Genomic DNA, 69,563 nt, shown 5'->3' with positions numbered 1-69,563 from the left:
TCATTTGAACAATGGACTCATTCGAGAGTGATGGATGGGTTGGCTCTGAAGCAACAACAAAAGAACACCAACTTGAGAGTGTGAGATGCTGCAAAAGATATGGACTTGAAGTGTCCGACGACCAAATCGCACTCCTTGCTGTGGCGTTACCAAACTTGGTGGGGCTTGGCTCAAAGTGGAAGGGAGCTTCATTGTGCACTGGGTTTGACAGAACTGAGGAGATTTGTTAAAAAATTAAATAATGCGTAGAGCTACAGAGAAAAGCATTATAATCGGAAACTGAACAGATTTGGATAGAACAAATAGGCTAAAACGGTAGGAAACATCTGATATTTTGGCTCGTCAGGCTCAAGAAGGGGAGGTTGAGTTATATACATTTTAGAATAGGACATTTGGACTAAAGTGAATTCAGTCAAGAGGAAGCTAGGTTCCTCAATGTACCTACTCACTAAAATAGTAAGTTTGTTGCCCCACAGTGGAGTTTGGGTGGTCAGAAAGTTGGATACGTTAAATTTTTGACTTTCACACAATCATGCATAGGAGTCGCACAAGGCGACAGTTAACAATAGGGGTCTGACTGCAATAGGGGTCACTTACAACTGCACCGACATGGAAAAGTAGAAGCAAGGGAGTTGAGTAAGGGATTATATGCTAAACAGTCCGCTACGCAGTTACCAATAGGAGGTTCTATCAAAAGAAGCTACATGAGAGATGTATAGAATCCCTTTGTCTGTGTTCTGTGTTCGTGCGTAATCTCTGTAAAGTTGTGTCAGGCTGTAGTCGTTTGTCTGAGCCTTGGGTGCGCGCTCGGGGTGTGTGCGTTTATGTGCACAACCTATGTGGGTGCGAATGTGTTAGGAAGAAGACGGCATGGATAAGGGAATCTCCTTTAAGACAGGAGGCAATAAATGGGAAAGCCCCTGTCATGATCGGTGTTTGGTTAGGAGGAATCAGTAGGGAGTGCTCAAACTCTTCCCGCAAACACTCCTATCTGCCTCGTTAAAAAGGGCATTACAATTGACTACAAGAGTTGCAAAGGGCAGATGAAGAACAGTCCATGGCAGTTTATATGATCAGGACCCTCAAACTGAAAGATATGTCCAATGCAAATTTACTGCCGCCTGATCTTTCCTCCTCACAGGTCGACAACCCCATCAATCCAGGAGACTGGGTCTACATCAAGGTCATTAAAAGAAAGAACTGGGTCAGCCCACGGTGGGAGGGACCATTCCAAGTCTTGCTGACTACCCCCACCTTAGTGAAGATCGCTGAACAACCCAGCTGGATTCACCTCAGCCACTGCAAGCTACAGGGAGTGCTGGGCCCCTCATTTCGGGGTGGTGGCGAAGTCTGCGAACAACGATCCCAACTCCGCTAGGCGGGGGTATGTCTCGGTGTTCCTGTCATCTTAGTAGCAACGGGGCTCCAGATGCCAGGTGGATCCTCTGCTGCGTTGTGGTTGGAGCATGCTATGGTCTATGGACTCATCTGAACAGACCAAGTGATAATGTTGACCGTGGAAAACGATGGTCACACGATGAGAACTTTGAGGACCGGTCATGAGACCCCAGAAACCCATACGAAACCAGCACGTGGTACCGGTACGTCAAGTTCACTGTGAGAGCCCACACACAGGAGGGGTGTTATGTGTGTTCAAAACTCCCCCCTTCCTCCACGCAAGTTCACTTGGAGGCCAGGGCAATGAATGTCACTGAAGCGAAATGTATGGCATCCATGGGAGGAGTTGGATATCAACACCGTGCTGTCACCGTCAGCGACGCTACCCCTACCGCCCTGGACTCGCAGAAATGAATCTGTGATTGAACTCTTTTGGATTGATCCCAATGTAACTGTTGGAGGACGACAGATGCCACAAGTGGCCTAAACAAAAAGGCTACCTGGAATGGACTACACGTGTTTCATCCAAGAAAACAAGACCCACGAATGCATTAACGACAACTGCTCTCCAGGAGGAAACTGGATGGGAGCTTTGGACATCACCGCTGTGTGCCAGGATGGGAGAGCCAGTTCAAGGCGTAAGGGCTCTCCTGCCAACATGGCTGCACCATTGGACGGGACCTAATTCATTCAGAACGGATCGTGGCTTTGTTTTTTTGTTTTTTATTGATAGCATTCTGGTCGCCTAAGGCAGAGGGACCGTGTGAGACTTTTCCTGCGATTTAACATCGGCCAGCAGGTTTTTAGATCACACACTAAGTTTGAACTGGAGTATTGAGGAAAAACCTCATCTTCACTGGAAGTTGTCGCTATCATTGTTTGTTGTTTTTGTCATGTTTCACCATACGCGATCCCCGACCCGTCCGCTGTCATCTCTGTTTTTTGTCGATCTTTTTTATTAGTGTTTTTATTATTTTTACTGCTCTTCTTTATATTTTCTTGCTTATGTTTGTGGATTGGGTTGACATAATCATATGATAAAACAGGAGGGATATGTCAGGGTTTTCCAAACTATCTTGATCGTATGATTATGTTGGAATGTATGTAACCAGTAATAAATAACCTAGCTAGATTAGTTTTATGCTTACGTTGGTGTGTAACCAGTAATAAATTACCTAGCTTGTCCCATCCTACACAATGTCGTAAAACATCCCCTGCTATGCTTTGACTAGAGGTCAAGGGTTTTCTCTTCCCTATCCAGTCCACTGTCACCCCCACCCTGTTTCTCTTAATAAAAATGCTCATGCAGGAGGCGAGAGTCAGACCTCCATTCGATCATCGCTGTACGCACGGCGACGAATGGACTCTCCACCTGCAGGTGTCAAAGGGCAAACTACTGTCTCCCGTGTGGTTCTTGCAAAATAAGTTAGAGTGAGCACCACTCTAACAATCCCCATCAGCCAAGAATTGTCATTACCCTCTGTCTCACTCAGTGCCACAATGGTGATAGCATGAAGAAGTTATTTTGCATGTTGCAAACATTGTGACTTAAGAAGCTGTGCTATTGACCTGACAAAGAAATCCTTAACACGAGGTCTTTTGTTTTTCAGGCAGTCCCATCGGCAGATCATCTTAATACAGTGTGCTACATCTACCCTGACAAAACATGGGGGTAGATGTCCAGGTTGATTCCCACGTGAAATGTTAAAGCACTCATTGATGTAGCTCTTCAGATCAGGATGAGAGGTAAAAGCTTTGACTAGAGCTCCAAGAATCTCCAGAGAAAAGTCATTCACTGCTTCTTTAGGAACAGATGCACCTGCATGGATCCATTCCTTCAGCCACTGTGTGATAGCATTAACATCATGCTTCTCTGACAGCATCTGCACGACTGGGATACTGGAGCTGGTATGCCCTGTCATAACACCCTGATACCGGGTCGAGCGCTGAAGGACTGCGCTGGTGAGCTGACGGGTGTCTTCACGGACATCTTTAACACTTCCCTGCAGCAGGCCATCGTCCCGTCGTGTTTCAAAGCTGCCACCATCGTACCTGTGCCGAAGAAACCTGCTCCGTCCTGCTTCACTGACTACCGCCCCGTGGCACTTACGCCCATCATCATGAAGTGCTTTGAGCGGCTTGTCATGGAGCACATCCGATCAGTTCTCCCCCCCACCATTGACCCCTTCCAGTTTGCGTACCGAGCCAAACGGTCCTCTGAGGATGCCATCTGCTCTGCCCTCCACTCGGCCCTCACCCACCTGGAGGGGAGGGACTCGTATGTGAGGTTGCTGTTTGTGGACTTCAGTTCTGCCTTCAACACCCAAATTTTCATCCCTTTATTATACAGTATACGAAGAGGATGTTATTGAAAATTGACAGTGCGGGAAATGCAGCAGCAACATCTATGATGGTCCAGTTTCTAGTTTGGTCTGTGACATATGCTGCCAAAGTCATCTTGCTGGATTCCGTCAATTGCTGCAGCAACTGCCGGGAGAATCGCCGCCCCCCTAACTGGGTAGCGGGACAAATACATCCCACAATGGCAAAAAAAGTAAGATAAACTCATCTTCGAAAAATGTCTTTCTATAAGCAAGAAATGCTTATAACTTGAAAACAACAAGCAACAAGTGCCGACTTACTTGTTAGCTCTGGACCCCAAAACAAAAGTGCTGCTTTCATTCAGTCTGGACGGCTCCCACTAAAGAACACAAACAAAAGACATTGTCTTGAGTTACAGTTTGACGCTAATCCCAAAACTGCAGTCAGTTTTGTTTTCCCTCCAGATAGGCCAAATTGCAATTCCACTGAGCTAGGGTAACCTCGCGACTTGGCTGCCTCTGGTCTCCTCTTCAGCTACGTGGCGACCCTTTTTGCCATTTGTCATGATTGAGAGAGTCGGCCGCCAAGAGGTGTGCCCAAGAGCTGCCGGAGGAGCAACGCATCACGTTTGGTTCCTCTTAGCTTGCTTTTGCACCTCCCAAAGCTCGTACCTATTCAACTGTTTTGGTTCCATACATACACATTTGATATTCTTGAAGAAAACGGAAATAGCTCAAAAGCCAAACAGAGACCGGCATTGCATTCCGCTGCCAAAGATTCATTCAAGACAGCTGCCGGACGACCTAAGCGCAAAAAACACTCCCCTCTGCGTCAGGGGCAAAAGTGTGTTGTGTTGTCACCTTTGGTCCTTCTTTCTTGATGGCTTCACACTTTGCCTTCACGGTGAAAAATAAACACACGCACACACACACACACGTTTTAATCGGCCCATTTGGAGGTCGCCCGCCGCCTGTGCCGTTATACTCACTGAGCGGAGATGTTCAATGATCGGTCAGACGCTACGGCGCCGCTTGTGCGGTTCTTCCTCTAAGGACGGCGACAATGTGCACACACAAAAAGCCAACATCAGTTTTGGCATGACTTACGCTGGCGGCCGAAAAACTCCACTGACCTGACCGGATGAGAACATGAACTCTCATCGGACTGATCCAGGACGGTGATGAGACTGCGTACAGACAGGAGGTGGAGCGGCTGGTCCACTGGTGCAGCCAAAACCACCTGGAGCTGAACCCGCTCAAGACCGTGGAGATGACAGTGGACTTCAGGCGAGACCCTTCACCACTTTTACCCCTCACTATCCGCAGTAATACTATTCTCTCCACAGACACCTTCAAGTTCCTTTGGAACCACAATCTCTCGGGACCTGAAATGGACCGGCCACATAGACTCTGTCCGGAAGAAGGCCCAGCAGAGGCTGTACTTCCTGAGACAGCTCAACAAGTTCAACCTGCCGCGAGAGCTGCTGAAGACCTTCTACACTGCCATCATCCAGTCTGTCGTCTGCACCTCCATCACTGTCTGGTTTGGATCGGCCTCCAAACAAGACAAGCACAGACTGCAACGGACAATCAGGACTGCAGAAAAGATCATTGGAATCAACCTCCCATCTATCCGAGACTTGTACCTGTCCAGGACCAGGAAACATGCAAGGAACATCTGTTTGAACTACTCCCCACCCGATGGCGTTATAGAGCTCTGTACGCCAAAACCAGTAGACACAGAGACAGCTTCTTCCCCTAGGCTGTTGCTCTGATGAACTCACACCACTCTTAGAGTCTCAGAGTCATTACTGTGCAATAACATCCTGCTCTCCACACCTTTTGTGAATTGTCTACAGTTTGTACTATGTGTCCTCTCTGCATCCATTGCAGCCTGGTCATCCTGGAAGAGGGACCCTCCCATCTGTGGTCTCTTCTCAAGGTTTCTCATTTCCCCAAGCTGGAGTTTTGAGTTTTTCCTTGCCCTCTTGGGAGTTTAAGATCAGGGGATGTTTGAGAATATTTGCCATTTTTCACATGTCCTGAGTGTTTTTAGTCCCCTAAATGTAGAACAGAGGGTGTGATTTACCAAAGTCAAATTCCTTGTTTGGCACGCTCAAACATGACGAATAAAAAACTCTTGAATCTTGAATCTTGAATGGCCGGGTTGCAAAAAACAAAACAAGAAGACAAACGCATCTGAAAGATTGCCCAAACTTGTGGGAGACACCCACAAGTCAACTTGGGAATGGATTCAGACAAGAAAATCAAAGTATGGTAGCGCCAGAGTCAAAAAGCATGGGGACATGAATGTGATTAGGACGCTGGGCTGTAGCAGCGCAAGAAGCAAAACAGGGCTCGGAAGGGACGGACGGTGAAGGACAGGGACGCACCTTTTTGGGGACCGGACTGCCCCTCTGGCTGCTGCTTTCTTCGCAACCTCGAGGACGCTGCCAACACATGCAAGCAAAAATCTGACTCGGAGACCACTCGCCCAAGGAAGGCAGTCGCTGCTGCTTCATCCGTCCTACCTTGACGCTGACCTCGCAACTCGGCTTCTTTGCCTCACTTTCGGCAAACATAACTTTGGCCTGTGGTGATAACCGTGGCCACGTGCACAGGAAAAAAGTAATTGTTGTCATTGCCGCACACAAGAAACTCAGTCACAAATGCAAAGAAACACCGACTGCGTCTCTTTCACACCAAAGCACAAACACAGTCAAACTGCAACATCGTCAGATACGCGCACGCATGCACAGGCTTACATGTTCCAGAACATTCCTGCATGCTTCCTTGATGAGCTGATCTGCGTGCACCTCGTCACCAATATTCTCCTTCACGTTATGCGCCGCCTTCTCAAAGAACTGCATTAACAACAACACAAGCCCGTCTCACATACGTGCGCACACGCGCACGCGCGCACGTGCAGCATACCGTGTGGTATTTTCGGAACACGGCCATGATGTCATCGTTAAAGCTGGGTTGAAGGACCGCCCTCAGGAGGTCCATGGACACCTGTGGGTCTGTATAACTATACACACCCATACACACCCACAAATTCATGATTCTGTCGGCGTTAACCATTAAAGAAAATGTCAAAAGAAATACCATAATTTTCGGACTAAAATTCGCTCCGGAATATAGGTCGCATGAGCCATAAAATGCACAATAACGTGAAAAAAAACATATATAAGTCGCTCCGGAGTACAAGTCGCATTTTGGGGGAAATTTATTCGACAAAATCCAACACCAAGAACAGACATGAACGAGCAACAACAGGCTAAACGATAGGTATGCTAACGCGACATAAACACAAACGAAGAGCTGAGAACGGGCCTGACGTAACATTCAGAGTTATTCAAATAACTGTTACATAAACAACACGTTTATAAAACCATCTGTGTCACTCCAATTCATTAAATCCATCGATCGCCCTTTATGGAAACGATGCCGCGTATGCGCTGCGCCGCTGACGTCTAAATATTCTAAATATTCCACAGACCCATATAACGATATATAAAGTATATATCAAATAACTATCATATAAACAACAATATTATCAAACCATCTGTGTCACTCCAAATCATTAAATCCATCGATCAAATTCTTTGTCCTTTGTCAACAACGCCGCGCGTGCGCCCTGACATCAGCCTCGTCGTTATTCCACAGATCTAGTAAATAGCTATATTATAGCGTTAACAAAGTACAAGGAAAGACGTGGGTTTGGTAAACGTCTCTTTATTTAACAAAACAAGAGTTCAACGAGCCAACAAGTACTGAACTGTAACGATAAAAACATATACAAGTTGCTATACGAAATAAAATATATCAAATAACTATAACATAAATAGTTCACCACCACACGGCCCCAAGCACCGGTGTCGACTTCCAGGTGTGTGGCGGCGTGGACTTCCATCCCCGGAGGTGGCACTTCCAGCCACGGAGGTGGAAGAGAGCTCCATAGAATAGGATCGGGCGTGCGTAAAAGCCATGTCCGAGCCCCATCCACCGTCCCCGGACAGCCACCCGGCCGAGCGCCGGCCCCCGACTTCGATCTACGGAGGTGAAAGAGAGCTCCGTAGAGTAGGACCGGGCGTGCGTAAAAGCTATGTCCGAGCCCCATCCACCGTCCCTGGACAGCCACCCGGCCGAGCGCCGGCCCCCGACTTCAATCCACGGAGGTGAAAGAGAGCTCCGTAGAGTAGGACCGGGCGTGCGTAAAAGCCATAATAGTTTTTCAAACCTTCTGTGTCACTTCAAATCATTAAAACCTTCAAACTCTTCGTCCTCCGTGTCACTTACAAACAAAGCCGCTAATGATGCCGGTAGTACGTGGGGCCCTTCGTCATCTTCGTCATCCCGTGATCGAATCTTTGTCCTTTATGTAAACAACCGCCGCGCCGCGGTTTCACTTTTTTTTTTATTATTAGAACATTAAATAATTGTTTCCAACATGTAAATTATACATTAATAGTATAAATAACATACAGAAAATTTTGTATAAATATTGGAAATTGTTAGGCTACGGATTTTAGTTATTGATCAGACTCCAAATTGCGATCAACACTTAACACATGAGTCGTTATGTCCTAATCCACACACTGGCGCACCTAACAATTTTGCGAGTTCGTTCTGTCAAAGAGAAGACCAGTTGATCAATCAGACCGAATTTACCAATTGTTTATTCCTGACAAAGCAAGCTAATACAGGCGCCTGGGTCCCGGGTCCCTCACACCAAAACTCGTGTGTTCTTGTGACCATCAAGAGACAACACATTCTTCCAGGTTGCCCAGTTATAAAGAAACACAATATGAATATTCAAACATGCAAAACATTGTGTGATGATTGGTCGATGGCCATCTCCTCCCCGTCTGGGTATTATTGGTGAGTGCAGCTGTCCGGCCTCAGCTGTCTGGCGGTTGGGTCCGACCACCAGGACGGGGTGTTATTCTCGTTCCTCACCGGCCTTGAGATGTTCTTGTAAGGTGTCCTCCCTGTCTGGGCCGATGATACATCCTTGAGGTGTTCTTGTCTGGTGTCCTCCCTGTCTGGGACATCCTGTTCCACAACACTTCGAAGAAAACAACATGCGACTACACGAGCACAGCCACTACTGGAAATTATATTGATATGATTATATAAGTCTAACGCAGCCTCAATAAAATATGTTTGCAAACTGCCGAAAGCACATTTCCCTTTAAAATATAAATATTATGCGTGTGTGCGTGTAACATGTTAACAAAAAGTACTGGGCAGGGTAACGAGTTAGCGGAAAGATGTTAATTCGTGATTGTGCTAACACTCGAAAACGGACCTCTAAAGGAATTTAAACGAACATTTGGAGCAATACTACATTGTCCTAAAGGTTAGACACATGTAATCGTTCATTTCTCTTGTTTGGAGACCCACTTACATCGTCAACGACTCCTGTACCACTGTAACCGACATATGTACGCGAACGTAAAACAGGAAGCGGTATCGCCTGAAAACGGCTTTCAAAGTAAATCACCCAACCTCAAATCAAAGCACGGCTGAATAACATAAATAACATGGAGAATTCTCAACACATACTGTAAATATGTTTTTAGAAAAACTTTTATTATATTTTTTTTATAACAAGGTACAAGTGTACATACTGTAAATATGATTTTAGAACTCTTTTATTATTATAACAATTTTTCTATAACAAGGTACAACACTGTAAATATGTTTTTAGAACTCTTATTATTATAAAAAAAAAATTATAAAAAGGTACAAGTGTAGTGTACGTACTGCAATTGTGTGGGCACTCCTTGCCTTCTGCTGGTGTAACCCAGGTTAACATAGCCTTGTAAAATAAGAGTTAATAAAAACAGTTATAAAGAAAGTACATTGTAAATATCTTCTAAACAGACCAACACAGATTAAAAGCATGTAAATTATTAAAACAATGCAAATTCATTATTTTATTAATGTTTTGTGTTTGTTAAAATGACAAAAGTGTGAACTCTCACTTTTATTTTGAAGGAGACATGATGACGTAATGAAAAGACCCATGTGACCAAAAATGCGAACTGTACTTTTTTTTTTCCCGCCGTTCTTTTTCGGATGACGACGAAGGTGCACTAAATACAGGAGTAAGTACGTTAAACTAAAGGGAAGCGAGAGAGTGAAACGGGATTATATAAAGTTTTTTTTGTATTTGATGGACTTATTTTTCTGTTTTCAAACTTTCTTTTCACCTTGGTGATGCACTAAGTGCGGAACGGGACTTGATTCACGAGAGTTGGTTCAGAATCATCTGAACTAATAACGAAGCTGATTTCTTGTGCGAGTCGCAAGATGGCGAGCCACCAAAGAGGCCTTTGAATTGTCTCTCACGCAGGAGCGGAGAGCACTCGCTGGACGTTGTTCATCGAACCTGGTAGGATCTATCCATTTTTTTCCTCTGCTACACCGAAGTGGATTTGGAAAGGATTGACTGACTATTCAGGAAAATCAGAAGCCAACCGAAGGGATATAGAGACATTTGGATATTGAAAGTCGTTCAGTCTTTTGCTGAATTGTTTTGAGTTTTGTACATTTTGTCACTTTTATTTTTGTGAACTATATATGTGATGATGCTGTAATGGTGTTATTGAAATATTGATTGGTTTGAACAAAATCAGTGGGAATTTAAAAGTGGCTTTAACTGAACTCAAATTAGATTTACTATTACTTTCGAATTACTTACCTGTAGTGAATGTTATTCAAACGACACAAAGTGAGGTAACTAAACAGATTGAACCTTAGAATTAATAAAACAACCCGGGTTGAAACTAAAATTCCTTAAACTGAAAAGTTTAACTGAAAGGGAAATTATTTTCTTCAACTAACGTTGATTTAAATGTAAATTGTATGTCTATTGTTTGTAAATTGTATGTCAACTATTTTCTCTACTAAAATAAGCCGGCAGTTCAATTCAAACCTTGGTCTGTGGTCATTTATTTTGCTTATTCTATCACCACTACAAATATAGCCGAACTTAGAACTGGTCCATTATCTAAATTACTGTAAGCCAGGGGTGGGCAAACGTTTTGACTCGCGGGCCGAACTGGGTTCTAAATTTGGACCGGAGGGCCGAACCAGGAGCAGAAGTAATATAAGCGACCTGTAAAAGTCATTGCATAAAAGATTTTGGCCTTTAGTAGGTAGTAAAGCATGGATATTCCAAACAAGTTTTTTGAAAACAAATGCATTTATTAACAGCATTAAAAAAAAAGAAAATAATTCACTAAAAAACTGCTATCAGTGATTCTCATAAAATACGACACTGTTATTATGAATAACAGTCTCCATCACTTCAGTGCCTGCAGGTCAGATTAATGAAAGATGTTTATCTTATGAGATCACATCAAACGGCAAACATTCTGACCAAATATATCATCTTGAAGAATCGGTGAAAGCATACATCCAAATAAAGTAATCAAAACGGCAACACGGTGAGGGGTATCTGAACATCAGAGCAGAGTTTTAACTCACAAACACCTGGTAACAGAGGTGAGGAAACGGGAAACACTTCCTTAAAGTAAGCCTTAAGAACTTTACAGGTTAAGATTAGTCGCAAACAGGTGGTGCATCAATGTCCTTGAGCATCCTGCATTGTTTGAAAATGAGAATGGTCGCTAGTTTCAATCCTTGCTATGTGTACAAATCATATTCAAAATGCATTTTTTTACAACAAACCTGAGAGCCTCCCCTTCATTTTCAGTGGGAACAGTGTTGTTGGTCTCCCTTTTTTGCTAGTGCGTCATAGTCTGGAGTAAAATTTGTTGTGGCAATTCTTAGGAGAGATCCGAGGTGTTGGTCCGTTTACCTCGATCTGTGACGGGTTGATGTTGATGTGGCTGAACGTCACGTCGCGTACGTCGAGCCAAATTGGGCACTCTTTTTTAAACACTCGGCACTGTGTCCACCTTGCTTTTCCTTGGGCGACTCATTTTAATAGAAGGATTCCAGGGGAAGGTTTGTGGGTGGCTTTAGCGTAAAACTGTATCTGAAAGCTCAGCGCGCGAATTACAAGAATGCTGTCGTCACAGCCCACGCTCTAAATTCGGGACTGATACAAATAGAGCGCGAGTGCGCCATGTCCGTACTACTGAGTACGTACACGCACTTGTGAGTGTGCACCGAGCTTTCTGACACGGCTTCCGGTAGTAAATGCGCAGGCGAGCGGTTCCCCATCTACTGGGGAAACGCAGTCATTGCATGCAAAATGACCAAAAAGAATGTTTAATAATACAATTTATTCAGGGTTGGCGGGCCGGATTAAACGGTCCCGTGGGCCGGATGTGGCCCGCGGGCCGTAGTTTGCCCACCCCTGCTGTAAGCACTGTCAAAAACAAAAAGGTGTTTGTTACACTGGCGCATGGGCAAGTTTTGTGCCATAATTCCTCAATTTAGAAGTTTTATTTTGGCTTTTAAATTTGGTTTTAATTTAATTCCGGGATGTAGTGAAACCGCGATAAACGAACCACGATGTAGCGAGGCATTACTGTAGACCCCAACTGAAAATGTCAAAATTGGACCCAAATGTCAATATTTTGTGTGGCCACCATTATTTTCCAGCACCGCCATAACCCTTTTAGGCATGGAGTTCACCAGAGCTTCACAGGTCGCCGCTGGAATCCTCTTCCACTCTTCCATGATGACATCACGGAGCTGGCGGATGTTGGAGACCTTGCGTTCCCCCACCTTCCGTTTGAGGATGCCCCACAGATGTTCGATAGGGTTTAGGTCTGGGGAAATGCTTGGCCAGTCCATCACCTTCACCCTCAGCTTCTTTAGGAAGGTAGTGGTCGTCTTGGAAGTGTGTTTGGGGTCGTTATCGTGTTGGAATACTGCTCCGCGGCCCACGCGATTTTTATTTGATCATTATCACATTACTTACTAGTATAGTTGATCACTTCACATGTTATTTTCACTTTAAACCGCATGAGGGCGCACTATGGCTGTGGAATAATTGGAGCCTCACTGACAATGAGTTCCATTCATTGACTTCCAGAGTCAGGAGATTTAATGATTTGAAATGGTATCATCTGAAAACGGCCTTCAAAATAAAGCACCCTACCTCAAATCAAAGCACGGCTGAATAACATAAATATCATGGAAAATTCTTAACACATATAGACAGCGGGCCGAACGCGATTTAAGTGAACTTGATTGATCTGCATCGAGGGAGTACACAATTCTTTGTGTGTGATATCTAGTTATCATATTAAGTCAAAAACAATTTGTTGGGAACTCATTTTCGGACCTGCGTGAAGCTGGCCCCCCACCCCACGCAAAATTTAAGCAAAATAGTCTGTTTCGTTTGTGCTTCGTTTGTGCTGGTTTGTGCAGCAAAACTTTTCGTTTGTGCTGCTATGGTTTTTTAGTTATGAACGATTCTTTTATAGGTCATCCAGAGTTCACCCAGCCCCCCATCTGCTCAAAATGGACCCAAAACGGTACCGTTCGTTTGTGCTTCGTTAGTGCTGGTTTGTGCAGCAAAAATTTTCGTTTGTGCTGCTTCCGTTTCGGAGATATTACACATTTATTTTATAGCGATGACGTCACCCAGCCCCCCACCTCGCTCCAAATGGACCCAAAATGGTACCGTTCGTTTGTGCTTCATTTGTGCAGGTTTGTGCAGCAAAAATTTTCGTTTGTGCTGCTTCCGTTTCGGAGATATTACACATTTATTTTATAGCGATGACGTCACCCAGCCCCCCACCTCGCTCCAAATGGACCCAAAATGGTACCGTTCGTTTGTGCTTCGTTTGTGCAGGTTTGTGCAGCAAAAATTTTCGTTTGTGCTGCTATGGTTTTTTAGTTATGAACGATTCTTTTATAGGTCATCCAGAGTTCACCCAGCCCCCCATCTGCTCGAAATGGACCCAAAACGGTACCGTTCGTTTGTGCTTCGTTAGTGCTGGTTTGTGCAGCAAAAATTTTCGTTTGTGCTGCTTCCGTTTCGGAGATATTACACATTTATTTTATAGCGATGACGTCACCTAGCCCCCCACTTCGCTCCAAATGGACCCAAAATGGTACCGTTCGTTTGTGCTTCGTTTGTGCAGGTTTGTGCAGCAAAAATTTTCGTTTGTGCTGCTTCCGTTTCGGAGATATTACACATTTATTTTATAGCGATGACGTCAGGTAGCCCCGCCCCCCTGTTTACTTCCAAATTGACCCAAAATAGTGCCGTTCGTTTGTGTTTCGTTTGTGCTGGTTTGTGCTGCAAAAATGGTACCGATTGTGCCGCAAAAAAATTTGTTGACGTTCAGTGAATCATTCAATTTGTCATTTATTTAATACTAATTTATTTTCTAGAGATGTCAAATCCTTGCTCCATGGATCGTTAATTAACCATTTGTTTGTGCCATTGCAATTTTTCATTATTAAAATCATGCATCTTCATTAACCCCCTGTCATGTATTTTATTCTTTTTCACTTGACATCATGATAACTCCTTAATTCTTACACATGTATTATCCAACTAATTACCATGCCAAGTGACCTCTGCAGGCCGGTAAGACATATCGCAACAGGGTGGCGAAAAACAAAGACGTGCAACTTTTTCAAGCGACAAATACACAACTATCTCCGAAGATTTAATAACAGTGAGTGACAGAAAGTGTCTTTTTCTGGGAAGTGACCATCGACCAATGTAAGTAAAAACTTTGTGAGGGCAGGATGGAACCACATGTATGGCGAGCATCACAGGCAAATAAATCGATGGACTTCGGAGACCCTGAGCCACGCCACCTGCCAAATTTGGCCACCCTGCGCAAGGCAAAGCAAGAGAAAAATGATTTGGCATTAGGTGACAAAAATCCAATTTTATCATTGCAGATGTTGAAATACAGTGCACCTCACAGTGACAGCATCAAAGACATTGGACTTGACAAGTTTTTCTGTCACTATTGGAGTCAAACACAAATGCATGTGTACAAGAGCTTAAAGAAATCCCACCCAATATTATGTGTTGATGCAACTGGCTCAATAGTTAAAAAACTGATGAGGCCGAATGGCATGTCTGGCCATATCTTCCTGTATCAGGGTGTTATGACAGGGCATACCAGCTCCAGTGTCCCAGTCGTGCAGATGCTGTCAGAGAAGCATGATGTTAATGCTATCACACAGTGGCTGAAGGAATGGATCCATGCAGGTGCATCTGTTCCTAAAGAAGCAGTGAGTGACTTTTCTCTAGCGATTCTTGGAGCTCTAGTCAAAGCTTTTACCCCTCATCCTGATCTGAAGAGCTACATCAATGAGTGCTTTAACATTTCACGTGGGAATCAACCTGGACATCTACCCCCATGTTTTGTCAGGGTAGATGTAGCACACTGCATTAAGATGATCTGCCGATGGGACTGCCTGAAAAACAAAAGACCTCGTGTTAAGGATTTCTTTGTTAGGTCAATAGCACAGCTTCTTAAGTCACAATGTTTGCAACATGCAAAAGAACTTCTTCGTGCTATCACCATTGTGGCACTGAGTGAGACAGAGGGTAATGACAATTCTGGAGCCCCTATCCCATCAGAAAAGTGCAAGAAATACTTGAGAGCGCAAATCGCAGAGGAATTTGTCCCCATTTCAGATGAGGAAGTTGAGGGACAAGAACCAGGTGATTCATTAAATCAGCACATCCAGACTAATGTCCGAGAGTGGGTGACAGAAATATGTGAGGAGAGCAGGTCACTTGCCATGGCTGATGGGGATAGAGACAACATCCACTTCCTCCCTGAGATTATTCCCCAAATAACAAGACTTGGAAGTTACTTGCCACTCTGGACAGCAATAATGGTCCCTCTCTTCAAAAGCGCCAGCATCACTGCAAGTTCCGCAGCTGTTGAAGCAGAGTTCAAAAACATAAAAAAAGGCCTTTTCAAGCATGAAAGCCTACCCATTCATTTTAGGTCATCCTTTTTCACAATCTTACATTTTAATGAAATGTTTTCTCATGCATATCGTTGGACACCTCTAGCTGATAAACCAATGACAATTCGCATACGGAGATTAAGGACCCCCCCAAAATGTAAACAAGATGGAACTGCATGCTGTCTGCATTGCATCGGAAGACAGTAAATACAATTCTAATATAACTTTCAAGACTATGATCCAACTTGTGTAGTTTTCATAAAATCTTACCAAGATAGTTGAACCCTAGCATATTTCCTCTTGTATTTCGCAAACTGTATTCAGCCATATTGACGTTACCGAGCTTGCTTGCAATTAACCGAGATGGCTAACATTAACGTGATATTAACATTAGTGCTTGTAACCTTACTAGGTGGCGTATTTATTTATTTAGGTATTTACAGTGGGAAAGATTGAAGATGGGGTGCTGCATGCATGTGTGCCCATTCATGTAAAGAGCCCACTAAAATAATTCCATTTTCAGAGAGTTGGGTCAAATGTCTTAATTGTACATTGCAGTGGGCTAATTTAGATGTCCCAGAGAGTACAATAGCACAATTTTCTGTTAAAACATTCAACTTAACAGTTAACAGCCTGATTCCAGATGTGCTAGCTAATGCAGGTTACCATAGAGAATGCTACGTGCAATTTGCAAACACACGGAACATAGAGGCTGCCCGCAAGAGGAAGGAAAAAATGCCAAAAGACCGCAAAAGGTTCGTACCAATTTAGATTAGATTCAAATTTATTGTCAATGTACAGCACAAGTACAGTACAGCGAAAAGAGCTTTGACATCCAACCAGAAGTGGAAAAAGCAGTAAAGTGCAGAGTAAAAAGTAATACTGAGCAGTAGGTACAGTGCAATCAGGTAAATATGAGGTGAGTTATACTATGCGGGATAATATACATGAGGGACGAGTACGGATATGACTAGCTAAGTATTTACAATAAGGTGCAGTCGAACAAATATTTGCAGGCGGTACTAGAATGCTAATTATAAATATAGGGTTATAAATATGCAACATAGTGTCAGTATAACCAGATATGAACAGATATGTACAAGCGGAGTAAGAGTGATGAATAAATATATAGGATAGGAATGCAGCAATTATATGCAGATATGGACAGTATATCCAGGTAATATAGGTGTTGTTGTGGTGGGGTTGTTGTGCTGCAGGGTTCAGAATGATAAGACTTCAGGGGGATGACAGGGGTGTTGTGCTGCGGAGTTCAGGGCGATGATGGCAGTGGGGAAAAAGGCTTTCCTCAATCTACACGTCTTGACCCGAAGAGTCCGGTATCGCTTCCTAGAAGGAAGAAGAGTAAACAGTCTGTAGTTGGGATGATAGGAGTCTTTGATGATGCACTTTACTTTAAACATATGATTACTGTATTTTATTTTACTGGACTGGCCGTGAAATTTGCTCTGGTTTTTCTCTTAAGGAGAAAGCTATGAATATGGGTGTGAGAGATGTGTATTAATCCTGTAACATGGACACAGCATCTTAATCCTGTAACATGGGCACAGCATGTATGAGTCAAGGTCAGATCTAGTCTGGAATAGACAGGAATCAACAGAATGTTGATTTTGTGATGTGTAACTACAGTGCAGGGGTGTCCAGCTCAATCTTTGATCTTGCAAAATTACGATAGACCCCTCAGGCTAGGTTAGATTAGATTAGACCTAGAAGATATCTGCAGGGATGAGAACGGCAAATGAAAAAAAACACTGAAAAGTAGCCGGGGTCTGGGGGCTGCATGCCCCACTGCCCCCCCCCCCACACTTGCCGCAGGGGGCCAGGGGCCGCAGGCCCCCCCCCCCCCATGGGGGCCCCAGTGGGCCGGAGGCCACAGGCCCCCATTGGGGCCTGCAGGGGCCATAGGCCCCTATTGGGGTCCACAGGGCCCACAGGCCCCCATTGGGGGCCGCAGGGGGCCAGGGGCAACGCCCCGGAGGTGGCTGTCAGGTCTAAACACCATCAGACATTAATTTACATAGGTCGGCAACCCATGGCTCCGGAGCCACATGTGGCTCTTTCATCCTTCTGTTGTGGCTCCCTGTGACTTTGGAAAATAATGAGTATTTTATAAAAATTAAATTTTATTTTAGTTTGTTCATTTTAAAATATAATTGTGAATTTGAAGATTATGGTAAACTTGTAACATTAAAATTAAACGTTTTTAATATTTTTACCGCCCAAAATATGCATCACATCCGCCGATGTGCGACATTCGAATTCCTGGCGTCCCTCACGTCTGGCAGCCGTCGTTTTTCCAGCACACTACCAGCGTGATAACTATATATTAAGTGAAGTAGTCCTTTTTTTTAATTCAGGAGGACAACTGGCTGCACACTCCAGTACACGCGATGGGACAGAAGCAGACTGCGCATTTTTTTGGTTTGCATTGTTCGTTCAGTGCTGGTGGATAATATTTGGATAAATTTGGCTTTTTATCTCATAAATAAGAGGACAGGTGACTGCAGGCTGTTTGCATTTTTTGTTCAGTGGGTTGGGTAAGTTTGGATTTTTATTTCTTAAATACGAGGACTCAAATAGACACCAGGTATTTTATTTGAAATTAAGCATCAACCAAGTGTAAAATGCTTTTTGTTACATGCAGAAATAAAATTCTGTGTTCTCTGCAGCAGTTCGTTGATTTAATATTCATAAATGCAATAGTTTTTTGTACATGCAAAATATATATACGTATAATGATGTCAAAATGGGTTGTGGCTCCGGGTGCTTTCTTTTCTTTGGGGGGCGGTCCCAAATGGCTCTTTGAGTAAAAAAGGTTGCCGACCCCTGGTTTAAACGAATATTTTGAGTGAACTAAAGATTCAGTTCACTTAGAACGTGTCAAACACAGAACGGCCCGCCACATCATTTTATGTGGCTCGCGAAGAAAAACTGTGCATTGAATTCGTGTCTCATAACTAGAATTGCAAATTGTTTTCACTTTTAATATTTTTTTAAATATCTGACGAGTTTTTACTCATCTGATTTGAAAACAAGTTATTTGTCAGTTTGTTTTGTAGCATATACTGTATACAATATGAGGTGCTCATACATTTATTTGGATTGACGGTCATAATGGCCCTCCGAAAGAAGCTATGACTACAATGTGGCCCGCGAAAGAAATGAGTTTGACACCCCTGACTTAGAAGAACTGGAATGCACATCACTATGTCCCACCCATCTGGCCCCCAGCGTCTCTGGAGGTCTAAGGGGCAATGGACGGGCCTTCTCCGGTCCGGACGCTCATCTTCTGCGTGATGATTGGATGATCTGTTGAAGGAATAGGGTCAAAAGACACAAAACCCGCCTAGCCACAACAACAGATACGCTCACATCTCTTTGGATAAAGTATATAAGCAGACAAGTATATTCATGGAGTCAACCAATAAAGCAGACATAACTAGACATTCTTTGATATAAGATAATAACAGAGGTTGCTACAACTTCACGATTCAATATGTATTTCTGTGCACTGCAAAATAAATGTCTTTTGATATGTTGCTTAAATAGCTTAATGACCCTTAAGGAACTGTGTAATGCATGCCTGATGTTTGTTCTCTAAATCATGGACACGGCCAGAGTCGTCTTGACCGTTCAGTACTTGATTATATCTTGTGTTTTGACTAAACGTCATATGTCGCCTAATGCAGGACGCCAGCTTTTCGATTACTACTGAACGCTCTGCACAGAGGGAAATGTTTTGCCTAACAAAGAAAAGATATGGTGGGAAGCATGATTAAACTAAGAATATAATGATGTGAGCAAAGACATGGAGTATCAAAAGAACTAACTTTGCATAGTCAGGGAACAGTAATAGATTAATGATGTGACAGCCAAAAGCTCACATAAATTCGTACAAAATGACAAAATTGAAAGAATGAGGTCCGACAGTATATGTGCAAGGATGGAGGAGAATGTTTACAGGAAGGTCACTTGGAGATAAAAACCAGCTGGTGCCAGAGGGAGACAGCCAAGGACTCGGCCAAAGATGATCACCAAGGCCGAAAGACGGGATGGAAGACAACAGCCCCCCCACACACACCGAATCGTCCAGAACCAGCACCCACTCCCATGGAATCAAACTCTACTGCGAACTCGCCCCACCCCAACGACTCATCACCCATCAAACTCGCCCCACACCGGCATGAGCAACTGAATATAAGCAGACCAAAGAACCTTGAACGTTGCCTTTTTTGAATGGAGACTTTCTGCTCTTGAAGGGCCCAGCGCTGTATTGTACTTTCCTGAAAACAGAGCTTTCTTAACAAGAATTATGATTGAACTCAACCAACCTGTGTATGTCTAATTTCTGCTTCAGTGTCTTTGCATTTTCCTAAATCTGAAGAAATTAAACGAGCACGCAGTGAGTGAATTGGATAACAGGTGATTGGCAATGGCTTTTGCCGTGAGGCGCAGATAGCGCTCCCTAAATTGTGGACCAAATCCAACACTGTCTGAATATGAATCTCTTTTTGATTGACAGCGAAATGAGCAAATCAGTGATCTGTTTGCATCAACATCTGTGGGAGCATTCTCTAGAAAAGGAACAAAGGGTAGAATTTACTTATAAACCAACACATTTTATGATGTAGGCCGAAATTCAGTTTCCCCTCCTTGTATCCGCCTCTGATTTCAACGAAGCCCGCCTGTGACGTGCAACACAAACGAAGGACCATGTACACACCTATGTATGCGTGTTCATTAGTTTGTAGCTCACATGTAAACAGCTTGAACCCACGTCACGTCGTCTTGAGAGAAAAAAGCCACTCGTTTACGACTTGAAAATAAAGTTTCATAAAGGATTTTATTAGAAAACCAAGACAAATGGGCCTCCTCGCAGCTCACAGAGCTCATTCATTGGACAGCACGGGCCCGCGATGGACGGAGGCCACACCCTTGACATTTTCAACACGACAGGAAGTCAATAGTGAGAAGCTCACTGAATGATGCAAAAAGAACTCATCAAAACATTGCGGCGCGGCTAAGTCATCGGCGCGGGGGCGGCACCAGCAGCTGCGTGGCGGTGGCGGCGTCCGGGAACAGGTTGTGGTAGGCGGGAAGCGGCACGTATGCCGCCTTGATCATCTTGCCTGCAAGCACACGGACGAACAAGCTCAGCAACACTGATGGACAAAGCCGTAGTAGCGGATGCGCTCATTGCTCTTGTGCTCCCACTTTTTCATTGCTGGGTTTGCTGCGCTCATAGGCCCCCGTCCAATCGACATGCCTCAAAATCGCTCCAACGATAAACTTGAAATCGACATTGTGGGATCTGCTTGTTATGGACGCATTCTGTTTTTGTCTCACCTTATGTCGAGACTCGAGCGTTCACTTTGGACATTGCTTTGTTACCCTGTAGCCCTTTGTCATCACCAGCGCGTAAGTGTTCAAATTAATAGAGTCATTGACAACTATCTTTTGGACTTAACACTATCAACATCTGATTTCAGATAAGGACTTTGCAAACATCTGCTTTTAATTTGGAAAACACTGACCACTAATCCTTTGTGTGATATTGCTTATCTGGTGGTTTTTAATCACTCAATAACAAAAAAGGTTCATAATCAGGGAGGAAGAACTTTTATAAAAAAAAAAAAAAAAAGATTTTATGAAATGAAATGGAATCAGCAATTCCAAAAATATTTGAGTGACCGGCCTACATCGGCGAGCGTGCATGTGACTGTCAACGTCCGTCCTATCACTTGCACTAGTCTGCAGACCAAAGCTGCCGCATCCACCTGCACATCCCAGCAACAAGGCAACCCACGAGGCAAGGTCAATCCAGCGGACCCTTGGTTCAGAGATTCTCCTTACAATGAATGGGAACAGAATGAATGGGTTCCGGCCCCGCAACCATCGTCTTGGCATGGACGTCAGGTCAAGACAGCAGGAAAATAGCACGCCATATCACCCACCTGCGACAAATCTCACCTGCAAAGTATCGTCCGTGAAGCGCGCCGACGGCCGCCATGGCAGCGGGGATGGACGGACACTTGACGTACACGTTGCCCTGGAAACCACGAGCGGAATTGAACCCGGGCGGGATCAGGACTTTGAGCGTGGATTTTACCTCTGTTGAGTTCTTGTCCACGTAGATGTGAACGACACCGCCGTGTTTGTTGCACTCTTCAATGACATCGTGCTGGATGTCTACCTCCCAGCCAGGATGATCCTCACTGACACAGGCAAACACGCAAACATAAGCGGTGATGCCGCGGTTGAACACGTTGGACAGTAGCAAGGCACACCTGCTGGGGTTGAACATGTTGGAGAGCTGGAAGCAGTGCGTGGCCAAAGGCTGAGAGGGAAGGTTGAGCGCCGGGGGGTTCATGTTGAGGTTCATGGACGGATTCATGGCCGCTGTCACGCAATCAAGTACGCGACGGATCAGCGAGGCCGGGGGCGGAGCTCAGGTCGAGTTGCGCCAGCCTTACCTGAGACGGCGGCCATGGCGCCGATGGCGATGGCACCGCTCATCTGCAGCGCTTGCTGGGCAGCGGGAGGGATCTGCAGGCCCGTACCTGAACGGCAAGCACATTACATGGTCTCCTTTCAGCTCTTACAGCGCTGTCATTGAGAAAATTGCGAGCAGAGGAGCTGGGTGTCATTTTTTTTTCCATTATGATATCAGGCTGTGGCTTCTGTGCTATATCAAAAACAGTTTGAAGCAGCTCAAAGAGCCAGAGGCCATGCGGGTCAGTTAAAAGGTGTGATCATATCTAGAAAAGGGGACTTCAATGCAAGCTAGCGGTATGGGATATAGGGAAGAGGATTAGGGCCAGTTAAGAAAAAAAAATAAGAGGGGGACAGGAATCTGACTTTTTTCACAGAATTCTGACTTTAAAGTGAGAATTCCCACTTTAAAGTGAGAATTTCCACTGTAATGTCAGAATTCCCACTTTAAGGTCAGAATTCTTAGAATAAAGTCAGAATTCTGACTTTAAAGTGGTCAGCTAGACATTTTCTCCGGTTCATGGAGCTTAAACTGGACCTCCAGCTGGAGGTCAGGGTGACTTCCAGGGCCACGGGCGTCAACCAGCCGTGCCCAGGGAGGGTTCCAGGAGGCTGGCTAGACATTTTTAACGGTTCATGGAGCTTCCACTGGACCTCCAGCTGGAGGTGGTGGGCACTTCCAGCGCCACTCGCCATGCCCAGGGAGGGTTCCAGGAGGTCGGCTAGACATTTTCTCCGGTTCGTGGAGCTTCCACCGGACCTCCAGCTGGAGGTGGTGGGCACTGCCAGCGCCACCAATTATCACTTTATTCTCAGAATTCTGACTTAAAGTCAGAATTATAACTTTAATGTGGGAATTCTGACTTTAAAGTGAGAATTCTGACTTTAAGGGTATACCGTGTTTTTCCATGCAAAATGCGCAAAATTTAACTAATTTATTGTCCTAAAATCTGGGGTGCGCATTATGCATGGTTACAACAATTTTTGAAGAAAATCTCCCTCGAAATAAAACTTGAAATCACACCTTTCTTCTTGTTTGTTGTCAATCGCGCATCGCATTCAGCCATCCTGCCCAACACACTTAGTCAGTAAAATTCATAATTGACGACACATCGTTTGATGCGATGGTGCAATCCTTGATGGTGTGTTATTGTCAAATATTGTTTGTTTGTTAATCTCCATCGCAGACCGGATATCATACGGAGGCCGCCATTACAGATGCGCAGAACGGATGCGCAAGACACGTCAGCTATATAAAGAGCGAGAGTTCAGTTCTCTACCTAAATGCGTATTACAGGTAATATTTTATTTCAAACACGCTCCATACGAACACAATGCTCTCGTATCAGACGCTTGCTCGATCACCTGCTCGTTTGCTGTCACAATGTACCCTACACAAATCCGAAACATTTCTTCGCTATCGAGTTTGCTAGCTCATGCGCAGTGATACTGACCGGCAGAATAACATCCGGTTGTTCCCAAAGATGATCTTTTTTCTGAAATAATTTTACGTTTACGGACTTAAGTAAGAGTCAAAATTTGGGTGCGTATTATACATGGGTACATGCTTTTTTCCAGCATCGACATGCCATTTTTAGGGTGCGTATTATGCACAGGGGCGCATTATGCATGGAAAAACACGGTATTCAGACCTGACTGTTTGGTCTGCTTTAAACAGACCAGGGTTCAATTGTAACGCTGGTCCGGACCTTTTGTGCAGGTGTGAATACACGCAAACGAACCCTGGTGCGGATTAAAGAAACGGACCGAGACCCACTTCTTCAAGTGGTCTCAATTCGCTTCCAAACGAACTCTGGTGCGGTTCGCTTCAGGTGTTAATTCAAACAGCGTAGATCCGAACCAACAGCATAAATATGCAGAGCAGGAACGCAGCGCATAGGACTCGCATGTTTTCCTCTATTTATAGGTCTGTGCTTTGTGTGCCGCCCTGGTCATTGCTGTCCAATGGGAGCACAGATCATCACAAGCGTGGATGTGTATACTTCACTTGCAAAATGTACAGTCTGAATAGGAACGAAAAATATTAAGGGTGTATTCAGACCAGAAAAGTTCTTTAGTCCACTTGTTTGGTCCGGACCAAAAGCGGACTTAATTTTTTTAGTTTGGTGCGGTTCCTATTTAGACTGTACATTTTGCAAGTATACAAATCCACGCTTGTGCTCCCCATTGGACAGCAATGACCAGGGCGGCACACAGTGCACAGACCCAGAAATGGAGGAAAATATGCGGAGAGGCGGTGTACGAAACGTGAAGGCAACACGAGAGCCTCTCAAAAGAAGCCATCGGCCTCCCACCTCACTCACCTTCGGCGAGGCGGGCCATAAGCTGTAGCCGCCCGGTGGTACCCAGGTCGATACCGGTGCGCTCCAGCTCATCGCTGTCCAGCAGGGAGGCAGCGGCCGAGCCGTCGCTCCGCTCTGTCACGTGACCCACCTTCATGGGCCGACCTGCCAGCTCAAAGCCGTTGAGCTGCTCCAGAGCTTTCTTGGCGCACTCTGCGTCTGCAAACTGTTGGAGAAATGCTTGGGAAAGGGCACGGCAGAAATTTGCACAGAAAACTACAACTACGCGGGGGGAACTGAATTCTAAAAAGTGTGTCTTTCCTGTTATATTTGGAATGATAAAAAAAAAAGGGAGCCTTTTGTTGTTCATGGGTCGACTCACTGTGATGAAGCCGTAGCCTTTGGAACGGCCCGTCTCACTGTCCATCATCAGCTGGATGCCTTCGATCTGACAAGCAAATATGAACACGTCAGCTACACTGACCCACTGCTTTGTTGTCCGATCCCAAAGCGTCTCACCCTTCCAAAGGGCTCAAAGATTCCTCTCAGCATCTCCTCCGTAATGTTAAAGTGCAGCGAGCCAATGTAGAGCCTCATGGGCCCCAACGAACCTTTCTGAAGGTTGTTGGCAGCAGCGGCGGCGGCGGCTGCCCGGTTCTTCTCGGCCTGGACATGGAAATCTTAATTCAGTTAACACCCGTCGCGTAAATCTAGCTTGCTTGTCACACTTGTGGATTTTATTCCCTGAACGACTAGTGAAGAAGAAAAAAAAGTTGGCAACCACGGCTGCACAGTAAGCCGGAGCCCAACAGGACATGACCGGCTTTTCACATGTGAACAGATTGTGGATGGCCGGGCAAAGGTATGGGCTTTAACTTTTGCCCGAGTTTCCCGGAGAGAAGAGCAATGAGCCAGAGCAGACTTTATTATTTGGATACAGAAGATGAGGACTGATTGATTTGTGGCTGGATGGAAGTGAACTCACTCTCTTGCTCCCGCTTACAGAAAAGACCCGTAATTAAGTCGGCACCCGAAGTACCATACGTACTTAGTAGTAGAAATTGCTCCAACTTATTATAATGCGCTGCTCAGTGAGCCCCCCCGCCCCAAAAAATATGGCGGCTGCAAGCTGACTTTAGAAGCTCATCACTTGCACGTTACCTGCGAAGCCTGCACAATTATGGGAACTCCCAGTAGCCTTTGTCCCGTCAGCCCGATGGCGAGAGGAACAGAGCTGGCCTCCACAAACTCGATGTAAGCGATGCCCTTAGACCGACGCGAGTTCCTGTCCGAGATCATCCTCACGTCTCGAACCTGAGCGGGGAAAATACGCGGCAGAGGTTGGCGGCCACTAAAGTGAGCCCCTCACGTGCGGTGACGTTACCTTCCCCACAGCAGAGAAGAAGTCCTCGAGGTCTCGAGGGCGAATGCGGGCAGCCAGTTGCATGCAGAAGACGGTCCTGGCATCTCGCTCCTCTGGAGTCAAGTTGTCCACCAGAGGCCTTCGCGGGAAAAAAGGTACAGATAAAGCCCAGAGATCCGTTCGCTTAGCTCCTGCCGTTCGCTACATGCCTTTGAGACCTACTTGTTGGGACTCTTCTCCCTCCGGATGGGACTCTTGTCTCTTCTGATTGGACTTTTCTCCCTCCTAATGGGACTCCTGCTCCTTGACCGCTTCCGTCTGCACACACAGGACGCAAAATGTTCCTCTTGATGCTAGCTTTTGCTGCATGTCGAATTCGGAAGCGGGCGCTCGTGCCTCCCTTTGCGGACCCTACGGTCAAATCAACGCTTTGAGAGCAACAGTTGGGACGCCACTCTTGGAATTAGGATTTGGCTTTACGACCAATGGGTCGAATTTCAAATGGGTATAGTGCTGGCCTGAGATACGCAAAAGCGCCTCACGGTGACAGTGAATTCAACACTCTTTACAAACTGGACATTTCAAATTGTTAAATGTCACTCCCAGGCAAAGTTTACTCTCAAACTGAATGTAAAACAAAATCAAAGTACGGCAGCCCAAGCTGTGAGAAAAAGGTCCAGATAGCTGAATGCTCACGCTAAACGCATGTTGCGATTTAAACAGCTAGAAGACAGCAACAAATAGGCAGATTATATCATGGTATTCTGTGTATGTTGACTTAATATTAGCGCCGTACTGGTGAAATCAGAGCAGTTTGACTGTGACAAACAAAAATTTGTTTTTAAGTCTACCTAATGTCATCACTGCTGGAGGGTCTCATTAAGAGTTTCACTTTACAGCAACTTGACAGCAAGGTTACATTTGAGGAAGGCTGGACCAGACTGACAGGAGGAACTCACGCCTTGTGATAGTCTCTGTAGCGGCCACCCCTCTCACGGCTGCGCCGGCGCTCTCGGCTGCGACTGCGCCGCTTCTCCCGGCTGCGCTTGCGCTCGCGGCTCCTCTTCCTCTCTCGACTTTTACTGCGCTTCCTGTCGCGACTGCGGCTGCGCTTCTTCCTGCCGGAGCGGCAGTCAATCACAACGCGGCATCGAGCACCGCCGTTACGGGGGAGACCACAAGGACGTGCCGCGTGCCAGACAGAAGGGGTGGCATGCCAGACGGACAAGAAAGGAATGCAGACAAACGACAGACAAAAAAAAGATGTCGGACCAGACAGACGAAACAAAAGTGAAAGGACAGGAAGCAGGCCAGCAGTGAGCAAGTTGACCGACAAATTGCAGACAGGCGCACGATACGACAGAAGACAGACAGGATTGGAAATCCACAAATACAAGATGATGTTCCGACTGACGCTGGCCCAAACAACTTATTCTTGCTGGAGGTATATGTGATAGTTGCAGTCAGTCATGTCTTTGTCAGGCACCCGAGATGCTCTTGTTGACGTCGAAAGCGTTTTGCCGCTCACCCGTGAGGTTTTTGCCTGTTCATGCAAAAAGCCTTTCTTTTGTCCCCAAGCAGTTGTCACTATGCAATGCTGTTAAAAGCGCTTCTCCTTTTGCACATTTGTTCAAATAGAGTCATTGAGTAATACGGTGGACTTCAAAGGCTCCAAAGGATGTTTTTACAAAACTGCTGGAGAGTGTGTGCGGACGCTCCACATGGTGCGGACAAAGCCTGGGGCAATGAAATTTTGTTTCCACCTATTTTTGTGGTAGCCTTATCACTAACAGGATGACAGGTGAGCCAAGACAGCACAAGACAGGACAGGACAAGGCAGAAGAGTGTGACGGCGGCAGGTACCTCTTGGCCTGTTCATCCCCGGCATTGGGGCTGGCCGTCTTGTCGTCCTAGCGGGGTCGACAGAGAAGAGCGTGAGGAGGCGGACGCGACATTGGGGAGTTGGCGGGATGGGGGCAAAAGAGAATATGGAGAATGCGTGAGTGACATTCAAACAGACTTTTTGCGCGCTGGGGGAGGGGGTCAGAGCTGAGGCGGGCGGCCGACTCGGGCGGCAGAGACTCTTCTTCCTCTGTGGGTGCTGCGCTGGGACGCCTCTCAAGGGCCCTGCAGCAGACAGGAGTCTTGCGTCAAGTCAACTCGCAAGTGGGCGACGCCTGCCTGGCTTGCTCACGCTCGCCGGCTCCGCCACACTTGGGCTACCTTCTTCCACTCGTTGCTACGTCAGGACTCGACATGCGCCTCATGCGTTAGCATGGCAATCAGTCACCATGCTGTCCAGGCCCTTCATTTCGTGATGATGCATGTGAATGGCATCTTTGAAGGGCCAACCAAAATACCAGGTTGTGTCAGGTGACCCTTTGCAAGACAATGACATTTGCCAATAGCAAGTGAGATCCCGCCTCCCGCTGTGGCCGAACCATTCGAATATGGAGCCTTGCCCTGCCTATTTGGTTTTAGTTTTTTTAGGGGTGGGGCTTTTCTGTTACTCGTTGTAGTTGAAGATGGCAACAAGCAGAAGTCAGGCGATTGTTCACCCATGACTTGGCCAACCTCTGGGTTGGCCACGCCATGGTGCGAACGCAACGGTCTGCAAGAGGAGTTCAATGTCCTTTTAAAACATGGCAAATTGCATTGGCTTAATAGACCGTCTTTGGTGTAGCTATGGTCATCGACAGTGTGATCAACAAGATATGAAACAAGTGATTGATCAGTCATTCAAAATACATTAACATTCCATCACATTTCATCAACATTCAAACAAATTAATGAGCAAAGCACCACCTTGAGAACACGGCAAAATTATTCTGTGCAGCCTGTTCATATTTGGCACACGTTAAAAAGACAACTACATCAGTTAGTGCTTTTCTGTGCATGTTTTTTGTGCTTTCTCCCTGTTGTAAAGCCAAACAACTATTCAAGCACCAACATATCGTTGTTGCTGTAAGCCTAACAGAAATTCATTTATTCATATCCAGTTAATGAATCAATCGGCCAATTAATGGCTCATGGCAATTTTTGATGCCAAATGCCAGATGTGGCATCCATAATGATAATGGTCTGGGACCAGCAAAAATGAATTCCGTTTCTCTTCTAACACTTGCCCTCTTCACGGCTAAGAATATGCTTCACTTGGACGAAACGGTACTTGGTTAACAGCAGGGGTGGGCAATTCAGGTCCTCGAGGGCCAGTGTCCATCATGTTTTCTATGTCACCCTGTTGTAACACACCTGATTCAAATGGTCAGATAATTAGCAAGGTCTGCAGAAGCTGGATAACAATGCTGATCATTTGAATCAGGTGTGTTGCAGCAGGGAGACCTATAAAACATGCAGGACACCGGCCCTCGAGGACCGGAATTGCCCACCCCTGGTTAAGAGTATCTTGGGACGAAGGATTTGGATGTGGCACAAAAATAAAAAGACAAACAAAAGTCGAGGAGGAGAGCAGAAAAGATGCAATGAGCAGTTGTGACGTGGCGAGTCAAAGGCAACGTCACGGGTCCGTGCGAATGACGACAGAAAAGGACGCTCACCTTCCTGTAGGGAGCCTCCAGCATAGCCTCGATGTCCAGGTCGTCCGCCATCTTGCTGCATCACGCACACGTGCGCGCACACACACACACATACACACAGAGTTATTTGGCATTCGGTTTCCGTAGACACAAGACAGGAGCGGCTCATCGCAACACAGTGAGTTCCTCCTCTGCTCTCGTCTTCTGCCGTTAGCTGCTGTGCTTATTTTGCGGTGAGTCGCCGACAAGTCTCTTTTGAGCTACATGATGGAGCCAACAAATCCAATTGGTCAATGGTTGGAGTGAGGAATTCCAGTCCTGCCGTCAACTGGCAATTTTAGATTGCTTACAGCGAGTTGAGAGTGAACAGATTTGAAGGAATGGAGCGGCTTCTTGGCAGCGATCGCTCTAACCACAATGCGACAAGGTAGCGCACTGTCACCGGCACAGAATTGAGGAAGTCGCCCATCCAGGGCATTGATGACACCCATTGCAACGCCATGAGAAGAAAGCCTGCGCTTGCTGTTGCTATCGTTGAGCCCTGGACCTCTAACGTGCTCAACTTCTCTTCTATTTGCTATTATTAACTTCACTTATTCACTTGTTCAAAAAATAAAACACTTAGAACTTAAGGGTTAACCAACTAGGTGGCTTCATCTAGTGTGGATGTTCCCAAATTTTGTGGGCCATTCTTACGGATTGTTGCTCCAACGATCCCACTGAGTTTGTGTGGGAACATGTCAAGCTAATGTGCGCCAATTTGGGATGATATTGGCATTTCTGCAGCGTCTCTTGGAAACACATCCATGATCTCGGATTTGTGAAGACGTTTACACGAATTTTGCCCTTTTCATTTTGGCCTGCGCCTTGTGCGCGAGATCACGTGATCGTAACGTCCTGTCGTCTTCAATTCGTATTTGTAGTTCTCGCGCCACTCACGGCAAAATAACGCTAGGTGGCAAGTTAATCACTACGTGGACAGAGAGAAGACAGACGGATGGACAGTGAGCGGGAGAGATCGTCGGCCTAAACACAAGCAGGACACAGGTGACCAGGTTCGGTATTTCAATGAGGAAAGCTTTGCGAATGGGCGACCTTGCGATTAGCGGGGATTCACTGTAATGACATTTCGATTTATCTCAATGGGGAAAATGTATTGGATAGCCAAGTGAATGCATCAACTTCAATGCTTCATCTGAACCTATTCAGGCCTTAAGTGAAGGTAGCCCACCCGGTATCGTTATAGCGGCCACTCGCCTGGCATCGTGTCCTCTGCTGCCGCGGCCTTGAGCGCTTCGACATTAGCGAGGCCTCCACGCAGGGCCCAGCCGGCTAGCTGTTTGCTCGCGATGCGAACTCGACGCTAACTAGCAACGCGTATGCCCGACCCGGGGCGAACCAAATGACCGAACGAGACGACTTTTACCTCGCTCCTCAGCCCCTGGTCTGCTGCTATAGCAACAATAAGTGTCAAACGTCGCCGAGATTGACTTTGACCGCTCTTCCGTCGTCGGCGCGACGTTAAGTTCTTGCGCTTGAAATGGCGCGAGATGCTCTCGCGAGAGGAGATTATGGACGCGAGATCACGGGGTCGTTTTGATTGACAGCTTGATTTTCCATGAGTCCATGAGTTCATTCTTAAATCAACTAAATAATAGATGCAAAATATTTTAAATGGACGGCATTCAATAATTGTCTCATAGACATAGACATGTCAGCGTCTCCTCTGTGCCGGTGTTACGGTTCAACTTGCTCCCGTTTTATCTTGCTCCCCGTCTCCAGTTGCGCTCGTTAGGGGTAAAGCAAGTTGCGCAATCTTGTGTTTCGTGACTGCAGATTCGTCATAAGCGACATGGAACTTGTCTGACTGCAAAACTGTTCAAATTCTCAATAAAAACGTGGAACGAAACGTCTCGTTTACATTTCCGACTGGCTGCAAGAAATAGCAAACACTAAAAAAAATAAAAGATAGAACGCAAAGTAATAAAGAATAGCTCACTGGCCATCAGCTTAACCGCTATGCTATCATACACACATTGAAATCAGGGCAAATTATCTTGAATATAGCCAAAACCAAATTACCCGGCGAGGGTACCAGTTGATCTAATGCCTGGTGTATACACGTCCATGTTAACTGGCTCCTCGAAACCAACTTAACATGGTCGCGTTCCCAGGCTTCACTCCAACCTCGCATTATGCATTTATGACATGATCAACTTTCTAGACACATAAGGAATGGATCCAAGCACGAAAGCAACAGTGTCGCCAATGTTATATTGATCGCCAAAGCAACAGTGTCGCCAATGTTATATTGATTGCCTTTACGTATTAATAAGAGTGTGGAGAGAACAGAATGTTGCCCTTTGTGTATTTGACCTTTTGTTTGTTTTATTTTTGTATGGAAAGTTACGTATTGCCTTCCTCACCAACCTACTTAAATAAATATGTATACCTAATCTGTTAAGTTGTATTCCATTCAGAGTTTTTAGTGTTTCTTGCAGCCAGTCGGAAATGTAAACGAGACGTTTCGTTCCACGTTTTTATTGAGAATAACACGGGAGCAAATTGAACCGTAACACCGGTCCCAAGCCCGGGTAAATGCAGAGGGTTGCGTCAGGAAGGGCATGCGGCGTAAAAACTGTGCCAAAAACTTCTCATGCAAACCACCTGGAAAAAACGCATGGTTCGCTGTGGCGACCCCTGAGGGGAAAGAAAAGCCAAAAGGAGCCACCACTGGACAATACAAACGATGAGCAAATTGCAGTCCATTACTCTGGTCTTTGTTCCCTAACAGACGCAAAGCAAACCAAATGAATAATGTGTGTTATGTGCAAAGGGAGTCATCGATAAGAGGATGCTCAAGTCTTGTTTGGAAGAGGTCGAATCAAACGACACCACAACATTTCTTTAAGAAAATTATGCATTCGTTCTTTGCACTTCGTTTTCTTCTTTTGAGGTGAAGGAGTGTCTAAATTTTCACGATCGGTTCAAGAAAGTAAGACATTGATCTTCGGGAATAAACCTACAGCTTTTCAGTTTGACCAATAAACTCACAACATGATTTATTTACTGTACAAAATAAAGCAACTACACAGCACGAAGAAAGCAACATTAAGACCTGGAACGCACAATGTGACATTTTCCTCAAATGTGGTGGCGTCTTCTTACTGAAATGCACCGTATGACTATCCTAACTTCATGTCCAGGTTGTGCTACTTTGTGGACCGCGCCCCCTCTGCTGCCAGCCAATCAGACGTCTTCTTGCTCAGCACGTTCTTTGGAGGAAACCCACCTGCTGACCATGATGTTCTGCACACAGACAGCAACCATGACACTTTGCAAAAGAAAAAAAGCTCAGACGTGACGATGAGTAGTGAATGGCCAAAGCGGGAGAGCGATACGTTTGACAATTCCCTCGGAATCAAAGCCTCCCATGTCTGGAAAGGGGCAGTGGCAAGCTCCTCTCACCCTATCGGTTTGCCCCCCCCCACTGAGCGACTCCCGTGAGAAAAAGGACCACGGCATCACCTGAACCTTCAGCTTGCTCAGACAGGCGGGCGAGTCCAGCTCAGCTTCTGACAGGTCAGCTGGATGGATCACGTAACACAGTAGCAGCTCCTGTAGGCGGAGCAACAAACGCTTTGCTTTGGCTCACGCGGGACAAAGGCAGTTGATGTATTGCGCGGTGGCGCCGCCGGCATTACCTTGGAGACATTTGCGGTGATCCTGCTCAAAGTCGCCAGAGAACGCCAGGAAAAGGCACGCAGCGCTGAACCCTGAAAACGTTCGTCCACTTTTTCCACCATCACCGAATAGCTGCAAGACAAAGAAGGGCGTGTTTTCACATGAGCAAAAGGACCAAATGCATTATTTTCTCAAAATGTTTGGGCCAAGGGAGAGTTTATAAAGAAATAATTCCCTCCAAGGACCCTTCGGCATCCCAATGCCAACTCCAATTCCAATTCAACTAAAGTCTCTGGCTGCCATTGACGTCTACTATTGCCGTTAGTGTTAATGCAGTGGTCCTCAGCCTTTTTAGCACCACGGACCGGATTAATGTCAGACAATATTTTCAGGGCCCGGTATTTGATGACGTCACGATTTTTGCCAAGAAAACTTCTAAAAACAATTCTAGAAAATCTAAATCAAGTGTTGAAAGCGTCAATAAATCAATCACCGAATGCACATTGTTTATGGACGTTTTGTTCGCAAAAATCGTCCGTGTTTGAACTACAATCCCATTTCTGAAAAACAGACCAACACAATCCTAAACATCATCATACTGTCTTCCCAGCCAATCATATAGCAGAACAACAACGAAGTGCTTACCGCATAAACACCACCATCCCGACTCAGCCTTCAAACCTTAGTTCCACAGGGGAATTCTGTATGCGAACACCACAGTATAATATAATAATAAATGTGAATCCACTGTGTATTCTATGCAACTTTACTTGCACCATCCTCATAACATTGTGCCAACAACATAACATGAGTAATGGTATGTTATGTACACGTCACCGAGGTGTAAAATAACGCAAGTTATTTATTCTATCTTGTGCGGCCCGGTGCCAAATAATCCACGCACCGGTCCGCAGCCCGGGGACCACTATATTAACGGATTATGAAATGAGTTGCGATGATCAATTTGCTGTTGATTTAGTCACGATTTGTTGCACCTGTAGTTTCCTGAAGATTTTGAATGCCCACCTTACTTTGAGAACCATAATTTGACTTGGATCTTGTGATGGACTCTATGAATAAACTTGATTTGGTGTGCTGTGTGTACCTGGCGTGGTAGAAGGACGGACCTTTCCTGTACAAGACTGGGGGGGAAGAGAGACATGTCACGTTAAACATCAGACTAACAATCCCCCCCATTGCGCTGCCGCTTTTCTTACGCATGTCCACGCCGTACTTGGCGCCGCTTCCTCCTTTGGGGACCCAGCCCCTGCTGCGAAAGTGATGGTAGGCCGCGTAGGAGCTGACAAAGTCTGGGCGCAAAGCCACCAAGTGCCTCCACAGCTCGGTGATTGACAGCGGCGCCTGTGCAATTACAGAGGACACACTCACCTCAGTCAGGTGACAACAAAGATCGTCAGTGGCTCAGGAGGGCAAGGTGCAGTAGCGGTTTTTGGCATGGGCAACATGGGCAGGCTGCCCAGGGCGGCATGTTTTTATGACACGTGGGGGGCGGTTTTCGCACCGTTTATCACTGTGTGGGGAATGGCAATTTAGTGCCTCCTTCGGGGGAATTGGCAATTTAGCGCCCACTTCAGTTGCAGACCGGGTGCACATGCTTGCTAAGAAGTTGTGCATGCACAGAACCTCATTGACAAGGGGAAATGCCAGGGAAGGGGGCCCGCAGGGAACAATTCACCTGTGAGGGTGATGAAAAGGGGGAATCCACTGTATAGTGCAACATTATTTGTGGCCTAAAGTCAATCACATCTCAATTTCTTCCCCAAAACGCCGGTCATGTATAATAATTTAAATACAGGCCTAAAATTCCTGCGCATTTTCTGAATTGTGTCAAAAAGCTATAACGTCACCCCTAGGTTACGTAAAATTGGTTTGGTCTCCTCTTCACCTCTGAGTGAGTGGGAGTGTTGGGGGCTGGGAAAACTGACAGAAAAAGGTCAAAGCCATCATTCTTAATTTTTCTAAATTATTGCCGTTCTCTGCCAATTTTACTTATATACTATACACACTGATAACGGTAATGTTCAAAATTGTCCCATTGTCTTTGTTCACTCGAAAAAGTATTTCCTGTTGTGATTGCAATAATGAAACTTGTGCAATTGAGAAATGCAATTTTCATTTACTCACGTTCGATTATAAAACATCTGTGTGAAATGAAATTAGTTGTTTTTTTTTACAGGGTTTGTGCGCTTGGAAGTAGTCTGCCACTGGCAAGAGGAGCTCAACTTTACTTTCTTTGTTTACCCCAAGAATATGTTGTAGATGCCAGGGGTGGACCGTCAAAACAACAGTACTCTGCAATAAGAATTAAAGCCACCAATTCATCCAGCTCCATCTGGGGGGGCGCCTTGTCAGGCAGCACCGCCATCTGCTGGTGACAGAAATTACAATTGGAACCACCTTGGCTCTCGTCAAATCCAGATAGCAGTTAAGTATGCCGCGGCGTGGCGACGTGATTAGGGGTGTAACGATTCATCGATACACATCGATTAATCGATATAATGCTCCACGATTTATTGGCATCGATGCTAAACGTAAACATCGATTTATATCGCCGTGTTTGACCTCGGACATTAGACGCGACTTTATTTTGAAATCCAGTTCATTGTTGCTTGCTTCCTCTTTCCGGGAGCAGTACGCGGCGTGCTGTGTTGTGAGCAGAGCAGGCACGTGAAAGGGGAGCCGACAACTACGCGGCTCCTGGGCTGGTGCTATGGCTAGTGTCCAAGAAGACGAGGAAATTCGCTCCCCTTTGGGCTTCAAGTCATTCGTTTGGAAGCACTTTGGATTCCAAAGAAAAGATGGCTCAACGGACAATTAAAATTATTGTAAATAACTAGTTCAGTAATGCACTTTAAAGTTAATGGTATTACAAAAAAAGAAAGAATATTCATTTTCCTTTACTTATATGAGAAAAAATATAGGAATTTGATAAAGTTCAGTGTTAAAATAAGCACTTTGTATACTACAATACTCTAGTAATTTCCTAAATAAAGAGTTTGCAGTACCTTGTTGATTTTGCGTATGAATTGTTATAAATCAGGATATTGTTCTATATTTTTTATTTAAAAAAAAAAAAAAAAAAATCGATCGTGGAGCACTATACCGTGATGTATCGTGAATGAATCACAGCAGGCTTTAAGATATCGGCAATAATCGTATCGTAGTCCTTTGTATCGATATGATATCGTATCGTGACAAAACCCGCGATTTACACCCCTAGACGTGATGGTTTGAACCCAAACGGGTTTGAAAATGGGGAAAAAAAGCTCAAACCAGCACCTCATCAAGTCATAGTTTTTCTAGTTATTGCGGCATATGCGGGCGGATAGGGTGAGGGTGCTTGTGTGTAAATGTTGCTACGTGGACGTGCAAGTCAAGTGGAAGTAGGGCAGACTGTAAAAAGCCATTTCTCATGTCACACACGAGCTGAAATTCGAAATTTTCCCTTAGCTATGTTAGCGACTGGAACCTAGAGAGAAAACAAGGAATTGAGTACAGTAAAAGTAATCAAGTATTTGTACTTTTCACCGCTAGGAAAGAGAGCGACAATTACCTGCTGCTCGTGGACAGACAGGCAGCCCAGGCTGTAGACCAGGAAGAAAGCCTGCAGGCACAGACAGGTGGACCGACAGACAGGAAGACGGACAGAAGACAGACAGACAGGCAGGCAGACAGACACAGAGACAGAAGACAGACAATACCAGAAGATGCTACTACAGCATTGTGACCAATTCAAGTGCCATCAATCAATTGACATCAATGGAAAAAAACAACTCCAAAGTTTCAAGAGTGGACCTCCTCCAGGCCGAGTTCCAGGAATTCTGTCATCCGTAAAGGATTTCGTCTGAGCTGTGCGGCAACCTGAATCAACATGGACAGCAAGAGACTCAACTTGACCACCGCGAGCAAGACACGGAAGGTCGAAAAAACATTCAAGTGTGACACAAGACTCACGTGCCCGGCATCAATGATAACAAAACCGGGCCCCGGAACTAAAGGAGCATCATCTGGCTCAGAGTTAGCTCCTCGGTCAGGTCTGAGGTCTGGGCTCGAGGCTGGGCCAAGCTCACGCAGCATGCTCCCACCCGGTTCGGAACGGAGGTTGGCCAGCGTGTCCGATCGGGCCGCCTCCCCGTCCTCCGCCTCCCGCCTCAGCACGTCCGCTCGGATGGGCTGACGCAGCCATAGCAGCGTTTGATTGACGACCACTTGAGCCAAGCCCTGAGCCAGGAGTGAGGACTCGGCCCGCCCGAGCAGCTCCTCGTACCTGGAGCGGACGGCAAATGTGGAAAGGCGTCTCAGAACTGGTGCGGTGTGATGGAAGCGCTCGCAGTGGTAAAAGCTCAAAGGGCCTTTGGTGTGCTTCTCCACCTCAAGCGGAGAATTGCGACAGCGCCTGGTTTTGGATCTTGTCATATTGAAAAGGACATCACTCGTGTTGTCCGTTTCTTTGTAGGGATTCACAAGTCGGTCATCACGTTTTGGCAACATGCTCGCTAGAGGGCAGGTGGCAAAGTGTGTATTTCCCGCACTGTACGGTGCGCTTTTGTTAACTCGGCCCACTTTGTCGCCACCACGAACAAATATTCCACTGAACGTGTCTGGGTGCTTGTCGTGTGTTCGGGTCAAAGCTTTAGAAAATCAAAGCCTTCCCACAGCATTTGTGGCTCACCTGGCCTGCGTGACCACCGGAAGTAGGAAGCCCTCATGTTCTGCCAGGGAGGTAAAAATAGCATTAGTTACGAGTCCGACGCTGATTCCCGATCCGTCTTCAAACGTCAACTCACGCTGCCACCGGTCGGAGACGCCGTGCTCCGGTCTGGCTCTGGACAGGACGCCTTTCCCAAAATAGCCCTGAAAAACCACAAAGCGTCCGAAGGTTCACTTGAAAGACCACAAAGTGTCCGAAGGTTCACTATGTCAACAAGGATGGAGACATACATTTTTCTTAACGTCTAAGAATTCATGCCTCCCTTCATTTCACAAAGGCCTTATTGTCACCCGCTCGGGCTGCGCGTGTGCTGAGGACTATCCCAGGATGTTCCTGTCCGGACACAGTTTGCAAAATGAGGGCGTACGCCGGACAGGACCTTTTTCAGAAATGACATTTACTTCCATCCATCCATTTTCTGTACCGCTTAGTCCCCACGGGGGTCGCGGGCGTGCTGGAGCCTATCCCAGCCGTCATCGGGCAGTAGGCGGGGGACACCCTGAACCGGTTGCCAGTCAATCGCAGGACATTTACTTGAATTTCATTTTCATTTCATGGCTGGCAAGCCTCTTAAGACACACCACCACCACAAGTCAATGTTACATACATGTCCTCTTAGTGGCTTCATCCCGAGAGTCAATTGAAGGCCAAAGTAAAAGCTACAAACGTGATGCTGCGGTTGCGAGCGAGGGAGCTGGCCGGTACGTTTGAGTAGATGTGGTACCTCTACTTACGAACGCCTATACTTACGAACGTTTCGAGATACGAACTGGAGCCTCACGATTTTTTTGCGTCTATTTAAACCAATTGTCGACTTCCGAACCGAAGCACCTGGCTCACCAACGCCCTCCTCCCGCCTTGTCTCCTTTGCGCTGCCATTTTGGTCTTGGCGCATTAACAGTGTCAAAACACTGTCTTCTAAGAAAATCAATATGAAACTTGAAATCATAAAGGAGCATGGCAAAGGCATGCGTATCATCGAGTTTGCGATGGAGTATAGCTAGTGTTGTGCCAAAGTAGGTATCCACTGCTGCTGGAGCGCGCACGCATTGAATGAAAGACGGAAGCTGTTGCCGTGCAACAGACAGCAACAGCTTGTTTTCAATAAAAACATGAACACACTTTTATGTTTGTCAATTTCCAAGCTAGTTTCCTTTTCTTTCATTTCCTTTTTTTAAGTTCTGTCGTTCTGCGCAAGGTGTGTTCAATGACCACATTCACACAGTCGAAAAACTCATTAATTGCACCAAAACGTAACGACGAGTATGTGAGCACATTGCAATAACTTATTAGTCTGACTCGGGGGTATTTTTTAGCAAGCGTAGAAAATTAGAACAGCCGGCCCCCCCCAAGAAATGTTAGGTCAAGAATAAAGTCACAGTTATTTTTTGTTATAAAGGTTTGAAAAAGCAAAAATAAAACTGTTGTTTCGGTTTTCTGTGTGTTTTACACAGAGCAATAGGGCAAAAAGTGTGACTTTTGGGATAGTCCGGCATGCATTATTTGCTTTTACAATGATTCCTATAGAAAACATTGCTTCTACTGAAAAACGTTTCTACTTACAAACCTGATCGTGGAACCAATTAAGTTTGTAAGGAGAGGTACCACTGTAACTACACCGGTATGTCTGAGGATTGATTCATATTCCACCTGCTTGTGAGTCTGCTGCAAGTTAGAAACAGAAGAGAGAAACCAGGAAAGCCAAGAGGTGCTATGGGGAGAGCCTGGAGAGACACCTCTCTGCCAATCCTGATCCCTCAACAGTGTGGAAAGGCCTGCAGAGTATCACGGGCTCAAAGAAACCATACTCACCATCTTGTGGAGAACACAAGGCTTGCAAACCAGCTAAACAGGTTTTACTACAGGTTTGAACGGTCCACCCACACTACAGGACCTCCTGCATCACAATCAACATCCACACCTCCCCCCACAACCCCCTGTTCACACCTCCATCGTAGTTATCACCTACTCTCTCTTTCAGAAGCCGCGCCCGCACTTCAGACCAGTGAGGAGGAGGTGCGTCAGATGTTCCAGAGACAAAAGGTTAGGAAGGCACCAGGCCCAGACGGCATGTCCCCCTCCTGCCTGATAGTCTGTGCTGAACAGCTGGCACCCACCTTTGCACGGATCTTCAACCATTCCCTGGAGCTGTGTGAGGTGCCCTCGTGCTTCAAAAGTTCCACCATCGCTCCGGTGGCCAAGAAGCCCGCCATCACAGGATTGAATGATTACAGACCTGTCGCCCTGACATCTGTGGTTATGAAATTCTTTGAGAGGCTAGTGTTGAGCCACCTGAAGGACATCACGGGCCCCCTGCTTGACCCACTACAGTTTGCCTACCGGGCAAACAAGTCGGTGGATGATGCGGTCAACATGGGGCTGCACTACTTCCTGCGCCACCTAGACACCCCTGGGACGTATGGCAAGATCCTGTTTGTGGACTTCAGCTCGGTGTTCAACATCGCTCCCGACATCCTCCATCAGAAGCTCGTCCAGCTCGCGGTGCCTGCCTCCACCTGTCAGTGGATCACCAGCTTCCTGACCAACAGGAGACAGCATGTGAGGCTGGGGACTACCACATCCAACACCTGGACCACCAGCACTGGCGCCCCCCAGGGGTGTGTACTCTCCCCACTGCTCTTCTCTCTCTACACCAGGGGTGGGCAAACTACGGCCCGTGGGCCTCATCCGGCCCACGGGACCGTTTAATCCGGCCCGCCAACCCGGAATAAATTGTATTATTAAACTTTTTTTTTGGTCATTTTGCATGCAATGACTGCGTTTCCCCAGTAGATGGGGAACCGCTCGCCTGCGCATTTACTACCGGAAGCCGTGTCAGAAAGCTCGGTGCACACTCACAAGTGCGTGTACGTACTCAGTAGTACGGACATAGCGCACTCGCGCTCTATTTGTATCAGTCCCGAATTTAGAGCGTGGGCTGTGACGACAGCATTCTTGTAATTCGCACGCTGAGCTTTCAGATACAGTTTTACGCTAAAGCCACCCACAAACATTCCCCTGGAATCCTTCTATTAAAATGAGTCGCCCAAGGAAAAGCAAGGTGGACACCGTGCCGATGTTTAAAAAAAGAGTGGCCAATTTGGCTCGACGTATGCGACGTGACGTTCAGCCACATCAACATCAACCCGTCACAGATCGAGGTAAACGGACCAACACCTCAGATCTCTCCTAAGAATTGCCACAACAAATTTTACTCCAGACTATGACGCACTAGCAAAAAAGGGAGACCAACAACACTGTTCCCACTGAAAATGAAGGGGAGGCTCTCAAGTTTGTTGTAAAAAAATGCATTTTGAATATGATTTGTACACATAGCAGGGATTGAAACTAGCAACCATTCTCATTTTCAAACAATGCAGGATGCTCAAGGACATTGATGCACCACCTGTTTGCGACTAATCTTAACCTGTAAAGTTCTTAAGGCTTACTTTAAGGAAGTGTTTCCCGTTTCCTCACCTCTGTTACCAGGTGTTTGTGAGTTAAAACTCTGCTCTGATGTTCAGATACCCCTCACCGTGTTGCCGTTTTGATTACTTTATTTGGATGTATGCTTTCACCGATTCTTCAAGATGATATATTTGGTCAGAATGTTTGCCGTTTGATGTGATCTCATAAGATAAACATCTTTCATTAATCTGACCTGCAGGCACTGAAGTGATGGAGACTGTTATTCATAATAACAGTGTCGTATTTTATGAGAATCACTGATAGCAGTTTTTAGTGAATTTCTTTTTTTTTTAATGCTGTTAATAAATGCATTTGTTTTCAAAAAACTTGTTTGGAATATCCATGCTTTACTACCTACTAAAGGCCAAAATCTTTTATGCAATGACCTTTACAGGTCGCTTATATTACTTCACACAAACACTACGTCCATCTGCTCCTGGTTCGGCCCTCCGGTCCAAATTTAGAACCCAGTTCGGCCCGCGAGTCAAAATGTTTGCCCACCCCTGCTCTACACCAATGATTGCTCCTCAGGCAACTCTTGTGTGAAGCTCCTGAAGTATGCGGACGACACCACGGACTGATCCGGGACGGTGACGAGACTGCGTACAGACAGGAGGTGGAGCGGCTGGTCCACTGGTGCAGCCAAAACCACCTGAAGCTGAACCCGCTCAAGATTGTGGAGATGACAGTGGACTTCAGGAGAGACCCTTCACCACTTCCACCCCTCACTATCCTCAGTAATGCTATTCCCTCCACAGACACCTTCAAGTTTCTGGGATCCACAATCTCCCAGGACCTGAAATGGACTGGCCGCATAGACTCTGTCCGGAAGAAGGCCCAGCAGAGGCTGTACTTTCTGAGACAGCTCAGGAAGTTCAACCTGCCACAGCAGCTTCTGAAGACCTTCTACACCGCCATCATCCAGTCTATCCTCTGCACCTCCAACACTGTCTGGTTTGGATCGGCCACCAAACAAGACAAGCACAGACTGCAACGGACAATCAGGACTGCGGAAAAGATAATCGGGACCAACCTCACATCTATCCAAGACTTGTACCTGTCCAGGACCTGGAAACATGCAAGTAACATCTCTACAGACCCTTCTCACCCAGGTCACAGTCTGTTTGTTAGCCACCTGAATGTTGTCAGTCACTTAAATGTCAAGTCAAAGTCAAAGTCTGCTTTATTGTCAATTTCTTCACATGCCAAGACACACAAAGAAATCGAAATGACGTTCCCACTATCCCACGGTGACAATACATAGTACACAATATACATACAAGTACCGTATTTTCCGCCCTAAAAGGCGCACCGGGTTATAAGGCGCACCTTCAATGAACGGCCCATTTTAAAACTTTGTCCATATATAAGGCGCACCGGCTTATAAGGCGCATAAAATAGAAGCTATACTGCATCAAACTGAGGTTGACTAGGGTTGCGGTATGCATCCACTAGCCAATAACCAACGAGCCCTCTATAAACAATCGCGTTTCTCAAACGATCTCCTATAAAATGATCAGAACTGACTAAAGTTCGATCTAACGCATTGGTACTACTTACCTATGTTTCCCTTCCATATCGATCCGTAGATTTACTCGAAACATTAACAGAGCAGCCTATTTTGACATGAAATAGCCTGGTACGTATAGCAGCTATCGCAATAGCATTAGCCATCCGCAAAGTCTCACGAGCCTCACCTCGCAATCTCCCATGAGCCTCAGCAAAGTGTAAACAATCGCGTTTCTCAAACGATCTCCTATAAAATGATCGGAACTGACTAAAGTTCGATCCAACGCATTTGTACTACTTACCTATGTTTCCCTTCCATATCGATCCGTAGATTTACTCGAAACATTAACAGAGCAGCCTATTTTGACATGAAATAGCCTGGTACGTATAGCAGCTATCGCAATAGCATTAGCCATCCGCAAAGTCTCACGAGCCTCACCTCGCAATCTCCCATGAGCCTCAGCAAAGTGTAAACAATCGCGTTTCTCAAACGATCTCCTATAAAATGATCGGAACTGACTAAAGTTCGATCTAACGCATTGGTACTACTTACCTATGTTTCCCTTCCATATCGATCCGTAGATTTACTCGAAACATTAACAGAGCAGCCTATTTTGACAGGAAATAGCCTCGCGGGTACAACAGCTATTCGGTGAAGCCCCCTGACTACAGTTGCCGTAATGCTGGGAAGCGATGCGACCTTGTAATTTATTAGTCGTACTAAAACGTACTGAAACATTTTGGCAGAGCACTGTGTACAACCAGTATGGATCAACAAATTCATCAGTTGATCCATATATAAGGCGCACTGGCCTATAAGGCGCACTGTCGGCTTTTGAGAAAATTTTAGGTTTTTAGGTGCGCCTTTTAGGGCGGAAAATACGGTAAACAACACAAAAAAATAAAAACAAGAAGGCACAAACAATGAATAAATAAGAGTGATGAATAAATAATAAACAAATAACATAATAAATAAGAGGAGCAAAAATGGAGCAAGTGTGCATACAGCATACAGTCAGAATATAGCGCAAAAGTACAGGACGCTACGCAGAAGGGGGGAGAGAGTTCAGGATCCTAACAGCCTGGAGTATGAAGCTGTTGGATGTCGTACAGAGGCTGAGATCAACCGGAGTCAAATTCCTTGTTTGGCATGCACAAACTTGGCAAATAAAACTGAATCTGATTCTCAACTTTTGTACTCGGTTCAGCTGTTCTCTAACTGAGGCTCTAAGGGTGTATTCAGACCTGGCTGTTTGGTCCACTTTAAAAGGACCAGGGTTATGCAGGTGTGAATACACGCAAACAAATCCTGGTGTGGATTAAAGAACCGGACCAAGACCCACTTTTTAAAGTGGGCTTGGTTCGCTTCCAAACAAACTCTGGTGCGGTTCGCTTCAGGTGTGACTACAAACAGCGTAGATCCGAACCAACAGCACAAATATGCAGAGCAGGAATGCAGCACGTAGTTGTTTTCCTCCATTTTCGGGTCTGTGCTCTGTGTGCCGTCCGGGTCATTGCTGTCCAATGGGAGCACAGATCATCACAAGCGTGGTGTGTATATTTCACTGGCAAAATGTCTGAATATGGCAAGTGAGCTTTTCTTTATTACTTTGTGTCACGGGTTCACAGCTTATTACTGTTCTATTTTTTAGTATTTGCTATTTCTTGCAGCCGGTCGGAAATGTAAACGAGACGTTTCGTCCCACGTTTTTATTGAGAATTTGAACAGTTTTGCAGTCAGACAAGTTCCATGTCGCTTGTGACGAATCTGCAGTCACGAAACGCAAGATTGCGGAACTAGCTCTGCCCTAACGGCTGCAACTGGATTCGGGGAGCAAGATGACATGGGAGCAAGTTGAACCGTAACAACGGACCAAACAAGCGGACTAAAAGATTTTTCTGGTCTGAATACACCCTAAGACAGCGAAAGCCATCAGACGCTCTGCATGCCGTGTTGAGTCACCTGGAACAGCAGCAGAGCTATGCGAGAATGCTCTTTGTGGACAACATCTCGGCTTTCAACACAATCATCCCGGACATTCTGGTCACAAAGCTGGACACTCTGGGCCTCCCCCATCTCACATCCACCTGGATTAAGGACTTCTTGACCAACAAGTCCCAGACTGTGAGACTTGGTCCCCACCTTTCCTCTACACGCACACTGAGCACTGGTTCACCACAGGGCTGCGTGCTGAGCCCCCTCCTCTACTGTCTCTATACCTACGACTGCACGGCGACAACATGATTGTCAAATTTGCTGATGACACCACAGTGGTCGGGCTGATCTCGAATGGTGACGAGACAACCTATAGGGAGGAGGTCCGGAAGCTTACGACCTGGTGCTCAGCAAATAACTTGGCTCTGAATACCACAAAGACAAAGGAGATCATCGTGGAGATCATCGTGGACTTCAGGAGGAAAAAAAGGGATACCCTTCCCCTTTACATCAACAGCGAGAGCGTGGAGAGGGTCCACGACATCAGATTTCTGGGAGTCCAGATCTCTGATGACCTCTCCTGGACACGCAACACCTCAGCTGTCATCAAGAAGGCTCAGCAGCGTCTACACTTCCTGAGAGTCCTCAGGAAGAACAGTATGGACCGGAAGCTGCTGCTGACCTTCTACGGTTTCTCCATTGAGAGCCTGCTGACATACTGCCTGACCACCTGGTACGGGAGCTGCACTGCTGCAGACAGAGGGAGGCTACAGAGGACAGTCAGAGCAGCGCAGAGGATCGTCTGCTGCCCTCTTCCCTCCCTGACGGACATATGCACCACCCGGTCCGTCAGCAGAGCTCGCAATATCATCAAGGACAACACACATCCCGCCTCCCAGCTGTTTGAGCTGCTTCCTTCTGGGAGGCGCTACAGATGCAACAGAACAAGGACTACCAGACTGAAAAACAGTTTCTTCCCAAGAGCCATCACCACACTGAACTCTGAGAGGAAACAACACCAGCTATAATACAATATCAATACACCTTTATACTTACACTGTCACTGCTGCTGTCAACACTACGTGCAATAACTATTTTTTACTTCCTGTACATACCTCATTCATATTAATATAAATAGCCACATTGTATATATTGTAAATAAGATACTTTTACTTTGATTCTTTATACTTCCTTTATACTTCTTAATTTTTGTAATGTTTATTGTTAGGATTTCTTTTTCTTCATACTTATTTGCACTGGAAAGGGAGAAGCTCTCCAATTTCGTTATACGATTGGATTGTAAAATGACAATAAAGGACATTCTATTCTATAGGTTTGTGAATCACGCCGCGCACCACAAGTTCTACAAGTACTAAGGCAAGTTCCAAAACGACAACCAATCGCCACTTGTGCAGTCACTGGCTTCATGGTGAGCGTGATCGATTGCAAAGAGCGGCTGTGGCGGGCGACGTTGGATGCACCTGATTGTGAAGGTCGCGGATATGCTCGGGCTCGGTGACCAGCACGTGTCGGTTGACGAGGTCCGCCCGGAAGCGGCTCGTCGTCGTCGGGCTTGTCACTCCTGTCGTCTGCGACGAGCTTCGGCTCACGGGGAGCGGCGCCACGTAATCTTCGTCCACCCGGCAGCGCCCCCGGGGCGGCCGAAAATCAGCCTGAAACATGCCGCCGGCCAATCGGACGCAGTTCAGTTTAGCGACCAGAAACGACCAAACGTTGGCTCCCGTGCTAGCAAACTGGCCGCTAGCTTTGGGGGAGAGGGAAAAAAATCACCAAAATAAAAGCTCGGCTAAAACCGAAGAAATCATCGGGCGGGATATAGATCTTGTGCACGATCGCAAATGCTACTTCCGGTTGAAAAGCTTCGTAGTAGTAAGTAGTCTCTGGTGGCGATGACCCTATATCATGTGAATTGCACAATATTTAAGCCTTTGATTTAATAATAGGGCAGTCAAGCACCTCCAAATAGAATCCCAGTTAGTGTTGGCAAGTGAGTGAACGATTCGTTCAAAAAGAACGAATCCTTTCAGTGAACGAATCACTTCCTAAAGTTATTCGTTCTTTTTTATTATTTTATTTGTTTATTTATTTTTTATTTAACGTTTTACCAGGTAAGCCAATTGAGAACACTTTCTCATTTACAATGGCGACCTGGAAGCAAGGTGTGTGAAGGGTTTTGCCCAAGGACACAACGACATGTGACTGTGACAGAGCTGGGATCGAACTGCCAACCCTCCGGTTACTAAACGACCCACTCTACTGCCTGAGCCACAGCCGCCATATAACTTCAACCAGTAGGTGTCGGTAATGCCCATTGAAGCTGGTGCCACCTCGCCGTAAAACAAAACGAAGAAGAAAATGACGTAACTTCCCGTTCACGAACGAGTCGTGAATTGCATTTCCCGTTCACCACCGAACGAATCTGAGTGAACGAATCACTCACTGAGTGACTCACTCACTGAGTGACTCACTCACTGAGTGACTCACTCACTGAGTGACTCACTCACTGAGTCATTGAACGATTTGTTTGAACGAACCTTTTGAGTGAACTGATTCTAAAGATTCAGTTCACCTAAAAGATTCATTGAAAGATTTGTTACTTTTTTAAAATGTGTCTTTTTTTAAATGAGCTATAAAAGTACATTGTTGAAATGTAACATTTGAACAAAACTACAGCCATAAATATGCTTTGTTCCACCCATGGTATGCAGAAAACTAAGTCATGCTGTTAACAAGTCTAAATACTTATGTACAATGTTCCCTCTAATTTTCCATGTATCTGGGCATACACACAAGCTCCCTGAGCAAACTGAGGACTACTGTGAGCAACATCAGATATGCACGCTTTATTTTTAAAGAAGTAATTTGGTCCACTTAAAAAAAGACAAAAATCTGAAAAATGGGATGTGTAGATGTTATACAGTATGTGAGCGTCCTGCTTTGGCCATGGGAAGAGTCCTGCTTTGGCCATAGGAAGAGTCCTGCTTTGGCCATAGGAAGAGTCCTGCTTTGGCCATGGGAAGAGTCCTGCTTTGGCCATGGGAAGAGTCCTGCTTTGGCCATGGGAAGAGTCCTGCTTTGGCCTGGCTGAGGGTCCTGTTCTGGAAGATATGAGACATATACACCTTTCAGACATAACATTTTGCTCACATTAAAACATTCACATTTTGCACAATGACTTGTGCTGTAGCTTGTGATACAGTGCAAATTCCTGTAACACTTTGTCTGTAAAATACCTAATGACACAGTTTTTCTTGGCATTTCTACTACCCATAAATGATCTAATAGTAACAACATTTAATGATTAATATCCATAAAGACAAAATCTTAATAACCGTCACTAGAATATGCACAAATCTGACTTAAATTTGACCTTATTTTTCACGTCTGTCCTTCTCACTTCTCCAATGGTTGTACACTTTGTCCAGGTTGATGGCTTCGTCTGCTTCTTGCTTTGACTTTATGCGCATCAGCTGGTCCAAATGTGTCACTTCAAGACGATTTCTGGAATTTGTTTTGATATGATTCATGAAACTAAATCCTCTTTCACAGTCGGCACTGGAAGCTTGAAATGTAGCACAAATATCCACAAGCTGTGAGATCTCCTTTAGCTCCTCACATGTAAGTAGACCTTTCTCACTTGAAAAAGAAAAAATCTCAGCCAATTCCACCGCTTTTTCTTCAATTTGCACATACTCCGACAGCCGTTCCATCTTAAAAGAACTGCATTTCTTTTTTACTGTGGCTTGGTGAGTGGATGTATCGCTGCCTGTTCGTTTCGCCAGGATGCGGGGTTTGTATTAGCATCAATTAACCTGCTAGCTAACCTGCACGGCGCATATAGGCAGGGCCCAGACGCAAGCACCGTCAATGCCATGATTGGCTTCGTACCGTAAGTGAACCGTATCGTATCATTGGCTAGACACCTGTCACTCACTGAGTGAGAAACAAAAAAACCAATATTATTGGGCGAATTAATTAGATTAGGTCTAATATTAATATAATATTAGAATTGATATAATATATAATATATTATAATCTAATATTAATTACCGTTTTTTTCCGTGTATAATGCGCCCGCATGTATAATACGCACCCTAAAAATGGCATGTTGATGCTGGAAAAAAGCCTGTACCCATGTACAATACGCACCCAATTTATTTATTTATTTATTTATTTTTTTTGGTTTGTTTTTTTAAGTCCCAATGATCGTCACACACGCAGGGAGGCAATGGGTCCCATTTTTATAGTCTTTGGTATGGTCTTAACTAGGCTGGATGTATTTTTTTTTGTTGGCGTTGATTTCTCCGACTGCCCGTAAAGGCACCACCGCGATCAGATGAAAAGAGAGGAAAGTGACGTGCGGACATGTGAAAAAGGCGGCTCTGTATGGGAGAGACGTTGAAGAGGAATAAAAACACCCTTGGAAACCAAAACTTGCCCCTCGTGACTCGGAGCCGCAACAAATGTTTCGGATTTGTGTAGGGTACATTGTGACAGCAAACGAGCAGGTGATCGAGCAAGCGTCTGAGACGAGAGCATTGCGTTCGTATGGAGCGTGTTTGAAGTGAACAGCAGAGACGAAAGGAACAAGGCAAAGTGTTGTGAAATAAAATATTACCTGTAATACGCATTTTGTTACTTGCTGATTGTATTAAACTATCACATTCATTGTCAGTCAAGAAGAGAAGAGGACTATTATCCCTTCTTTGACGAAATGACCAGAGCACAGTACAAACACACTATTGTCGGTCAGTCCTGTTGTTGGTTTTGTTGTACCATGATTTTCTTAAAAAAAAAAAAAAAAAAAACATTTTTAAAAAATGTGTACCCATGTATAATGCGCACCCCAGATTTTAGGACAATAAATTAGTTAAATTTTGCGCATTATACACGGAAAAAAACGGTAATACGTTATGTTGTGCGCTGAGAATGTGCAGGCAGTGCGCGATTGCGCACGCGCGCAGTTTAGAGGGAACATTGCTTATGTACCGTTTTTTCCATGTATAATGCGCCCCCATGTATAATACGCACCCTAAAAATGGCATGTCGATGCTGGAAAAAAGCATGTACCCATGTATAATACGCACCCAAATTTTGACTCCTACTTAAGTCCGTAAACGTAAAATTATTTCAGAAAAAAGATCATCTTTGGGAACAACCGGATGTTATTCTGCCGGTTAGTATCACTGCGCATGCAGTAGCAAACTCGATAGCGAAGAAATATGTGAGACTCTCAAGGGGATCACCAATATTTGAGTGATGTTCCAGTTATTTATCACAATTATTTATTATTATAATAATAATATATAATATGTATAATAATTATTTATTTATTATTCACAATTGTCATGGTGATCTTTCTGGTGATTTCTTAACTAGGCTGGATGTATTTTTTTTGTTGGCGTTGATTTCTCCGACTGCCCAGAAGGCACCACCGCGATCAGTTAGGTTAAAATGAAAAGAGAGGAAAGTGACGTGCGGACATGTGAAAAAGGCGGCTCTGTATGGGAGAGAAGTTGAAGAGGAAAAAAAACACCCTTGGAAACCAAAACTTGCCCCTCGTCGTGACTCGGAGCCGCAACAAATGTTTCGGATTTGTGTAGGGTACATTGTGACAGCAAACGAGCAGGTGATCGAGCAAGCGTCTGATACGAGAGCATTGTGTTCGTGTGGAGCGTGTTTGAAGTGAACAGCAGAGAAGAAAGGAACAAGGCAAAGTGTTGTGAAATAAAATATTACCTGTAATACGCATTTTGTTATTTGCTGATTGAAACTGCTAATTAAACTGTGAATTGAAACTAATAGGAAGAAAACTGAACTCTCGCTCTTTATATAGCTGACGTGTCTTGCGCATCCGTTCTGCGCATACTGTAATGGCGGCCTCCTTATGATATTCGGTCTGCGATGGAGATTAAAAAACAAACAATATTTGACAATAACACACCATCAAGGATTGCATCATCGCATCAAACGATGTGTCGTCAATTATGAATTTCACTGACTAAGCGTGTTGGGCAGGATGGCTGAATGCGATGCGCGATTGACAACAGACATAGGTAGAGAACTGAACTCTCGCTCTTTATATAGCTGACGTGTCTTGCGCATCCGTTCTGCGCATACTGTCATGGCGGCCTCCGTATGATATCCGGTCTGCGATGGAGATTAAAAAACAAACAATATTTGACAATAACACACCATCAAGGATTGCATCATCGCATCAAACGATGTGTCGTCAATTATGAATTTTACTGACTGTGTTGGGCAGGATGGCTAAATGTGATGCACGATTGACAACAAACAAGAAGAAAGGTGATTTCAAGTTTTATTTCGAGGGAGATTTTCTTCAAAAATTGTTGTACCCATGTATAATACGCACCCAAGATTTTAGGACAATAAATTAGTTAAATTTTGCGCATTATACATGGAAAAAAACGGTACTTCATTTATTATCTTAGTACTTAGTATTAGCAGCACTTTTTATTCTTTCCAGTCCTGATTATTGCTCAATGTAATTCCAGCTCACACTTTGTAATACTAGTTGGGAAACAGTGAGTTTTTTGGTCAGTGCCTCTTTTGAAACGTTTCAAGTACCATATTGGCCCAAATATAAGACGACCCCGATTATAAGACGACCTCCTCTTTTTCAAGACTCAAGTTTGAAAAAAGACTTTTTGAACACCAAAGTTAATTTTTATACGGAAAATAATTACATCTGAAACAAATGATTATAACAATATATTCGAGAGAAAAAGCATGTTATTTTGCCTCATTCAAATCATGCAAAACCTGTCTATCACATCTTAATATCTGAACATTTAAATATGTAAACTAAAGTGCAATCACATTTGTAAATGAATGGCTTCTGGTTTTTGAAATGTAGATAAACCAATCTACTGTGATAAAACAACAAAATTGCAATAACTGCATTAACCATCAAAGTGAAGTCTAACTGTAGTCTTGAAACAAATCTAAATAAGGAGAAACATTGCAATAAAATAATGCAAACTGCTACCGCTATTGTTGGGGAGCCTGAGGACTGTATAGGGGGTTGGCTCGGATGGTTATGCTCTTTTCACCCCCGGGTGTCAGTCAGAACACAGGAGGGAAGACGTGGTTCATTTTTTATTGCTTTGCTGAATTATTGGCAAATAATAATAAATAACCATAAATGAAATACTCTCGGCAACACACCAAACATTGATCATTGATCAAGACAACAAAATACATTTGCTCGCGACCGTTAGTCGCCGTGCCGCTGCGTAATGGCGACTCGTACGATGAGAGGCAAACTTAAAGGAGTGCGCCAGAGCTGTCAATCAAACGGCGCGCACACGAAGCAAACCGCGATCGGACAAACGGCACAACAGTGGACAGTAGTAACAATGAAATGTATATACTCACTTTGTGTCAAAGACGCACGCAATCACAGCAACATACTCAGTCGATACCAGCGGTAACGCTGCGCACAAGTGAAAATGCGTATAATGTCTAGACCCCAAATATAAGACAATCCCCACTTTTCCAGTCTTATTTCAATGCAAAAACATCGTCTTATATTCGAGCCAATACGGTAGTCAGAGGCCGCACCACTGTTTTTGCGTTTGCCATTTCCGTGGGCTCGATAACCAGATAAACTTATCATTTGTGGAGGAACAAATTGCACACAGCACGTCGTGGGATCGAATTTAGGACAATCACATTTACTTCAACAGGTGCAACATATATATGCAATCATCCTACCTGATGACATCACCACAGTGCACCCCTCCCTCAATTATGAGCGCACACCCCCCCACTCAAGTCAACAACTGTCCTCTTTGAACTGGAATGGGAGATGCTACTGCAAGCTGGCTGCGATTCCGTCCTCTGGGTGTGAGGACAAACAAAAACAAGCACTGTCGAAAAAGCAACTGCTGATTTCTTTACTCATTTCACATTTGTGCGTCCAGACCAATGTCGAGAAAGTGCGAGTGGAAAGACGAGGAAGCAGTCAAGTAGCCGGCGAAGACCATCTCTGGGCCACGTGGAATTGTTGCTGTCAAATGCGTCGGCGCAGCGCCGCATACTCACACACTCGGCTTACGGCGGGTGCGATCAGGGTGTGCGTGAAGGCTTAGGGTTAGGCGATCAGGGTGCGCGTGAAGGCGTCTCTGCTCACGCAACCTCTGGCGAGGCCCTCCGCCACCAACACGCTGTTCACAAACTCCACGCAGAACGTCAGGCAATTGTGTGTCTTCGCAGAAACTGAGCAGAAATGCAGCAGCGGCAGCCCGAGGTAAATGCCACAGTGCGACCAAAGACACGAATTCAATTTACATGCGAAGAAGATCCGAGCTCACTAGGGACCACGGCCTTTGTCCATGCACCTTCCCGCTAAGAGGCGCCCCGAGTCTCTTCATTGGGGCGTGTGCGTACCTGTGCCTGGTGGGGTCCCATGGGGGTGCGCATGAGAACCGCTCGAGATGCTGGTCCCACTGGGCCAGGAGGCGGAAGGCGTCTGGTCTGACAAGTGGGACGCTCACGCAAGCGCGCCAGCCGCTGCGGTCTCGGCGCATGCCTGCCCCCGTGTAGTTGTACATCACGCCTGCATGTGCACACCGAGACCTTCAGTGGCGACCACTCCATTCTCACAGCAACCTTGATTGTGAGCCCACCTGAAGTGTTGGCGATTCCTGCGTGAAGTTCCGATGTGCCATCAAAGCCTCTGAAAGACAACTGTATCATTACCTTGGCCAAGATTTGCCTTTTCCACTCTGAGGGATTTTGTCAAGAACAAAATACTTTTTGTGCCGATTGCTTGTTTGTGGAAGCCACCCGTTCATTTTTACCTCCCCAATCGCCCGCAGATATTTTGAAAAAGAAATTCATGGCTATTGCAATGAAATTGGATTTGTGGATGCGTATCTTGGAAGAAAAGGTTTCTTCATGTTAACAATTGGCACATTTTTGCTCAAAGCGGCGGCTCTGGCTCAATCCCTTGTCGTGTGTGTGTGTACCCATCGGCGTGGCGGTCAGTGGGCGCAACCAGGAGGCAGCAGGCCATCTTGTGTCCGTCAAGTAACGGGTCCGGGATGCTGAGCGGTGCCTCCCGCAGGAATCTTCCTGCCAGGGGCCGGCCGCAAACCGGACAAGCGGGAGGCACAGAGAAGCAGCAGACGTCCTTGAGGCACTCGTGCCGTACGCAGATCACGTCGGGCTCCTCCATGGATGCGGGCGGGAAGGCGAACGTGCGCCAGCAGCACCTCACCGTCAACGCTTTTGTCTGAGCCGCGCCAGCGTCCTATCCGGTTCCGGCCCACCTTCAGGTGTTTAGTTTTGCCCAGCTTTGCTGGCCGGCTCAAATGATGTGACGCCTGACATCAGCGATGTAGCCCATCTTTATTGTGGTGCACAACACTGACTGATGACATCACTTCCGGCTCATTTGGATGGAATGATTGTACAAATGTTATCATATCCAAAGCATGGCAACAATCTTGCTAATCAGAAACTAGAGTAGCATGGAAAAGTACTGAGACACTTGTGACACGAGTGTCATGTGCACTCGACCGTCAAGTTTCCACGGAGGTGTCTTGCCGGCCGGCTCAAATGATTTGACGCATGACGTCAGAGACGTAGCCCATGTTTATTGTGCTGTACAACACTGACTGATGACATCCCTTTCTGCTCATTTGGATGGAATGATTGTACGAATGTTATCATATCCAAAGCAAGGTAGGACGGAAAAGTACTGAGACACCTGTGACATGAGCACTCGAGTGTCAAGTTTCCACACAGGTGTATTCCGTCGCCACGGCAACACACTTGCGACTGGTGAGTTCAGGGTCCCTGGGAGAAGTGAGTACTTGGCCAGCTCAGGCGGTCCAATATCCGTGACGAGAGACGTAACGGAACACCGCCAGATAGCCGGAGGCTGCTTTCACTCTGGGGAGCACCAGATCGGAGGTGAAATGCTCCTTCGTGATCGGTCGCCTGCCCTGCGACGTCATCAGCTGGTTGATGAACCCCAGGGCGAAACCGTAGCAACAGGAGCCAAACTCCCTCTGCTCCTCAAACCTGCACGCAGACGCACACAGACGGACGTCAGCCACCCGAGCAGAAAGAGCGGCACCGGGCAAGGGAGCGACGGCCGTCGCGACCTCTCTTGCGTCCACTCGTCCAGAGTGGCAAAGTGCTCCAGCCGCATGTCCCAGTCGGGGATGCAATCGCCGGGGGCCACCAGAGGGACGGCGATGCTCTGCTCCCAGCCGTGGCGCTGGCGCCGAACACCCGACTTGCTATAACTCCACACCGCACCTGCACAATCACAGGTTGGTTGAGCTCAGGTTGGAAGGTAACATCAGAGGCCTTCCCAGCCTTCTCTGCTGGCCTCGAAACCATCAAAAGCTCCGGCCACTATTCAAGGAAGCTTAAAAAGTTACATTCCGATGTTGACAGCGACAGCCCACATCGTCCTAGTTCAGGGGTCGGCAACCTTTTTTACTCAAAGAGCCATTTGGGACCGCCCCCCAATGAAAAGAAAGCACCCGGAGCCACAACCCATTTTGACATCATTATATATATTATGCATGTATATATTATGCTATGTACAAAAAACTATTGCATTTATGAATATGAAATCAACGAACTGCTGCAGAGAACACAGAATTTTATTTCTGCATGTAACAAAAAGCATTTTACACTTGGTTGATGCTTAATTTCAAATAAAATACCCGGTGTCTATTTGAGTCCTCGTATTTAAGAAATAAAAATCCAAACTTACCCAACCCACTGAACAAAAAATGCAAACAGCCTGCAGTCACCTGTCCTCTTATTTATGAGATAAAAATCCAAACTTATCCAAATATTATCCACCAGCACTGAACGAACAATGCAAACCAAAAAAATCCGCAGTCTGCTTCTGTCCCATCGCGTGTACTGGAGTGTGCAGCCAGTTGTCCTCCTGAATTAAAAAAAAGGACTACTTCACTTAATATATAGTTATCACGCTGGTAGTGTGCTGGAAAAACGACGGCTGCCAGACGTGAGGGACGCCAGGAATTCGAATGTCGCACATCGGCGGATGTGATGCATATTTTGGGCGGTAAAAATATTAAAAACGTTTAATTTTAATGTTACAAGTTTACCATAATCTTCAAATTCACAATTATATTTTAAAATGAACAAACTAAAATAAAATTTAATTTTTATAAAATACTCATTATTTTCCAAAGTCACAGGGAGCCACAACAGAAGGATGAAAGAGCCACATGTGGCTCCGGAGCCATGGGTTGCCGACCTATGTCCTAGTTAGAAAGCAGACGCCTCCACTACTAGATCAAGTTGGAAGCCAACGTTAAAGGCATGACTACAGTGATCCCTCGTAGTGTCACCCTTTTTTTTAACATAAGTACATTGTTTGTGCATCAATAAGTGTATATTAAACCATATAAGTGCATATGTTATCATTAGAACATTGAAATAGTTCAACCATGTAAATACTATATTAATACGTAGTATAAATGACATACAGAAAATAATGTATAAATAATATAAATAAGATACGTGTGTGTGTGTGTGTGTGTGTGTGTGTGTGTGTGTGTGTGTGTGTGTGTGTTAGAGTGGTGCTCACTCCAACTTATTTTTGCAAGAACCACACGGGACACAGTATGCCCTTTGAAACACCTGCAGGTGGAGAGTCATTCGTCGCTGTGCGTACAGCGATGATCAAAAGAGGTCTGACTCAGGCCTCTTGCAGGAGCATTTTTATTGAGAGAAACAGAGTGGGGGTGAGAGTGGACTCTCCACCTGCAGGTGTTTCAAAGGGCATACGATCTCCCGTGTGGTTCTTGCAAAAATAAGTTGGAGTGAGCACCACTCTAACAGTGTGTGTGTGCGTGCGTGCGTGAGAAATATGTATAGTAGCTAAAGTATACATACTGTAAATATGTTTTTAGAACTCATTATTATAACAATTTTTTTTATAACAGGGTACAAGTATACATACTGTAAATATGTTTTTAGAACTCTATTATCATTACATTTTCTATAACAAGGTACAATACTGTAAGTATGTTTTTAGAACTCTTATTATTATAACAATATTTTTTTTTTATAAAAAGGTACAAGTGTACGTACTAAAATTGTGTGGACACTCCCTGCCTTCTGCTGACGTGTAGGCAACTTTTGTGCCATAATTCCTCAATTTAGAAGGTTTATTTTGAATTTGTGAATTTTTTGGGGGGGTGGGGGAATCCGCGATGTACTGAAGCCGCGATAATCGAGTCGCGATATAGCGAGGGATTACTGTATACTCCGATTGAAAGCTAACCTTGGAAGCCACTTTTGGGTTTACTGTCATTCACTATGATAAATAAACTGACAGGTGTGAATTGACCCTGCACACTTTCTGCTTTCACTCACGCCAAACAAGTGTTGCGTATTACCTTCAGAGTCGGAGATGCCCACATGAAGCTCACAGTCACTTTCTTCACTGAACACACACACAAGCGCAAGAAATGGACATGCTTGCGGGGGCAACACTTTCGTGTACAGAGTCAAGTTTGGTCGTCGTCGCTACTGCTTTTACCTGAGGCCGACCGCGCCGTACCGTGACGTGACCAGGAAGCAGCAGCCGGTGCGGTGTCCGTTCACAACGGGCGCGCGCAGGCGAACCGGGGCCTCCGCCAGGGATAAGCTCGGCGCCCGGCCGCACTCGGGGCAGCGCAGGAGCAGGCCCGCGTCGGCATCCGTGAACACCGTCCGCCCGCAGTGGGAGAACCGCAGCAAGTCTCCCAGCTCCATGAAGACGCGTCCAAACTTCGGACCAGGAAGTGGCGCAGGTGCCCACTAGGGGCGGGGCCAAAGCGGCAGGACGCTTCCTGGAAACACTACGCCGTCTCATCTGTTTTCATGTATTTAAATTTTGCACTAAGAATAATCGTCATGGCTCCGTTCATGAATAAATGCACCCCACTGCGAATCGTGTCCATCCACTGCTAAGTTCTCCCTGAAATTGGTTAGTAAAAATTTGTTTTGATTTCTTTATTTACCTAAAAAACAGCATTGCAGATTTAGTACGTTTTAGTCAAATGTAATAACGAAGTACAGTCAAACCTCAGTTTTCGAACGTCCCGGTTCTCGAACAAATCGGAATTCTACGGAAGAGGATTAGGGCCAGTGAAGAAAGAAAAACGAGGGATGACAGGATTCTGACGAATTCGAACAAAAATTTCGAGATTTCTTTGCTTCGGTTGTAGAACAAAATTCGGAGGTCGAAGCTCGCGAGATGAGCCGAAAGGACCCGAGAAAACCCGACCGCGCGGCCCGGATGCCGACTGACTCCGTTCGTTATTGTATTTTCGTTACTTTGAGGATTATATTAACCCCTAATCATGCCTCCAAAGAAAGCAAGTGGGAGCAGTAAATCCTAAAACACAAAGACGCTCTTAAAGCAATGCGACAGAGAGCGCCCGGCGCGCTGCGGTTGCGCGATCGGACCAAATTAAGCTCCCTGCGCAGTGCGCACTGAGGTCCACTTAAATTTTGGAAAGTACATCAGGACTTCAAAAATATTTTCTAAATTTCAGCGACGGCTCTGTCACAATAATGCGACCAGCGCGGCGCGCCACGGTTGCGCGTTCGGCGGTGCGCTGCAGTTGCGCGATCGGACAAAAATGAAAAAATGCTTAATAAAGGCTGTAAAGTGAAAAAGGGGGGTTCCTTTTTTCTTAACCAAATAAATGGTGTGCAGCAGTGACTTTTCCGCTGTCTGCGTGGTGGAGAAAAGTAGGACGATGCGTGGTTCCCTTTTCAGATGAAAACACAGCGTATTTATTTAACAAACATACTGGCGCTAAACGCAACAACTTCTCTGTCAGTCAATCCCATACAACAATCCGCATGTCCGTTGTCACAGGACTTTCTTCCCCGGTAGCATCAATGTAGTGACGTCATTACCGTATATAACAACAAAAGGGTAAACAGAATTGGTACCTTAATACACACAGTGAGTCCAAGGGCGGACATAAACAATAATACTTAACACACCCACTCGCACTTAACTCACTGTGTTATCTAGAAAAACAAAACAATAACACAGTTTGCCTCTTTGGGCCAAATAAAACAATAACACAAATACATTATGCACATTTAAGTACCAAACATGTCCTGAGCAAACCTTCTTAGTTTAAGTTTAGTAGCTGGTTTAGTTAACACGTCAGCAACCATTTGCTCAGTAGGACAGTACTCTAAGATTATCTTCCCACTTTTTACATGTTCTCTGATGAAGTGGTACTTTATATCTATATGTTTGCATCTTTGCCTGCTTACTGGGTTTCTGGCTAGTGCAATAGTACCTTGATTGTCTTCGTACACTTTAGTTTGTGCATACTCAGATTTGTCTATGCCTCTCAGCAGCTGTTCTAAGTAGATACATTCCTGTATAGCTGATGCTAAGGACATATACTCTGCTTCGCATGTAGACAAAGCCACAGTTGATTGTTTTCTTGCTTTCCAAGAGATGAGAGCGCTCCTCTCACTCATGTTGACACAAAATCCTGTTGTACTATGCCTGTCTGTTACATCTGATGCCCAATCAGCATCACAGTACACTCTTAGACCTAGTGTCTCACTTCTTTTAAAACGTAACTCCTGTTCTGTGGTGTTTTTGAGATATCTGAACACATGTTTAACTGTGCTCCAGTGTTCCTCTGTTGGATCAGCAAAGTGCTGGGATAGTTTACTGACCACATAACTTAGATCTGGTCGAGTGCATGTGGACAAGTAAATTAAACTTCCCACAGCTTCCCTATATTTCCTTGGGTCTTTCATTTTCTGAGCATCCTCTGAATACTCAAGCTTTGGCTCACAAGGAGTCTCTCTGGGCCTGCAATTATGCATTTCAAATCTGTCCAGTATCTTGTTTACATATCTCTTCTGTGACATTTTTACCTGGCCCTCTGTCTGGTCAAAGTCTATCCCTAAAAAATGGTTTAACTTACCAAGGTCTTTCATTTTAAACCTGTCTGCAAGCATCCCTTTTACACTGTTTAGTACATTCTCGCTACTAGCTGCTATTATGAGATCATCCACCCATACTAGCAAAATAACCTTCTCATTATCTTTTTCTCTCGTGTACACACAGTGGTCTGCTGCGTTCTGTTCAAAACCATTTTCACTCAGATATGTATGCAACATCACATTCCAGTTCCTGCCTGATTGTTTCAAACCATAAAGAGACGTGCAATTTACATACCATTTTTTCACCATTTTCAGACTCTTTTTCATAACCTTGTGGCTGCTCCAGATATATCTCACAGTCAATTGGTGCATGCAAATAAGCTGTCTTAACGTCCATCTGGTGTAGAATATGATCCTCTTGCGCCGCTTTTTGCATTATTACTCGCACACTTGTCATGTCGGCTGTAGGTGAGAATGTTTCCTCATAGTCAGTCCCTTGTCTCTGACTGTAGCCTTTTGCCACAAATCTTGCCTTGTACTTGTCTGATCCATCAATGTCACTCTTGAGTGCATAGACCCACCTACCACCCACTGCCTGTTTACCCGGTGGCAACTGGGTGAGGGTGAAGGTCTTGTTTTCCTCCAGTGATCTCATCTCCTCGTCCATTGCATTTTTCCACTGCTTTGACTTGGATGACACTATGGCGTCCTGGTAGGTTTGAGGAATGTCGCATACGGCTTTGTAACAAAAGTCCACGCATGTTATCAGTTTGTCAACCGTGTCCTCGGTCTCAAACTCCTGTAGGTGGCTTGGAAGTCTCCTGTTTCTCGGTGGGTTCCTTCTAATCTCAGTCTCAGTAGCTCTATCCCGTGGTGTACGTTCAGTCATGTCAGGTAGAGCTCTGGAAACATCACTTTGGGTACAATCATCTGGCACATACACACATTCATCATCAACATTTTCATCCTTGTTGACCCTGGGATGTACCTCTATGTCATTACATCCTGTATGTGACTCAGGTGTTTGTGTTTCCTTCTCTTTGGCTGCTTGGGTGAATTTCACCAATCTATTGTTGGATTTTGGTCCACAATTTAGGGAGCGCTATCTGCGCCTCACGGCAAAAGCCATTGCCAATCACCTGTTATCCAATTCACTCACTGCGTGCTCGTTTAATTTCTTCAGATTTAGGAAAATGCAAAGACACTGAAGCAGAAATTAGACTTACACAGGTTGGTTGAGTTCAATCATAATTCTTGTTAAGAAAGCTCTGTTTTCAGGAAAGTACAATACAGCGCTGGGCCTTTCAAGAGCAGAAAGTCTCCATTCAGAAAAGGCAACGTTCAAGGTTCTTTGGTCTGCTTATATTCAGTTGCTCATGCCGGTGTGGGGCGAGTTTGATGGGTGATGAGTTGTTGGGGTGGGGCGAGTTCGCAGTAGAGTTTGATTCCATGGGAGTGGGTGCTGGTATGGACGATTCGGTGTGTGTGTGGGGGCTGCCGTCTTCCATCCTGTCTTTCGGCCTTGGGGATCATCTTTGGCCGAGTCCTTGGCTGTCTCCTTCTGGCACCAGCTGGTTTTATCTCCAAGTGACCTTCCTGTAAACATTCTGCTCCATTCCTTGCACATATACTGTCGTACCTCATTCTTTCACTTTTGTCATTTTGTACGAATTTATTTGAGCTTTTTGGCTGTAACATCATTAATCTATTACTGTTCCCTGACTATGCTTTCCCTCTGTGCAGAGCGTTCAGTAGTAATCGAAAAGCTGGCGTCCCGCATTAGGCGACATATGACGTTTAGTCAAAACACGAGATATAATCAAGTACTGAACGGTCAAGACGACTCTGGCCGTGTCCATGATTCAGAGAACAAACATCAGGCATGCATTACACAGTTCCTTAAGGGTCATTAAGCTATTTAAGCAACATATCAAAAGACATTTATTTTGCAGTGCACAGAAATACATATTGAATCGTGAAGTTGTAGCAACCTCTGTTATTATCTTTTATCAAAGAATGTCTAGTTATGTCTGCTTTATTGGTTGACTCCATGAATATACTTGTCTGCTTATATACTTTATCCAAAGAGATGTGAGCGTATCTGTTATTGTGGCTAGGCGGGTTTTGTGTCTTTTGACCCTATTCCTTCACACCCTCTGTTGACCTCAGTTTAACTGAGGTCACCAAAAACCCATATGTGTTCGTACTCCCTCTGTCGGCCCACCACGTCCCTCTGTGGAGCCGCTTCAAGTCCCTCTGTGGGGCCGCCAATGAGTGAGAAAAATAAATATAGATAAAATTCATACCCAGACATTTGTAAAAGATGGAGAGGGGAAAGGCAATTAGCCTAGACGACATTCCAGCGACAGCATGGAACTATCAAGGAGAGATGGCAGGGGAGATTCTTAAAAAGCGAGAAGATTCCCGAAAGAAGTGGAAGATGAAAACGAAAACGGGAGAGAAAAATACACAAACAAATAACGAAATACCTACATACATCTATACATGCACATAGACAGACAGACATCGAACGATCGCCCATTCGGTCACTCGGTCATTTGGTCTCGGTCATTCTGTCACTCGGTCAGTCAATCAATCAATCAATCAATCAATCAATCAATCAATCAATCAATCAATCAATCAATCAATCTTACTCACAAGTGTTAATTAATTTGTAATAGTTTTGCAAGCAGTTTAAACTCTATTGGAATATGTGAATGTCCATATCTGTTCCATCAAATTCTTTACCTTTGTATAAGGCACAGGTGTCAAACTCAAGGCCCGGGGGCCAGATGCAGCCAGGCACATCATTTTATGTGGCCCGCGAAGACAAATTGTGCTTCATATTCATGTATCATCACTCGAATTGCAAATTGTCTTCGCTTTTAATACTATTTTATTTTTAAATATTAGATCAGTTTTTACTTGTCTGATTTGAAAACGAGTTACTTTTGTAGCTTTTACTGTATATAATATGAGGTGCTCATACATTTATTTGGGGTGACAGTCATAACAGCCCCCCAAAAGAAGCTATGACTACAATGCGGCCCGAAAATTATTATTATTTTTATTTTATTTATTTTTTGACACCCCTGGTATAAGGGATAGCCTTTTCAAAGCATAGTCATCGTAATTTATTCTGTTGTTTGACTAACATTTAATCATTGATCAATCACGTATCTTAATTCATGCTTTTCGTCCTTTGAAGCGACTGTGTGCTTCAAACCCAAACGCCACCATTTTATAGGGAAAAACTTTTGTTGAATCTATTTGTTTTCGCCATAATACTCCTGCAGTCATCTTAAATGTGTTCAATTTATCAATCCCTTCCATTATTTATCCTGCAAATGAATCACGTGAATAATGTGTTATTCAAACTTTAACGTTCATAAGTTATCCACCTGTTCCAAATTCGTTTGGAGTCTGTATGTTATTGTTCCAATTATTTACATTTAATACTCTCCCACCTATTTGATCCTGTTTTGAAAGGTCTACAATTTATTATAAGCTATTTTAAAACTCTCCACACTTGTTACCAGGCTTTGGCTCCATTTCACGATGTTGTCTCCCATTCACTTCATTTCTGCCAAGCTGCTTCTTCTCCTCCGTCTCGCATGTTGAAGACTTAAAAACCATCAATTCTGAAAACACTTAAAATCTCACAATTCCCCCCTTTATTTTTTTATTTTTATTTTTTATTTTTTCCCTCCCCCTTTGGACACATTCTAAAAAATGTAAAAAAACAATGTCCATGGTAACATACCCATCGCCAGCTGGACTTCGGTGTACCTCCAGATGCCATCCTGGCCTGGAATCACCAATTCTCAGTCCCTGAAACTCGACTGGCAGCATCTCACATGGCTGTATGAACAAAAGCCATCACCCTCCTGTAGCTGTGCATGCAGCTCTCCGGACAATAAACATCCATAATACCGAGAAATAAAATTCATAATGCTAAACAAAAATAATCCACACACGGGCGCATGTCAAACGTATGAAATTGAAAACTGGAGCCTGCCGAGCCTGTCCTGAAAACGATCACATTTACAAACTCATTATGAAAAGTAAGGGGTTAGTTGTTAATGCATGTTCACAGACAGGACACAAAATTCTCCAAGACTGCTGTTGACAACCTGCAAAGTAAACACGAGTTTAACAAATGAAGCACAATCTGCTCCCTGGGTTGCTGTTAGAGGCTGCAATACAATTAGGTAAAACATCAAAACAAAGCAAGTCATCACAAATTCCATCACGTACATTTCGTCACACTGTCAGGTAAGTCCAGAGTTGTTGTCATACACTGTCTTGACTCAGAGTCTTGATTGTCAATGCTGGTATTGTCACGTCTGGTCATAATCTTGAATTGGGCCTTCTCCATTGAAGTCTTTTGTTGTCAATGGTGCCCCAGAGTAATCCTAAACCCATATTTAGTCCAAAATTAGCCCCGATCAATCTTGCTTTTTCCAATCTGTAGTATCTTTATATATTTTTTGTTCAGGTGAGAGGAATGTTATCCTCTGCTGTGATCACATCACCCCAACTTTGAATCATGTTGACCATTCACAATACACAAACACCACAAGCACAGACTTAACATTCATACACCATTTCAGACAAACTGTCATCCCACAACACACACATAAAACATACAATATTAAATTGTAAAAGGAACCATCCCTACGCAAAATTTTCTCCTCAATTAAAATTTCCCTTTATATTTTAAATCCAAAATTAATATCTAATTGTCTGGTCTCCTGTCCTCTCATCGTTTGCCAATATGCAGCATGCTGGAACATGATTTAACTCCCCATTTAGTTTGCTCACGTCACACTTAGACTATTTGACACTTCGTGTTGAGCTGTAACTTCAATATTTCCACCTTCCCATATTTCATCCACTAAACAGTTCCATTTTGCTTTTAGTTTAAATTCATCCCTCCAAATAACTACCTCTGGCAAAGAACCAAAAAATTATAGAGCACTCCCTTTTACTGTTACCTTGTTCCTTCATTCATCTCCTCACAAGCATAACTGACCCTCCTAAAAAATAATGATACTAAAAATAATGTTTAAAAACAATATACACAGCTTCTTCCTGCCACTTACACTATCACCTTGAAGATTATCGTTCTCATTTTTGTTGATGCCAATTCTTAGAATCAAAAAGAAATGCTTACTCCTGATAATGGAGTCACTTCTAAATCACAAATTTTGAAACCTTCTTCCATGTTCCCCCTTTGTACCTATCAAAACCAATTAGAAATATTTTTACTGTCATGATCATCATTGTGGCCTTCACACTTATTGTTCCTGTACTTTAAATGGTCAATTTTTGTACATTTGAAGCCCTTTGAGACTTGCTTATGGGCTATATACGTAAATAAACTTGACTTGCCTTGACTTTATTATTATTCAACTTCTTCTGCATTCTTCTGCCTCTTTTTTTTATTTATTTATTCTCTTTTTTTTTTTTTTTTTTTAGCTTAACCACTTCTACAAATTCATCTGATTCACTTCATTCCACTTTTAACACATTCTAAATATTCATGCCAAATATTCTAAAAATGTACGGTTTTCGAGATGTTTACAAATTCTAAGCCAATATTTCACCATTCAATCTTCATGGCACATTCAACATTTCTCATTTTCTTCCTCATAATTCCTCCAATTCGCCTTCTTTCACTTCCTAGATTAAAATTTCACATTTTCACTTTTAACATTGCGGTAAAACTTTGCAAAATTTCCTTTTTCCCTTATAATTTCTAATTAATTTTTTTTTTCACTGATTCACCCCATTTCAATTTTTGAACCGTTCATCTTATGCCTACCTATTCCAAAACTTCCCACTTTTGAAAAATTTCAAATTTTCAACTTTAAAATTCACGCCCAATTTTACAGAATTCTTTCTATATTTTCATCCCTTTTCTGACCACTTCAACACGTTCCACATTTAAACATAATCTTGTAGCATTCCCCGAATTTTTATTCAGCCTCTACGCCTTCACACGCAATTTCTACAGAAATGACAAATTCTAATTGTGTGAAGGCGATGGCCTTCACACATATGTTATTCTACACCATTCTCTATTATTATTGTGTGAAGGCGAAGGCCTTCACACATATGTTATTCTACTCCATTCGGTTTATTATTATTATTCTATTTTATTCCCGTCACTTTTTTGTCCCGCTTCTTCTTCCACATAATTCATCCGATTCACTCCATTCCACTTTTGACGTATTCCAAATATTCACGTGAAGGGTGCTTCCATTTTTCTCGTTCCGAAAACTTTCCGTTTTCGCAGAATTCCCAAAATTCCGACAAATTTTCCCCATTCATTCTTAATGGGACATTCGACATTTCACATTTTTCACCTCTCATTTCTACATTTTTCAACCGATTCAACCCATTCCAACTTTCAACTGTTCATCTTTTGCCTACCTATTCCACAACTTCCCACTTACCAAAAACTTCACATCTTTTATTTTGAAATTCACACCCAATTCTCCAATATTTCCTTTTTCCCTTCTCATTTCTACATTTTTCAACCGATTCAACCCATTCCAACTTTCAACTGTTCATCATTTTTCTACCTATTCCACAACTTCCCAAAAACTTCACATCTTTTATTTTGAAATTCACACCCAATTCTCCAATATTTCCTTTTTCCCTTCTCATTTCTACATTTTTCAACCGATTCAACCCATTCCAACTTTCAACTGTTCATCATTTTTCTACCTATTCCACAACTTCCCAAAAACTTCACATCTTTTATTTTGAAATTCACACCCAATTCCTTTTTCCCTTCTCATTTCTACATTTTTCAACCGATTCAACCCATTCCAACTTTCAACTGTTCATCATTTTTCTACCTATTCCACAACTTCCCACTTACCAAAAACTTCACATCTTTTATTTTGAAATTCACACCCAATTCCTTTTTCCCTTCTCATTTCTACATTTTTCAACCGATTCAACCCATTCCAACTTTCAACTGTTCATCATTTTTCTACCTATTCCACAACTTCCCACTTACCAAAAACTTCACATCTTTTATTTTGAAATTCAACACAAATTCTCCAAAAATTCTACATTTCTCAAGTAATTCAACACGTTTCAACGTCATTCGGCAGCATTCCCCGAAGAAGTTATTCATACATTTCGCCTTCACACGCAATTTCTCCAGAAATTGCACATTCTAGTTATTGTGTGAAGGCGATGGCCTTCACACATATGTTATTCTACTCCATTTACTTTATTATTATTATTATTATATTTTATTCTCCTCACTTTTTTGACACGCTTCTTCTTCCACATAATTCATCCGATTCACTCCATTCCACTTTTCACGTATTCCAAATATTCACGACATGAGCGCTTCCATTTTTCTCGTTCCGAAAATTTTCCGTTTTCGCAGAATTCCCAAAATTCCGACAAATTTTTCCCCATTCATTCTTAATGGCACATTCAACATTTCACAAAATTTCGTTTTTCACCTCTCATTTCTACATTTTTCAACCGATTCAACCCATTCCAACTTTCAACTGTTCATCTTTTGCCTACCTATTCCACAACTTCCCAAAAACTTCACATCTTTTATTTTGAAATTCAACCAAAATTCTCTAAAATTCCGTTTTTCTACTCTAATTTCTACATTTTTCAACCGATTCAACCCATTCCAACTTTCAACTGTTCATCTTTTGCCTACCTATTCCACAACTTCCCACTTACCAAAAACTTCACATCTTTTATTTTGAAATTCAACCAAAATTCTCTAAAATTCCGTTTTTCTACTCTAATTTCTACATTTTTCAACCGATTCAACCCATTCCAACTTTCAACTGTTCATCTTTTTGCCTACCTATTCCACAACTTCCCACTTACCAAAAACTTCACATCTTTTATTTTGAAATTCAACCAAAATTCTCTAAAATTCCGTTTTTCTACTCTAATTTCTACATTTTTCAACCGATTCAACCCATTCCAACTTTCAACTGTTCATCTTTTGCCTACCTATTCCACAACTTCCCACTTACCAAAAACTTCACATCTTTTATTTTGAAATTCAACCAAAATTCTCTAAAATTCCATTTTTCTACTCTAATTTCTACATTTTTCAACCGATTCAACCCATTCCAACTTTCAACTGTTCATCATTTTTCTACCTATTCCACAACTTACCAAAAACTTCACATCTTTTATTTTGAAATTCACACCCAATTCTCCAATATTTCCTTTTTTCCTTCTCATTTCCACATTTTTCAACCGATTCAACCCATTCCAACTTTCAACTGTTCATCATTTTTCTACCTATTCCACAACTTCCCAAAAACTTCACATCTTTTATTTTGAAATTCACACCCAATTCCTTTTTCCCTTCTCATTTCTACATTTTTCAACCGATTCAACCCATTCCAACTTTCAACTGTTCATCATTTTTCTACCTATTCCACAACTTCCCACTTACCATAAACTTCACATCTTTTATTTTGAAATTCACACCCAATTCCTTTTTCCTTTCTCATTTCTACATTTTTCAAACGATTCAACCCATTCCAACTTTCAACTGTTCATCATTTTCTACCTATTCCACAACTTCCCACTTACCAAAAACTTCACATCTTTTATTTTGAAATTCACACCCAATTCTCCAATATTTCCTTTTTCCCTTCTCATTTCTACATTTTTCAACCGATTCAACCCATTCCAACTTTCAACTGTTCATTATTTTTCTACCTATTCTACAATTTACCAAAAACTTCACATCTTTTATTTTGAAATTCACACCCAATTCTCCAATATTTCCTTTTTCCCTTCTCATTTCTACATTTTTCAACCGATTCAACCCATTCCAACTTTCAACTGTTCATCATTTTTCTACCTATTCCACAACTTCCCAAAAACTTCACATCTTTTATTTTGAAATTCACACCCAATTCCTTTTTCCCTTCTCATTTCTACATTTTTCAACCGATTCAACCCATTCCAACTTTCAACCTTTTGCCTACCTATTCCACAACTTCCCACTTACATTCCCCGAAGAAGTTATTCATACATTTCGCCTTCACACGCAATTTCTCCAGAAATTGCACATTCTAGTTAGTGTGAAGGTGTAACCTTCACACTATTGTTATTCCTGTACTTTATTATTATTATTATACTACATCTTCCGCTCACTTTTTCGCTGATTAACTACTTCCACATACTTCAACCGATTCACTCCATTCCACTTTTCACTTATTCCAAATATTCATGACACCATTGCTTACATTTTTTTTGTTCCACAAATTTTCCGTTTTCACAGAATTCCCAAATTTCCGGCAATTTTTCCCCCATTCATTCTTAATGGCAGATTCAACATTTCACATTTACGTTGTTCCAGATTGAAATTCACATAATTCAACACATTCAAATCACATTGGGGACATTCCCAAACTTGCCAAATTCAAAATTTTCACGTTTCATCTTTTATTTTGAAATTCACACCCAATTCACCAATATTTCCTTTTTCCCTTCTCATTTCTACATTTTTCAACCCATTCAACCCATTCCAACTTTCAACTGTTCATTATTTTTCTACCTATTCCACAACTTCCCAAAAACTTCATATCTTTTATTTTGAAATTCACACCCAATTCCTTTTTCCCTTCTCATTTCTACATTTTTCAACCGATTCAACCCATTCCAACTTTCAACTGTTCATCATTTTTCTACCTATTCCACAACTTACCAAAAACTTCACATCTTTTATTTTGAAATTCACACCCAATTCCTTTTTCCCTTCTCATTTCTACATTTTTCAACCGATTCAACCCATTCCAACTTTCAACTGTTCATCATTTTTCTACCTATTCCACAACTTACCAAAAACTTCACATCTTTTATTTTGAAATTCACACCCAATTCCTTTTTCCCTTCTCAATTCTACATTTTTCAACCGATTCAACCCATTCCAACTTTCA

General features: G+C 44.2%; 5 protein-coding genes and 1 long non-coding RNA gene across 17 annotated transcripts; 1 reads left to right on the top strand and 5 right to left on the bottom strand.

Moving 5' to 3' along the window:
* Positions 1–3,759: 3,759 nt before the first annotated feature.
* On the bottom strand, positions 3,760–6,784 carry LOC119123465 (deoxynucleotidyltransferase terminal-interacting protein 1-like). 2 transcript variants are annotated; one of them, XM_037252647.1, is made up of 8 exons: positions 6,654–6,784; positions 6,485–6,583; positions 6,251–6,310; positions 6,113–6,169; positions 4,709–4,767; positions 4,581–4,623; positions 4,041–4,099; positions 3,760–3,912 (listed from the first exon to the last, which is right to left on the bottom strand). In XM_037252647.1, exons 1-8 carry the CDS (start codon positions 6,780–6,782, stop codon positions 3,909–3,911), a joined length of 510 nt encoding a protein of 169 aa, XP_037108542.1. In that variant the 5' UTR covers positions 6,783–6,784; the 3' UTR covers positions 3,760–3,908. The 2 variants fall into 2 exon arrangements, with proteins under 2 accessions (XP_037108542.1, XP_037108543.1); XM_037252648.1 differs by lacking the exon at positions 4,709–4,767 and having other exon boundaries at positions 3,761–3,912; positions 4,581–4,616.
* A 13,660-nt stretch (positions 6,785–20,444) lies between these two features.
* Positions 20,445–30,898, bottom strand: LOC119123423 (RNA-binding protein 39-like). 3 transcript variants are annotated; one of them, XM_037252542.1, is made up of 16 exons: positions 30,741–30,898; positions 29,336–29,390; positions 27,799–27,905; positions 27,642–27,688; positions 26,738–26,896; positions 26,001–26,096; positions 25,800–25,917; positions 25,577–25,729; positions 24,935–25,081; positions 24,798–24,863; positions 24,437–24,641; positions 22,094–22,180; positions 21,908–22,019; positions 21,730–21,835; positions 21,591–21,669; positions 20,445–20,749 (listed from the first exon to the last, which is right to left on the bottom strand). In XM_037252542.1, the coding sequence occupies exons 7-16, from the start codon at positions 25,860–25,862 to the stop codon at positions 20,646–20,648; spliced, it is 1,122 nt and encodes a 373-aa protein (XP_037108437.1). In that variant the 5' UTR covers positions 25,863–25,917; positions 26,001–26,096; positions 26,738–26,896; positions 27,642–27,688; positions 27,799–27,905; positions 29,336–29,390; positions 30,741–30,898; the 3' UTR covers positions 20,445–20,645. The 3 variants fall into 3 exon arrangements, with proteins under 3 accessions (XP_037108437.1, XP_037108438.1, XP_037108439.1); XM_037252543.1 differs by lacking the exon at positions 27,799–27,905 and having other exon boundaries at positions 30,741–30,873; XM_037252544.1 differs by lacking the exons at positions 26,738–26,896; positions 27,799–27,905 and having other exon boundaries at positions 30,741–30,873.
* Positions 30,899–31,437: 539 nt separating this feature from the next.
* tsen2 (TSEN2 tRNA splicing endonuclease subunit) lies at positions 31,438–46,482 on the bottom strand. Of its 7 annotated transcripts, none has more exons than XR_005098056.1 (12): positions 46,125–46,470; positions 37,807–37,873; positions 37,692–37,731; positions 36,974–37,286; positions 36,815–36,880; positions 36,573–36,623; positions 35,261–35,387; positions 34,216–34,360; positions 34,104–34,140; positions 33,019–33,130; positions 32,814–32,932; positions 31,438–31,448 (listed from the first exon to the last, which is right to left on the bottom strand). XR_005098056.1 is itself a non-coding variant. In XM_037252578.1 (11 exons), the coding sequence occupies exons 1-11, from the start codon at positions 46,323–46,325 to the stop codon at positions 31,445–31,447; spliced, it is 1,155 nt and encodes a 384-aa protein (XP_037108473.1). In that variant the 5' UTR covers positions 46,326–46,463; the 3' UTR covers positions 31,438–31,444. The 7 variants fall into 7 exon arrangements, 4 of the variants coding, with proteins under 4 accessions (XP_037108473.1, XP_037108472.1, XP_037108474.1 ...); XR_005098055.1 differs by lacking the exon at positions 31,438–31,448 and adding an exon at positions 32,344–32,623 and having other exon boundaries at positions 32,843–32,932; positions 46,125–46,468; XM_037252578.1 differs by lacking the exon at positions 35,261–35,387 and having other exon boundaries at positions 46,125–46,463.
* LOC119123491 lies at positions 33,130–34,092 on the top strand. The gene is made up of 2 exons (XR_005098082.1): positions 33,130–33,336; positions 33,671–34,092. It is a non-coding gene; the product is annotated as an uncharacterized LOC119123491 (long non-coding RNA).
* A 6,026-nt stretch (positions 46,483–52,508) lies between the features above and the next one.
* Positions 52,509–53,891, bottom strand: LOC119123463 (MKRN2 opposite strand protein). Of its 3 annotated transcripts, none has more exons than XR_005098058.1 (5): positions 53,661–53,891; positions 53,319–53,368; positions 53,004–53,248; positions 52,800–52,908; positions 52,509–52,766 (listed from the first exon to the last, which is right to left on the bottom strand). XR_005098058.1 is itself a non-coding variant. In XM_037252640.1 (5 exons), the coding sequence occupies exons 1-5, from the start codon at positions 53,867–53,869 to the stop codon at positions 52,731–52,733; spliced, it is 573 nt and encodes a 190-aa protein (XP_037108535.1). In that variant the 5' UTR covers positions 53,870–53,891; the 3' UTR covers positions 52,571–52,730. The 3 variants fall into 3 exon arrangements, 2 of the variants coding, with proteins under 2 accessions (XP_037108535.1, XP_037108536.1); XM_037252640.1 differs by having other exon boundaries at positions 52,571–52,766; positions 53,080–53,248; XM_037252641.1 differs by lacking the exon at positions 52,509–52,766 and having other exon boundaries at positions 52,781–52,908.
* A 132-nt stretch (positions 53,892–54,023) lies between these two features.
* Positions 54,024–57,511, bottom strand: mkrn2os.1 (MKRN2 opposite strand, tandem duplicate 1). Its single transcript, XM_037252634.1, has 5 exons — positions 57,233–57,511; positions 57,090–57,136; positions 54,804–54,960; positions 54,383–54,720; positions 54,024–54,163 (listed from the first exon to the last, which is right to left on the bottom strand). Exons 1-4 carry the CDS (start codon positions 57,445–57,447, stop codon positions 54,519–54,521), a joined length of 621 nt encoding a protein of 206 aa, XP_037108529.1. The 5' UTR covers positions 57,448–57,511; the 3' UTR covers positions 54,024–54,163; positions 54,383–54,518.
* Between the last annotated feature and the right edge of the window lie 12,052 nt (positions 57,512–69,563).

This window comes from Syngnathus acus, chromosome 5, assembly GCF_901709675.1.
Source record: "Syngnathus acus chromosome 5, fSynAcu1.2, whole genome shotgun sequence".
In the NCBI taxonomy this organism is placed as follows: domain Eukaryota; kingdom Metazoa; phylum Chordata; class Actinopteri; order Syngnathiformes; family Syngnathidae; genus Syngnathus; species Syngnathus acus.
Note: the sequence above shows the minus strand (reverse complement) of the source record. Positions and strands in the feature narration are given on the sequence as shown.

What these genes read in the sequence shown, in the direction of transcription:
- mkrn2os.1 (XM_037252634.1), bottom strand. Translation starts at nt 57,447, where the DNA reads ATGGAGCTGGGAGACTTGCTGCGGTTCTCCCACTGCGGGCGGACGGTG. An exon ending in TACGGCGCGGTCGGCCTCAG is followed by an intron (nt 57,137 to 57,232) that starts GTAAAAGCAGTA and finishes GTGTGTGTTCAG; the next exon opens with TGAAGAAAGTGACTGTGAGC. An exon ending in GGGCATCTCCGACTCTGAAG is followed by an intron (nt 54,961 to 57,089) that starts GTAATACGCAAC and finishes GTGATTGTGCAG; the next exon opens with GTGCGGTGTGGAGTTATAGC.
- LOC119123465 (XM_037252647.1), bottom strand. Translation starts at nt 6,782, where the DNA reads ATGAATTTGTGGGTGTGTATGGGTGTGTATAGTTATACAGACCCACAG. An exon ending in GCAGGAATGTTCTGGAACAT is followed by an intron (nt 6,311 to 6,484) that starts GTAAGCCTGTGC and finishes TTATCACCACAG; the next exon opens with GCCAAAGTTATGTTTGCCGA. An exon ending in GTTGCGAGGTCAGCGTCAAG is followed by an intron (nt 6,170 to 6,250) that starts GTAGGACGGATG and finishes ATGTGTTGGCAG; the next exon opens with CGTCCTCGAGGTTGCGAAGA.
- tsen2 (XM_037252577.1), bottom strand. Translation starts at nt 46,325, where the DNA reads ATGTTTCAGGCTGATTTTCGGCCGCCCCGGGGGCGCTGCCGGGTGGAC. An exon ending in CGTCTCCGACCGGTGGCAGC is followed by an intron (nt 37,732 to 37,806) that starts GTGAGTTGACGT and finishes CCTCCCTGGCAG; the next exon opens with AACATGAGGGCTTCCTACTT. An exon ending in CCGGTGGTCACGCAGGCCAG is followed by an intron (nt 37,287 to 37,691) that starts GTGAGCCACAAA and finishes CGTCCGCTCCAG; the next exon opens with GTACGAGGAGCTGCTCGGGC.
- LOC119123423 (XM_037252543.1), bottom strand. Translation starts at nt 29,386, where the DNA reads ATGGCGGACGACCTGGACATCGAGGCTATGCTGGAGGCTCCCTACAGG. An exon ending in TCTTCTCTGCTGTGGGGAAG is followed by an intron (nt 25,730 to 25,799) that starts GTAACGTCACCG and finishes TTCCCCGCTCAG; the next exon opens with GTTCGAGACGTGAGGATGAT. An exon ending in TATGGCCCGCCTCGCCGAAG is followed by an intron (nt 22,181 to 24,436) that starts GTGAGTGAGGTG and finishes CTTGCCGTTCAG; the next exon opens with GTACGGGCCTGCAGATCCCT.
- LOC119123463 (XM_037252640.1), bottom strand. Translation starts at nt 53,869, where the DNA reads ATGGAGGAGCCCGACGTGATCTGCGTACGGCACGAGTGCCTCAAGGAC. An exon ending in AGGAATCGCCAACACTTCAG is followed by an intron (nt 53,249 to 53,318) that starts GTGGGCTCACAA and finishes GTGCACATGCAG; the next exon opens with GCGTGATGTACAACTACACG. An exon ending in AGCAGAGACGCCTTCACGCG is followed by an intron (nt 52,767 to 52,799) that starts CACCCTGATCGC and finishes AGCCTTCACGCA; the next exon opens with CACCCTGATCGCACCCGCCG.